This window comes from Vitis vinifera, chromosome 19 (genome assembly GCF_030704535.1).
Source record: "Vitis vinifera cultivar Pinot Noir 40024 chromosome 19, ASM3070453v1".
In the NCBI taxonomy this organism is placed as follows: Eukaryota; Viridiplantae; Streptophyta; class Magnoliopsida; order Vitales; family Vitaceae; genus Vitis; species Vitis vinifera.
In genome coordinates, this window is record NC_081823.1 from 21020955 (window position 1) to 21093043 (window position 72089).

The 72089-nt window shown below is 29.8% G+C and overlaps 2 protein-coding genes across 8 annotated transcripts; both read right to left on the bottom strand.

Annotated features, from left to right (window-relative positions):
- Nucleotides 1-202: 202 nt before the first annotated feature.
- LOC100264283 (putative disease resistance protein RGA3) lies at nt 203-9928 on the bottom strand. Of its 2 annotated transcripts, none has more exons than XM_010646506.3 (6): nt 6549-9928; nt 6314-6395; nt 6019-6227; nt 5033-5297; nt 2348-2443; nt 203-1077 (listed from the first exon to the last, which is right to left on the bottom strand). In XM_010646506.3, exons 1-2 carry the CDS (start codon nt 9765-9767, stop codon nt 6378-6380), a joined length of 3237 nt encoding a protein of 1078 aa, XP_010644808.1. In that variant the 5' UTR covers nt 9768-9928; the 3' UTR covers nt 203-1077; nt 2348-2443; nt 5033-5297; nt 6019-6227; nt 6314-6377. The 2 variants fall into 2 exon arrangements, with proteins under 2 accessions (XP_010644808.1, XP_059591356.1); XM_059735373.1 differs by having other exon boundaries at nt 6309-6395.
- Nucleotides 9929-30639: 20711 nt separating this feature from the next.
- Nucleotides 30640-35917, bottom strand: LOC104877715 (uncharacterized). 6 transcript variants are annotated; one of them, XM_010646503.3, is made up of 4 exons: nt 35724-35917; nt 32980-33137; nt 32781-32905; nt 30640-32685 (listed from the first exon to the last, which is right to left on the bottom strand). In XM_010646503.3, exons 2-4 carry the CDS (start codon nt 33064-33066, stop codon nt 30912-30914), a joined length of 1986 nt encoding a protein of 661 aa, XP_010644805.1. In that variant the 5' UTR covers nt 33067-33137; nt 35724-35917; the 3' UTR covers nt 30640-30911. The 6 variants fall into 6 exon arrangements, with proteins under 6 accessions (XP_010644805.1, XP_010644806.1, XP_010644803.1 ...); XM_010646504.3 differs by having other exon boundaries at nt 32980-33134; nt 35724-35915; XM_010646501.3 differs by having other exon boundaries at nt 32781-33134.
- Between the last annotated feature and the right edge of the window lie 36172 nt (nt 35918-72089).

The following is a 72089-nucleotide window of genomic DNA, read 5'->3' on the forward strand; positions in this document are numbered from 1 at the left end:
GACAAACGATTTAGTAAGATGTGCTCCTCACTCAATTTGTTGGTATCCTATTACATATGAAAAAAAAAAATCATCTCCAAATAGACTAACAATTTTTAACAAATTAAATAGAAAGTAATCAATTAAAAATCAAAAGTTTTTAACACATGTACATATAAGCATATAGTATATGGAAAGCAAACAATGTGATTTTTTTCTTGATATGTCTTAATTCATTTGAGAATCAAGAAATAGAATTGTACAAAAGGAAGAACATCGATAAAATATTGATTGTAAAATAATTCAAAAAAATAAAGCCAACAAAAACAAGAGAAATGTAGGATTACTAACATGAAACATATAATAAATGACACACTTGAATTAAGGAGACCATGAGTAGTTTATTAATCAACCATGCTTAGGCCAATATTCACTTTTTCCTTTTGGCATTCTTAATAAGTGGTACGAGTAGTAGATTATGAGTTTCTATAAAGTGCTTGTGGGTCCCTTCTAGTAGTGATTTAAATTCAGGGCATTCAATAATTTGAAGTTGCCTATCCAATCTAACAAAGTTGCAAAACCATAGTACTTACACTTCTTAGAATTTCCAAACTAGTTACATGTTGAAACACCAATTGTTTTGACATCTTCTAAAGCTTCAAGGGCAATGAGGCGCTAAAGCACTTGAGCCAAAGACATTATGCTACCACACTTCTAAATTTTCAACAACTTAGAGAGAAGTCAGGTGTGGCAGCAATTGAGAAAGACATTGATCTATGAAAAATCATCATTTTCCATTTTTGCTTTAACTTGGCAACAAATACATTTGCAATGAAATAATTAATACATATGATAAGTAAGAAAACAATACTATAGAAAATAGAACATAATGCTCTTAACACATTGATAGTAAAACAAAAATATAGCATTCGGAAATAGGAAAAAGACTGGAATTGCAAGCAACACACCTAATTTGAAAGAGAGCAGACATTTTGAATGCTACTAGATTCTTGAGCCATGTAGTAGATATGAATTTCTCAGACACCGAGAAATGTTTATGCCAAGGGATAATCATGAGATTCTTGAGCAAGGTGAAATCTGTTACAAAATAATAGTTCAATCGACCCTAACATTTTTCCCGAACTCTTAATTACTAATTAATCGAAGATGCAAACTTTTCAAATTAATCATCTAAGTCCTTTTTGATCTATATGCTAATACATACCAGAATTACCAAATAGAATGTAAACAGAGTATATTGATAAAAACAAAACCATAACAAATGAGAAGGTTAGGATTTCAAACTTGAACTAACTCTATATTAATCCAATCTTCACCAAAATATCAATATCTAGGATTAAAGATTAATGGCCCAATCTTCACCTATTTTCCTTATAAGTCTTTCTAATAAACATTGACAATAAAAGATCATGAATCTTTGTTGGGATATAAGTGAACCAATCTCTTCTGACAGTGATGCGAATTCGAGGTAGCTATTAATTCCAGGGTATGTAAGTGAAGTGATGATGCCTATCAAGTCTGGTAATGTTGCCAAAATAGAGAAGCCTTGATTTGTGAGTGTCAATTGAGGTTTGGGTGAACATCTAGTCTGAAAGTGATGTCAATTCAGGGTAGCCATGAATTTGAAGCTCTATAAGTGGTGTAAGGTTACCTATCAAGTCTGTTGAATGTTTCCAAACCATAACAGTCTCCAATTGTGAGTGCCCATAGGGTGCTGAGGACACACATGTCTTTCAGTAGTGATGCTAGTTTAGGACAACTATAAATTTGAAGGTGTTTGTAAGTGAAGATAGGTTGCCTATCAAGTCTGATAATGTTGCCAAACCAGAATTGTCCCAAACTATAGCTGTCTGTAGAGTACTGAGTGAACTCATCTTGTGGCAGTGATGTCAGTTAACAACAAAGATGAATTTTATGTTGTGTGAGTAAGTTGAGGTTGCGTATCCAGTGTTCTAATGTTTCCAAACCTAAACAAGACATGATTGAGAGAGTTTGAAGCATAGCAACACGTTAAAACGACTCAACTAGGAAAGATGCTATTTTATTTATGTCAATTCAAGGCAGCAATCTGAAAGCCGAATGTGACATCAAAGTACTACCATAGAGAGAGTTCCTTACTTTTCGGTTACTTCTAAGAAGTTGAAACCACATCACTATTCGGCTTTGCTTTGACTTGACAACAATTATATCTTCAATAAAATAATTAGCCTAATAAAGCTCTTCAACATATAGAATGCAAGCAAGAAGTACCAAGGGCACACATTGATTATAACCATTAAAGTAAAAACACTAGCAATTTATGTAGTCTTCAAGAAGAGTAAGTGGGTTAGAATTGCAAACAACATACCTAAATTTAATGGAAACCAGAAGTTCTGAGCACAATCAAATGTCTTAGTCATCTTGCAAATATGAATAATCAAAAGCTTTTTAAGCAAGGTGAAATCTACAAGAAAATATTAAAATCAAATTTAGTAATTTCCCAAGCCCGAGAATGAAAAAACTTTAAAGTAACAGTGGAAAAAGTTCACATTATATGCACAAACATACATAAACACAGATAAGAAGGAAGGAAAGCAGTGTAAAACTAAAATGAAGTTATCAAAAGCAAGAAGAGGGGTTGAAGTATGAATCTGAAGTACATTATAGATGGCATAATCAAAGAGCCCATCAGTTCTTCATGAATTAGAAGTCCATTTCTACTCCATATCAAGAACATGAGCATGCTTAGCGGCACATCCTTCTAGCAGTGATTCAAATTCAAGGTAGACAATGATTTGGAACTCATTAATAAATCTAAAGGCCCCCTGGAAGAGACAACAACTCAAGCTTTTAAGTCCTTAGGATTTATATGCCAACCTCATCCTTACTATGTAGCAAATGAAGCTTTCTGCAATATTTATTCTAAGGTCTCAAGAGTGATAAAATGTAGCATTTGTTGATATAGAGACCTAGTTTAAAAAACCCTCAATTCAACTTCTCAAGGAAGTCAATGCCTAATCCCCACAGTCATCCATTTCTGTATTGATTTGAGAACATTATATTTGCAATAAAATTGCTAGTCCAACAAGCTTTTGAAACATGAAGAATGCCAACACAAAATAACTTGAACAATATAGTTATTAGGCTACCTACCGATTAACACAATGACAAGCATGATTTCTAAATAAATAAAAAAATCAGCTAAATTATGATATATAACAATAATAAGTTTTTTGTTAGTGATATTTTTTAAAATAATGAAAAGCATAGTTGATACACACAAAGCAAATACAAGGGAAGTAGTATAGAAATTTTTTGCTCTACAAGTTGCAACTTTCTCAATCTAGTTACTGTCTTATTACATAAAAAAAATTAAGAAATATAATTACATCTTGTATGATGCTCTCAACAAATAGATAATAGGGAGATTACTTAAAACATAAGGCAAAAGTCTTTTTTTGCTTTAACCATCTAGTAGATATGAGTTTCTGGGTCATGAGAAAATTTTAGGTCAATCTAAAACTTTTTGTAGTGATAGAGGAATGGAAGAATGGAGGCACTCATTTTAAGATGGACTAGAGAATAATCACAAACTTCTAAAGTGAAGTAAAATTTGCAAAAATAATAATAATAATAATAAATTCAACTTTTGAATGTAAAATTTAAATCAATTTGATTAGTTTGGCCTTCAATTATCAAATGATTTGAAGAGGAAATTTTTCAAACTTACTTGTTTAAGCATTTTATCAAATGCATAAGGTGTAAATATAAAATAAATAAATAAATTAGTTTTGCTTTATATGCTAAATGCAATTACAATAAACTTTTGCTCAACGACATGGATGCTATTATTTTAGGAACAATGTGCTTGATGGCCGTCAAGAATTTTTTACCCTTACTGGTAAATAGAATACTAATGTCCTATTTTCATTTAATCTAGTTCTTTATTCTATTCTCTACAAGAATTTTTAGCCCTTGTTAATAGATGACTAGAATATTGCATGGATGTAGAAAAAAATAAAATTAGTTGGCACCTATCTTGTGGAAACCAAAAATTTATGAACCTTAAGATCACCTGAGACACTAGTTATCCTAGGGAATTTTATTTTAATCATATTAACAAATAAGGTGCACTAGTAATAGTATAGAAACAGTGATAGAAAAAACACAAAAATCTAAAATTTGACCTTTGCTTTGATATATTCTGATATATTGAGAATGTTGCATTAGTTTCTTTTCACCTTGTCATGGTGTGAGTGGTTCCAAGTGTTGCCTAGGAGGTGGAAGCAAATCAATGAGAAAGGATTTCAAGTGCTTAAATATTTCCTTGGGCTTCTCTATAATAAAAGTATGCTCTATGTTATTAATGATCACAAGTTGGGCCTCCTCACCCAAAATGCCTACATGCAATAACAATCTCAATAGTGAGAAAGACATAAGCTAGTGTTTGTATTGTTGTAGGCAGGTGATACAAGTTTACCTTTTCAATTTGTAAGTTGGTTCTACTAGGAATGTCATATCTTGGTCTCCCCAAATTATTAAGGCAGGTTGCATAACAAGTAAAGGTGAATTGTAACATAACAAAGATGACATAAGTAGAATTAGTGGATTGTAAATTGGGTGAATCCAAATTCAACCTATGGGATCTTGGGCGGCTTTGAAAGTTTTTGGTCTTTAGGAATATCTTGGATCAAATCTTTCTTCTCTTCTACAAACTCTATGCACATTACCTGTCAATCTTATGTCTATATTAGAAAACGAATATGTCCAATAGCTAATAACAATAATAATAATAATAATAATAATAATAATAATAAACTTGAATTTTAATCACTCAACTGTGATCAAATTTTGTGAACAATTAAAAATGATATTTTGAATTATTCTAAAAAGAAAAAAAAACATCAAAGAAAATGTGATATCCAAACAACTTCAATGAAATTATTGAGCAAGCAAGAAAATCTTATATCAAAATAAAATCAACAGAAATAATATCAAATGGATATTGAATAAAAATGAAGTCATCAGAAAATGAGAAGGGAGGATTTCATACCTAACATGGTTCTCCGTATTGACGAAACCTTCACCAAGTATGGCCCTCTGTATTCTTGGGCAAGTATTCACTTGTTTCCCTTTGGTATCTTGCAAGTAGGTGCATATAATGAAAGATTTTCCATTTGGAACACATCTTTTCCAAAGTGACATCAATTTAGTGCAATCACCAATAGAAAGATCTATAAGTGAGTTGAAGTTGCCTTTCCAATGTAGTAATGTTACAAAACAAGAGCAGTGTTCAATTTGAGTTTGGATCATATCACCTGTGCATCCAATAGACAGAGACTTGAATGAATAAGTAAAGACAAAACATTACCTTAGATAGCACCTTAGCTCAATAAGAGATGTGAGGTTGTCTATTTAATTTGATGAAGCTGCTAAAGTAAAACATTTAGGTTATATTTGGTTCCCAAAAAGTACTAAGAAAAAAATGATAGGGAAAATTATTTTCTCATATTTGGTTGTCTTATGAAAAATATCCAAGAAAATAAAATATAATTAAGATTAATTAGAAATTTATACATTTTCCAATTATTTAATCTTTATATCAAAGAGTTAAAATAAGTTAAATGAATTTGAAGTAAAATATAAAAATTTATACATTTTCCAAGTATTTAATCTTTATATCAAAGAGCTAAATTGAAACTACTTTTTGTATCAGGCATCTAGTAAATACAAATGTTTAGACCATGTGAAATCTTCAAGCCAATCCAAAGTTGTTTCCTTTGGGCATTAGGCCAATGGTAAGCTTCTTAGGAAAGGTGGACTTTGTGACCAATACTATTTATATTAGAGCTCAGTATTTCCTCAAACTCTTAGGATGTAAAACACTCAAGTAAAATTCTAACTTACTAAAGTAAGCATTTAATCAAACAAGGTGCAAATACAAAGAACCACCAAAACAAATTAAAACAGAGCATTTTAAACATAAGATAATACAAATGAAGCAACAGAAAATGAGAAGAAAAGTTAGGGATTTCAGACCTGAAAGGCATTTTGTATCAGTTCAATCTTCATGGATGTATGATATCAATTTATGCGATATGAGCAATCTTGGGTTAGTCTTCACCTTTCCTTTCAGCATCTTTCCTCTTAAGTGTGAACAGATGCAGATTGTCAAGTGTCAGCAGGTTTTTGAGGGAACATATCTTCTAGCAGTGATGTCAATTCAGGGCAGCCATGAATTCCAAGCTCTATAAGTGAGGTGAGGGTATCTATCAAGTGTAGTAATATTCCAAACACAAAACAACGTTTAAGATTGAGAGTTATCATACCAGACCTCAGTATTTCCTCAAACTCTTAGAATGTAGAACTCCAAGTAAAATGATTTTTAGTGCACAGCATCAGAAAATGTAGTCAAGCTGGAAAAAAATTTTGAAAAGTTATTGATGTGAGCATTTAAACAAACACATGAGGTGCCAACATAAAAGAATTACCAGAGGCAAAATGAAAATATAGCATTCTGATTCTAAATTAATAAAAATGGGAAGAAAGGTTAGGGATTTCGGACCTACCTCCAATTCCATATAGGAATCACTGTTGAAACGAACATGTGGGATATGAACAATCTTGGCCCGGTCTTCGCCTGTTTCCTTCTTGTATCTTTCCTCTAGGTGTGGATAATCACAGAAATAAAATGTCTGCAATTTTTTAAGGGAATAGATCTCTTCTGGCAGTGATGTCAATTCAGAGCAGTAATAAATAATAAGTTTCGTAAGCGAGGAAAGGCTGCCCATCCAGTGTAGTAATGTTGCCAAACCAAAGCACTCAACAATGTAGAGAGTTTCGAGAGTGGAAACACATTGAAGCGGCTCCTCTGGGAGAGATATCATACCATCAATCTTCCGTATATGCAAAGACTTCAATGAAGAAGAAGCAGAGACAAACATTAACTGCCTCAGTACCTCTGCTCTGACTCCACACAGGCTTAGTTCCTCAAGACGAGGTAATGAAGCCACATTGAAGGATGCCAAGTTAGGGCATTTTATGATCTTTAATTTAGAAAGACAACGGGACGGCGGCAGTTCCAAGGATGCCAAGTTATGGCAATTTCTGATCTCTAATTGAGAAAGAGAAGGAGAAGAATGCAGTGATGCCAAACCAGAGCATTTATGAATATGTAACTTTGAAAGATGAGCAAATGAAGGACCTTCCTCTGCTAGTAAGTCCATCCTCCACAATTCCTTCAACTTTGGCATGCCAGAGAGTTCGAGCGATTCAAGAGAAGGGAAGAGTGGCGTTGCTAATGAACCCTCCTTTAACTCCATCACTTCTTTCATATCATCAAGCTTCAAAGACTTGAGAGAAGGAAGTTGAGAAAAGGGTGGCAGAATTTTGCATCTTGAACATCCCGAAATTTCAATTTTAATTAAGTCGGGAAGCAGGGAACCCAACCTATCATTCATCATCCAACTTGGAAACTCCGTACCTCCATAACCTTCTATAAAGATATCCTTTAGGTGTGGGTGTGGTTGAAGGCCTTCCATCACTGACTTATCACCCTCATCCCCCCCATCTTGGCCCGACCGATTCCATTCCAATCTCAAGGACTGAAGATATTGTTTTCCTTTCAAAATTTCTCCCCTGGATACCAGTTCAACATCCCTCACGTTTTGAAGATTACTTATGCATAACCCTCCTCTTAGATGGTTGAGGCTTTCCAACTCAATCAAGCTACCAATTTTGTGATTCCTTAACCACCCTGTCTCATTCCCAACAACAAACAATGGTAGACTTTGAAGTAAAGTCAACTTTCCTATTCCACGTGGCATATGAGTCAAGTTGCTCCATCTCTCATTCTCCAAGTGTCTAAGATTGATAAGTTGCCTTATATTTTTTGGAAGTTTTTTCAAATTCGGACACACTTTGAGTTTCAGTGTTTGCAAATTCTTTAACCTTGTAATAGCATTCGGAAGTACCTCAAAAGTATTGTAGGAAAGATCAAGATACCTTAAATGACTCAATTTACCTAAACAGTTTGGCACCTTCTTTGACAGGAAGCCATTTAAGCTCAACACACGTAAACACATAAAACTTGAAATAAATGAATTCACAACTTTACTATCATATTCAAAATTATATCTATATTGGTATAAAAAGGTCCTTATAGGTTTTTCCTTTAGAGCCTCTATTATAGGATTCACCTTTTCAAATGATGATACATGACGAACTTCTTTTGAAATGTTTTCTACATCATTTCTTAAAACGAGGACCTCAGATCCTATAATTGATTGTGCAAGATCATGTATAAGGTCATGCATTTTATACCTTAATGTATTAGTAAAATGATCGTTTTCCGCCTTCTCCAACAATGACCTTGACAATAATTCCTCAAAATATCGATCCCCTATATCCTCTAATTGCTCATTATTATCATTTGAAGATTGAATATAACCTTGTGCTATCCATAGTTGTACCACCAACTTTTTCTCAATCTCATAGTCTTTTGGAAATAAAGCACAATATGTAAAACATTGTCTCAAATGAGTTGACAAATTATCATAACTTAATTTCAGCACCCCTAGAACATTCTCATTTTCATCTCCAAGTGACAGCAAATTTTTATTGTTTCTAATAGACAACCACTGCCCCGGTTCTCTTTTAGACTGCAATATCATTGCTAAAGACTTAATAACGAGAGGAACTCCCTTGCACATTTTTGCAATTTCTTCTCCAATTTTCACAATTTCTGGCTTCAAAATCTCCTGTTCTGTAAATGCAAATTTTGAAAATAAAGCCCAAGACTCCTTTTCTCCTAGACCTTTCAAACCAACGGGAGACTTATCTTCCATAATGGATGCAACATTAAGTTTTCGGGTGGTTACTATAATTTTACTACCTTTAGCACCAACCATCAACAATTTTTTCACTTCATACCATTTTCCAGGATTCTCGTTCCAAACATCATCAAGTACTAACAAGTACTTCTTTTGACTTATTTTTTCGTGAAGCTTGTCTTTCAAACCATCCAAGGTCATACTCTCCACACCCTGAACTCCCATAGATTTTAAAATCTTTTTGACCCACAGTTTGACGTCAAGACCATCACCAGAATCATCAGAAATGCAAACCCATGTCTTATGCTCGAAATGTTTTACTCTTTCGTCATTGTATACCAACTGAGTGAGGGTGGTCTTACCCAATCCCCCAAAGCCAACAATGGCAACAACGGAAAGAATTTCTTCATTGTTAGATGACAGCTTCCTTATTATCTCCTCTTTGTTTTCTTCTCTTCCCACAATTTCAGACGGCAACGAGAATGAGTGGGTTTCTCTCCAACTATTCTCTTCCCCTGTGTTTAGTACTATGTCCCGTGGAATGAGATTTAACATGGGGATGTCGTTTGCAACATCATCTAGCCTTTCTTTGATATCCTCGAGTCTATGACTCATCTTAAAACGAAAAGCAACTTGATTTTCAGATGAGAAGAAGTCACTGACCTGCCTTGCCAATCCTCCTCGCTGAAGATAATGGGTTGCATAGTCATCCAGCAAGTCATCTGCGTCATAAACAACACCCCTGAGCCTCCGGACCCAATCTTTGACTGCACGATTGCTCTGCTGCTGCTGCTTCTCCTCAGCATCCAAAAGCACAGCCTTGATGGTGCCCAGTTTCCCATTGAGCTTGGTTATCTCCTTTGGAACACCATACATGGATCCAATTTCTTGAAACGCCGAGGACCCCAAGTTGGTCAAAATGTGCTCCACAACACCGAATGGAATTTGGTAAGCCATTTTGGAACCACTCAAAGTTGCAGAAAGCCAAGAAAATACAGCACGTACAAGATGAGAAGCTGAGGGAATTGTGAGAGAATAGGGAACAAAGTAAGAGATATCTTAATAGGGGGTGGATGGGGTGGGATGGGCCAAGTCACATGGGTACTGGCTGATATTATGGATTCGGTGGACAAGTCAACACGCTGCAATTAAAGGTACTGAAGGTAGTCATATAAAATTGATGTACCATTTATGCTCCTGTACTTCATTCATTTTTTTTTTTTTTTTCGTAACATTCAGTTACTTTTGGATCCGAAATTTGGAAAAATGCTAAGGTTAGGTTTGGTTCTTAGGAAAAATAAATAAATAAATCAAAAAGTTTTCTCTTTGGTTTCACTATAAATTTATAAAAAAAAAAAAATTAAATATAATTAAAATTAATAAAAAACTTATGTATTTTAAAATTATTTTGAAGGAAATTAAGTGAAATAAATTTGAAAAAACATATAAAAATAATTTATTAATTTTAATTTTTTTTCTTCATTTATTTTATTTTATTTTTTCTTTTTATTTTTTTCCCCTCAAATTTTCCAAAATCCAAACATAATCTAAAAGAAAGAGGAACAAATTTATTATTTTTAAATACTATGGAAAAAAACAAGGGAAAACAACATTAACAAAAAAAGAAGGAAAATACTAAGGATGTGTTTGGTTATCCGTAAGCTTAATAGAAAATGTGAAGAAAAAAATGAATAAAAATTAAAGATAGTTTTTAATTTAATAAATTATTTTGTATGTTTTTTAAATTCATTTTATTTATTTTAACTTTTCAACATAAAAATAAATAATTTAAAAATACCAAAATTTTTAACTAATTTTAATGATTTCCGATATCTTCAATATGAAAACCAAACATTAAAGAATAACATTTTTTTTTATATTTTTTATTGTCATTTTCCAATAATCAAATATAACCAAAAATATTTGAGGAAAGTTTGGGAATCGAAACTACATTGCAAAATAATAAGACAATTTAATTTTCTTTTTCTTATTTATTCCATACACATAATTTTTATTTCATGACCCTTATAGTGGTAAAAAGATTTGTAGCACATTAAGGATGAAAAGTTGTGAAATATAAAAGTAATTTTTAAAAAATGAAAAACCAAAAATTAAATTGGTTATGTTATTTTTATTACTTAAATGTTAAGTAAAAAAATATCAATTTTTAGTTTTTTTTCTTCAAATTTAAAAGATGAATTTAATTGTAAGGGTGCATTCATCTTGTGTATTACATACATGGATAATATTTTCATAAAATATGTACGGGAAGCCAAGATAAATAAATATAATTATTAATTAATTTATAAAATAAAACACAATCATGTAAAAATAAAAAAAATAAAAAAAGAATTAGAAGATTTTATTATTTAAATGAGGTTAGTGATCTATCCAACATTTTATAGTATTATACAGTATGTAAAGTCTCCAAATTAATGAGGTAACATGTTCACTTTTAACTATTCAAAGTCTTATGTGGCCTGGTAGAAAAATATGGACATTTATTATTGATTAGGTGAAGAATTTAAATTAGTGGTTGAAGATTTCAAATCAATTATTAACTTGTCTACCTACAACTATTCCAAGTCCCATGTAACATGATAGAAAATATGGACATTTATTATTCATTAGATGAAGAACTTAAATTAATGGGTGAAGATTTCAAATCTATTAAAATATGGACATTTATTATTGCTCATGATCAGGTCACATGTGTACTGATATGAAAAAAAAAAAATGTGAATTATTATTATGGATACAACATGATTAAGGGTTGTTGAAGGGGTGTGGCTCTATTGATTTATATTCCAACTTTATATAAAATGTATACTATCTTTAGCGGTTTTTTCATTTTATTCTTCTCTAATCTCTTTCTCTCTCTTTCTTTTCTTTTTTGTTCCTCCTGGGTGTTTGGTTGATTAGAAAAGGTCCATATTTTATGAGATATTTCTAAAAAAGAACAAAAACATATGGAAGATATATAGAAAAAAAAAAACTAAGAAAAATTATTTTCTGGTATTTGATTTATAATAGAAAAATCAAATCAAAATAATTAAAATAATTATATGTATTTAAATTATTTTATTTTATATAAATAAAAAAATAAATGAAATGAATTTGAGAAACCAATTAAAATTAATTTGTTAATTTTATTTTTTATTTTTTTAACTTTCCTATACTTTTTTATATTTTTATTTTTTTCTCTTGTATTTTTTGAAAAGTTTCTAAAAATAAATCCTATAAAAGTAACACAAAATTACCATAAAAAGTAAAAAAAAAAAAAAAAACAGAGAAATTGAACAACTTCACATATATCAAAATTCAAGCTAATGTGGACATATCACATGGGCCACATGTAGTGGATGTGGTTTTTGATGACGCATCCGTGGCATGAATTTTATAATACAATAGGTGGAGAAGTGGCCGGAAAACATCATGCTTTATAGTACTCATATTAAGATAAAAAATTCAACCACTAATATCACTCAAATGTATAAGAAAATCAAGAAACTTATTATTTGTTATTTTATTTAATTTTAAATAGAATCTTAATATTTAATAATGTTAAATATTATATTAATTTTTTTTTTAGTATTTTATTTCTATTAAGTATTACAAAGTAAAAAAAAAAAAACTAATATATTATTTTTTTTATTTAGAAAAAACTACATATTTTAATTTTTTTTATTTAATAAAAAAATTATAATAAATTATGAAAAAATAGAAAATCAAACAATCTAAATTTTAAAAATAAATTATTTTCAACAAAAAGCCAAAAAAATAAAATCCAACTAAAATTTTTTAAATATTTACTTGTTTGACAATCCTGCATAATTTTTTTTTTTTTTGAAAATGTGATAATTTTATATACACAAAATTTTATAGTTATTATTAATGTTTTTATAATCAAAGAGCACAATGCATGAATCCAAAAAACTTATTTGATTGGTGGGATCCATGATCCAATTACCATTAGTTATAAAATTAAATATTATTAAAGCTAGTGAGTGACAAAACCATTTCCTTTTAAGTTAATTTTTTTTTAGATATTTTGTTCAAATAAATTTTTTTAAATGAAATTTCAACTCTAAATAACAGTTTTCCATCATTTTCTATTTAGATTTCAAACAAAATAAGACTTCAAATGAAAAAAAAAAAATCACCAAAGTAAAATTTTGTCAGATCACACACAACCCATTTTAAAATGTTTGGATTCTTAAAAAGAAATATGATATGAAAGAGTGATAGTCATTGGTGACTGGGCTGTCCACGAAAGAAAAAAATATGACAAAGAATCTGCAGAATAAATAGATGATATATATATATATATATATATATATATATATATATCCAGTGGACTTGACTTGTGAGGCAACAATCTGCAGAATATGATATGACTTGTGTGGCTCTAAATCCCACCCTTTTATGGCCACTGTTAGAGATTGACATTACAAATAATTTTCCTGCCAAAAAAATTACAATGCATTATGATGCTTTAGGTGAAATAGTAAGACATGGGTCCCCTAATATGAAACCTTCTTCATACCCTTCTAAAAGGGTTGGATTTTTCAAGATTCTCATTTAATGAGAATGACCCCACAATACCCTTTATGGCCACTGTTAGAGATTAACGTTACAAATACCCATCAAGTAGTGGGGGTTATAAATCCCTCATGTTTAAAAATAGATTTGGATGCAATTATGGATTTAATTTATATATATATATATATATATATATATATATATATATATATATATATATATATATCTGGATGACAAAGATGAATGTGATTCAGAGTGTCCAAACATAATTGAAATCAAATTGATTAAATTATAAATTTATATATTTTTTAAAATACTATCTGGATAGTCATAGTTTGGTTGGGTCATTTATTTTGTATTTTAAGTTATGTATATAAAACACAACCTTAAACCTTGGGCACTAGAAAGAAAGAAAAAGAAAAGAGCCGAAAATCTTGATTTTCATCCACAAAGTTGTGTGGATTCTACCTTTTCATGTTATTGATTTGTGTACAAGTCTATAAATAAGAATTATGTAGCCTTAGTCTTATCTTTTAAAGAAAACTCTATATCAATAGCTAGAAGTCTTGGTCTTTCCTATAAATTAAGTAGTTCTAGCTTTTAAAGCACAAATGTGTCTAGTGGATTAGATTGAGAGACAAAAACTTAAGGTTGAAAAACTTCATTGTATATAAATGTTGTTTCCAAGTAAAAATAATCTTCACTTTCAAAGGGAGAAAGTTTTATTGTTGAATTGTTTGTTTTGTACTTGCATCGATATATGAATCTTAACATTTATAATGTATATTTTATGATTTTTTTTTTCAAAACATATGCATATATATTGGACATGAAGTTACATTGATGAACAAAATTTTTCTAAAGTTCTAAGTCATGTATCTAAATACATATTGGTTTCCAAATAAAAGTAATTGTTGTAGGTAGCAAGGAATGTTGCTAAGATATAAATAGCATAATAGGATGGATGCTTTGAAAATATTAGATATAGGAAAATAGTACAACAATAAAAAAAAAAATGTATGATAAAAGTTTTGTTAAAGAGCATTTGAAAAAAAAAATTATGTTATTTGAGAGAAAATAGACATCAAATATATGCATAAAATCTAGACTTTCGTTATAAAACCATATGAAACTTCCTTATGTTATTACCCTACATAGAAGGCAATTAGTCTTGGCCTTCATATCACAAGGGCAAAAGTCTAGTCTTATTCATGGAAAGTGTGGCCCATTAGATGAGTTAGGTACACGAAAGACATAGAATAAAGAAAGCAAATAGTATTCGCCTTTGCCTTCATATCACTAGGCCAAAGGTCTAGTCTTATCCATAAAAAGTATGACTCGTTTGGATGGCTTAGGTATGCAGAAGACTTGGAATAGAGAAAGCAATTAGTCTTTGTTTTAGCCTTGGATAACAAAGGGGCCAAAAGTCTAGTCTTCTCTACAAAAACTATAAAAGTATGGCCCATTGAATGAATTAGATATGCAGATGGAGGCCTACATTGAGTGAAGTTTAGGTCCCCATGCCCTTAATGCTTTATTGTTATGTTTAGGGTTAATTAATTTGGTTGTTAGGAGGCTTTCTCAAATTTCCATCCATTGAATTAGTTTTAAAAGCAATTCCATGATTTTTAATTTTCTCTTTTTTATCACTATCTTTTTTAAAATAAAATTTCTTTCCATTCAAATCTTCATAATTACTTAATGATTGCCTATAATATTGTGTTAGAAGTTCCTTGAAGAACTTCCAATTTTCCAATCAAGCATCTTGATAAATTAATGATGAAAACTTACATTTGAGAAAGTTTAATCCAAATGTTAGCTTGTGTTTGTATGAATATGATTCAACCTATCAAAGAGGAGAGTATTCCAATAGTATTACCATCTTATTACGCTTTCATCAATGTTAGGCAATATTTAGTCTCATTCAATTTATAATTTTTCATATTTATTGTTTGGGTGAAGCTTTGTTGAATATGTATTCATTGTTATATGATTCTAACCATAAAAAAATGATAAGAAGTATAGTGAAAATGGAATTGAAAAATAATGCATATAATTTTAATGAATTAAGTGTCATTCATTTTGTAAACTTAACAAAGACTTACTTTAAAATGATAATAACTTTTTAAGATTATTTGAAAAATATAAAGAATTAATAATTAGTGAGTGTTAATAAGATTTAATAAGTAATAAAAATAAAAATATTGTTTTTAATATCTTAATTAAGGTTTGTTTTCAAAAAATAAAAATAATATTAAAGCTTACATTAACAAAATGAAAAAATATTTTTTTTTCTTTTTTTTTCTTTTCTATCAAATGCTTGTACAAAATTTTATTAAAGTAAAATTTCAATGATAGGAGTTTTGAATTTTATTAAAGCAAATTTTCTCTTTTTCAATGTTGCCTTATTACTCTTGTTTTTTCTCTTTAAATTTAAATTAATACATACATTTTTGTCTTTTTCACTCTTTTCTTGTACATATTATTCATGTCATCTTTTTTCCTTTTTTTGAAATTTAATGGATTTTTCAATGATAGGATCTTCTCAAGTAAATTATTTTAAATATGAATGGGGATTATTTTATTTCTATTTTCAATATTATAGATGCTCACATAGGGATGAAAATAAAAAGTAAAAAATTTGTTATAATAAGTAATGTATTTCTTTAATATTTTTATTAGAATAAATAATTCTCCAGCTTGAGTGAATTCTCAATTTTAACCTCATTTTTATCATTGTAGTTATATGTCTATTTTTATATCACTTAAGTCATGTCAATTTTTATATCACTTGTAGTGTCCACGGAATGTAAATTTTAAATATAGGAAAATGCTACAATAGTTGAAAAATAAATATAATAAAAGTTTTGTTAAAGATTATTTGAAAAAAAAAAATTACATTATTTGAAGGAAAAGTGAAATATATATATATACATATATCTTTTAGAGAAGTGTATGTACATGATTTGTAATATTGGAGAAAGCAATTAGTCTTAGTCTTCATATCAATTGGATTTAAGTCCTCATGCCCTTAATGCTTTATTTTTATGTTTAGGGTTGATTACTTTGGCTGTTAGGAGGTTTTCTCAAATTTCCATCAATTGGATTAGCCATGACTTTAATTTTCTCTTTCTGATCTTGATATTTTTTAAAAATAAAATTTCTTTCCCCTCAATTAATGATTACCTATAATAATTTTCTTTGTAACTTCTTTAGAGGACTTCCAATTTTGTAGCTTGATTCAAATTAATGATGAAAACTTATATTTTAGAAAGTCCAATCTAAATTTTAATTTATGTTTGTATGAATATGATCCTACCTATAAAAAAGGAGAGTATTACAATAGTATTACCTTCTTATTGTATTTTCACAAGTGTTTGACAATATCTAGACTCATTCAATATATAATTTTTTATATTCACCTAATTGAAGTTTTGTTGAATATGTATTCAATGTTAAATGATTCCTACTATAATTTTATTTTTTTTGAAAAAAAAAATTGATAAGAAGCATTATATTGAAAGTGGAATTAAAAATAGCACAATACAAAACTAGTTGGGAGGTATATAATTTTAGAAAAAACTACCAGAGACTTACTTTAAAAAGAGAATAATTTTTCAAAGCTATTTAAAAAAATTTAAGTATTAATATGTAGTGAGTGTCAACAAGATTTAATGAAAATTTAAAATAAGAATATTATTTTTAATCTCCTAATAAGGGTTGGATTTAAAAAAGAATTGAATAATATTAAAGTTTATATTAACAAAGTGGAAAAAGAATCTTTTTATCAAATACCTATAAAAAATTGGAATGTGTGTTCTCATAGGATCGCATTTATTTATTTATTTTGTTTAGTAGAACAAGTATCTATGAAAATAATTACCATTATTATGCAATTGAATTTTTAAAAATACTTTTATTAAAAATATTTTTAAAAAAATTGTTAAAAATTTTAAGGAATTAAAACTTCTTGATTTTTAAACCCCACTTTTAAGATTTAAAAAGCTCTTGCAATCCCTTGTTGTAAAGAAATATCTTCATGGTTAAATGAAATTCTTAGATACCCACAAATAATGATGATGGCACTAGCAACAAATTCTTAGATAACCAAGCCCAGTCCATTCAGTTGAGTACGTACTAGGGCTTTGCCCCAAGCCCATTATTTATTTGGGCCTTAGTTGGAAGAGAAAAGATATATTACATCAGAAGTGACCTGTGCTTTACTCCCCTAATCTCACCATCTCAGATTATAATACCACCGAATAAATAATTAACAGTTTAATAATTATTCACAAAACATATTGTTAATAATTTTTATAAAAACCCCAAGATGAATATGAAAATAAGACTAAAAAACTGATAATATTTCTAATGTATTTTTTTTCTATCTTTGAACTAACCTTGTTTCTTTTTTTTTTAATACAACTAAAAGAAATAAACATTTTCATTATGATATTTTTTTCTATTACCTATTTTTAGAATATTGTCTTTTTTTAATATGCCTGACTAAAGGAATAAATATTTTTTTATTGGATCTTTTTATAATTTATTAAAAAAAATTACTCTTCTAATATTTCTTAATTTTCAATATTAGAAGAGCAATTATTTCTAAATGTAATATATTTAGATAAAAGAAAAAATTACATCTTTCTTGAAGAAAAAAAAATTTAATATATTCCTAAATTATTAAAAGATTGTTATTTTTTATTTTTTATTTTATATGTTAATAACTTATTAGGAAGATTGTTATTATTTTATTTTACACTCTGGAATGAAGGGATTTAAATGAAAAAGGAAATAATGGATTTGGAATAGAGGGAATTTTTAGAAGGAAAGAATTTTAAAGGATTTGATTGGATACTTTTGAACTTTTTAATTTATGAGATTTTAATTTTATTAAAGTAAACTTTTTTTTTTCAATGTTGACTTATTACTATTACCTTTTCTCTTTAAATTTTAATTAATATATACATTTTTGTCTTTTGCACTCTTTTCTCTATACACATTATTTCTAGCATCCTTTTTTTTTTTGTGGAACTTTTGTGGAATTTTTAATGATAGAATCTTCTAGAATAAATTATTTTAAATATGTATGAGGTTTCTTTTCTTTCTTTTTTTCAATATAATAGATGCCCAAATAGAGTGGAAGAAAAAAAGAATTTGCTACAATAATTAATGTGTTGTAAATGAAGAGTAATGAATGACCACATTGATGGTTATTATGAACTCCATTTACTCATCTTTAAGATGAGTAATGGGAGTTCATATTATGAAGCCTATAAAAGGCTTCTTACCCTCCCATGTAAAAGCATCCCTAGAAAAGAAAGAAAATTCTTCCTCTCATTCTCTCTCTCTCTCTCTTTCTTTCACTTTCTCAATTCTCTTCCTTGATTCTTTCTTCTATATTATATATCAAAGTAAGATATATTTTATCTCTACTACTTTGATTTGCATTATATTTGTCCTTGTTTTACAACACGTTATCAACACGAATTGCTCTGAAGGTTCTCGTATATTATTGTTGATTTGTTTTGTTATATATTGTTAAAAGTTATAAACAAATTATTTGATTTTGTTATACCAATGCTATCAAGTTATTATAACTGATTTTAATAATATTGTTTTGTCATATATATGAAGTTATTTGACAATGTCGAATATCACAAAACTCGAATTTGTGGCACTTGACATTTCGAGAAAGAACTATCTATCTTGGATCCTTGATGCTGAATTACATCTTGATGCAATGAACCTTGGAGCTACAATCAAACAAGGAAATCAAGCATCCCTACAGGATTGCGCAAAAACATTGATTTTCCTTCGCCATCACCTCCATGAAGGTTTAAAAAATGAGTATCTTACGGTAAAGGACCCTTTTACTCTATGGAGTAATTTGAAGGAAAGATATGACCACCAGAAAACTATGATTCTCCCAAAAGCTCGATATGATTGGATGCACCTAAGGTTGCAAGATTTTAAAACTGTTAGTGAATACAACTCTGCACTTTTCAAAATCAGCTCTCAATTAAAGCTGTGTGGAAAAAAAATCACAGAGGAAGACATGTTAGAGAAAACTTTTACTACGTTTCATGCCTCGAATGTGCTCCTGCAACAGCAATATCAAGAGCGTAGATTTACAAAATATTCTGAATTAATATCATGTCTTCTTGTTGCTGAACAAAATAATGAGCTTTTGATGAGAAATCACCAGTCTCGTCCAACTGGATCTGAACCATTCCCTGAAGTGAATGCAATATCATCTCAAACTCGTGGACGTGGACGAGGATGAGGACGTGGTCGTGGTCGTGAAAGAAATCCCCGATACCATGGTTCTTATAGTAATAATTCTCAGAAAATGAAAGCTTCATTGCACCACCAGAAGTGGAACAATACTGAGACAATACAAGAAAATGGGAAGTGTTTACAAGATAAACCTCCTAAGAACCATGAGAATAATTGTTATAGATGTGGTATGAAGGGGCATTGGTCGCGTACCTATCGTACGCCCAAACATTTGGTCGACCTTTACCAAGCATCAATAAAAGCTAAAGGAAAAGAGATAGAGATGAACTTTACCGATGGTGATGGATTGGACCTAACCTACTATGACATTGATTTCTTTGGAGGTCCCAATGAAAAAACAGACCATTTGATAAATGATGAAAAAATTAACATTGATTGATGTTACTTTATATATAAAATAATATATTATTATGTCTTATATTTACATCTGATTTACTTTGTTATTTACATTATGCCCTATTTTTTTGTTATATCTGAAATCCATGTGTTATTTGGTCTCAAGATGAATGAGGATGATGTATGTCTCGTAGACTATGCGACCACGCACACAATTCTTCGAGATAAAAGATATTTCCTTGAATTGACATTAATAAAAGCTAATGTAAGTACCATATCTGGTACTACAAACTTAGTTGAAGGCTTTGGAAGAGCAAACATTACATTGCCAAATGGAACTAGATTCCATATAAATGACGCGTTATATTCTAGCAAATCCAAAAGAAATTTGCTCAGTTTTAAAGATATCCGTAGAAATGGATATCATATTGAAACTATGAATGAAGATAATGTAGAATATCTTTATATTACTTCCATTATATCTGGCCAAAAGCTTATAATGGAAAAACTCCTGGCTTTTTCCTCTGGGTTGTATCATACAACTATAAAGCCTATTGAATCATATGTTGTCGTGAACCAGAAGTTCAACGACCCAAAAGTTTTTGTCCTTTAGCATGACAGACTAGGTCACCCAGGGTATTCAATGATGTGTCGAATAATCGAACACTCACATGAGCATCCACTAAAGAACCAGAAGATTCTTTCGCCCAATGAATACTCATGTGCTGCCTGCTCACAAGGTAAATTGATAATCAGACCATCTTTTACTAAAGTCATGTCGGAGTCACCAATCTTTTTAGAAAGAATACATGGGGACATATGTGGGCCTATCCATCCACCATGTGGACCATTCCGTTATTTTATGATCTTAATAGATGCTTCTACTAGGTAGTCACATGTTTGTCTCCTTTCTACACGTAACGTAGCATTTGCTAGACTCCTTGCACAAATAATCAGATTACGAGCACAATTTATAGATTATCCAATTAAGACAATACGTCTTGATAATGCTGGCGAATTTACTTCTCAAACATTCATTGACTATTGCATATCAGTAGGGATAAATATTGAGCATCCTATTGCTCATACTCATACCCAGAATGGTTTAGCAGAATCCTTCATCAAACGTCTCCAATTAATAGCTCGACCATTACTAATGAAAACTAAATTACCTACTTCCACCTAGGGACATTCTATTATGCATGCTGCAGCTTTAGTCCGTATTCGACCTACAACTTACCATGAATACTCCCCTTCACAACTTGTGCTTGGAAAACAACCAAATATCTCTCACTTACGAATCTTTGGTTGTGCAGTATATGTACCAATTGCACCTACACAACGCACTAAAATGGGTCCCCAACGAAGACTTGGGGTTTATGTAGGTTTTGATTCTCCATCTATCATAAGATATCTTGAACCTTTGACAGGCGATGTTTTTACAGCCCGCTTTGCGGATTGTCATTTTAATGAGAGTGTTTTCCCATCATTAGGGAGAGAAAAGTCGATTCCTGAAGAACGACGAGAAATTAGTTGGAAGGCATCTACTATGACCCATCTTGATCCTCGTACAAATCAATGTGAACTAGAAGTTCAAAGGATCATTCATTTGCAAAATCTTGCAAATCAATTACCAGATGCATTTATTGATACCAAGAAAGTGACAAAGTCACATATCCCGGCTGCAAATACTCCAGCACGGATTGATGTCCCTGTAGGACAGTTAACAAATGAATCTAAGATACGCTTGAAGCGTGGTAGACCTGTCGGCTCAAAGGATGTAACTCCCCGGAAGAGGAGAACCCAAGAAAAACTTGGCACTCTAGAAGAGACCATCAAAATGACTGATCAGTTTAAAATTGATAAATCTGTAGCCCTAGAAGAGGCACAAATAATGCAGAAAGCCCTAAAGAGGCACATATTGAACAAGAAGCCCCTGAAGAGGCATAGGTACCTGAAAATTGTGAGATCTCAGTAAGTTATGTACAAACGGGAGAAAAATGGGATCGATATAATATTTTTATTAACAATATTTTTGTTTTCCAAGTGGCCTCTGATATCATAAGAAATGATGAAGATCCCGAACCACGAAATGTGGAAGAATGTCGACATAGAAATGATTGGCCAAAATGGAAAGAAGCTATACAGACAGAATTAAACTCATTAACAAAACGAGAAGTTTTTGGACCTGTAGTCCAAACACCTGAAGATGTAAAGCCTGTTGGGTACAAATGGGTATTTGTACGAAAGCGCAATGAGAATAATGAGATCATAAGATATAAAGCGCGATTAGTAGCACAAGGTTTCTCGTAGAGACCTGGTATTGACTACAAGGAAACATATTCTCCTGTCATGGACACAATCACATTTCGTTTCCTAATTAGTTTAGCAGTCTCAGAAGGACTGGATGTGCGTCTCATGGATGTTATTACAACATATTTATACGGATCCATGGATAATGATATATACATGAAAATCCCCGAAGGATTTAAATTGCCTTATGCAAATAATACAAAGCCTCGTAGCATGTACTCAATCAAGTTACAACGATCCTTGTATGGATTAAAGCAATCTGGACGCATGTGGTACAATCGCCTTAGCGAATACTTGCTAAAAGAAGGGTATGTGAATAACCCTATATGCCCATGCATCTTCATTAAGAAATCAGAAACCGGATTTGCAATTATTGCAGTGTATGTTGATGACTTAAATCTTGTTGGAACTCCTGAAGAGCTCACAAGAACAACAAATTACTTGAAAAATGAATTTGAGATGAAAGATCTTGGAAAAACAAAATTTTGTCTTGGCCTGCAGATCGAGCATTTTCCAAATGGAGTTTTAGTACATCAATCAACATACATTAAGAAAGTTTTGAAGCATTTTTATATGGATAAAGTGCATCCTTTAATTTCTCCAATGGTTGTCCGATCACTTGATGTGAAAAAGGACCCATTTCGTCCTTGCAAAAATGATGAAGAGTTACTTGGTCCTGAAGTACCATATCTTAGTGCTATTGGTGCACTTATGTATCTTGCCAATTATACACGTTCAGACATTGCTTTTTCTGCCAATTTATTAGCAAGATACAGTTTCGCTCCAACTCGAAGACATTGGAATGATATCAAACATATATTGCGTTATCTTCGCGGAACTACTAATATGGGTTTATTTTACTCAAGGGAATCAAAGGAACAATTGCTTAGATATGCAAATGCAGGATATCTTTCAGATCCACATAAAGGCAGGTCACAAATAGGGTATGTGTTTAATTGCAATGGTACTGCTATTTCATGGAGATCTGTCAAACAAACAATGGTAGCCACATCATCAAATCATTCAGAAATACTGGCAATTCATGAAGCAAGTCGTGAATGTATATGACTAAGATCTATGATCCAGCATATTCGGGAATCATGTGGACTCTCCTCTATCAAAGGTGACCCGACAACATTATTTGAAGATTATACTACATGCATTGCACAAATAACAGGGGGTTATATTAAAGGAGATAGAACTAAACACATTTTACCAAAATTCTTTTATACACATGAACTCCAGAAGAGTGGTGAAATTGATATGCAACAAATACGCTCAAGTGATAATCTAGCAGATTTATTCACAAAATCATTGTCAACCTCAACATTCAAGAAGTCAATACACAGGATTGGAATGCGTCAACTCAAGGATATCGACATGAGGGGGAGTATGCTTGTAAAAGGGTGTTAGTGTACTGTACTCTTTTTTCCTTCGTCCAGGTTTTGTCCTACTGGGTTTTACTGGCAAGGTTTTTAACGAGGCAGTCCTAATATACCAAGAAAAGAATATTGTACTCTTTTTCCTTCGCTAGGTTTTTCCTATAGGGTTTTTTACTAGCAAGGTTTTAATGAGGCATATTCTTTTAATATGGTGGTCATCCAAGGGGAAGTGTTGTAAATGAAGAGTAATGAATGACCACATTGATGGTCATTATGAACTCCATTTACTCATCTTTAAGATGAGTAATGGGAGTTCATATTATGAAGCCTATAAAAGGCTTCTTACCCCTCCATGTAAAAGCATCCCGAGAAAAGAAAGAAAATTCTTCCTCTCATTCTCTCTCTCTCTCTCTCTTTCTTTCACTTTCTCAATTCTCTTCCTTGATTCTTTCTTCCATATTATATATCAAAGTAAGATATATTTTATCTCTACTACTTTGATTTGCATTATATTTGTCCTTGTTTTACAACATAATGTATTTTTTTAGTATTTTTATTAGAATAAATAATTCTCCAACTTGAGTGAATTCCCAATTTTAATCTCACTTATATCAATGTAGTTGTTATCTATTTTTATATCACTTATGTCATGTCATTTTAGTTATCTCTCTATTTTTATAATTATTAATAGAGGAGTACAGGGATTTAAACAAAGACAAATATATATATATATATATATTATCATAATTAATAATTTTTTTTAACTTATTCAATACTTTAAGTGAATTAAAAAGTTGAAATCTAAGATAATTTAGATCATACAAGAGGGATTTTTAATTTTAATTTTGAGAAGTGAATTTAAATAATTAAAATTGATTGTTTATGTGATATTTTAACTTTCCATATCAAAATTTCAATGTTTTCAAAGGGGAAAACATGATATTTCCCCTTTTAATTGGCATAAATTATGCATTAAAAGGTTCTCAAATATGAGATACAAGTTTCTAAATCTTAAATAGAAGTTGTTGAGTGAAGTTAGCAAATCTCTTATACCTAATTTATTCATTGAAATTGAAAAATGGGTATCTAAAGAAAGCATTTAAAGTCTCTAAAAATGGATGGTAAAATGAAAGATGATGAATACTAACATGTTAAACGAAGTTATCCTCCATAAAATAAAACAAAATTATTATGTACTGATTCAAATTCCAACAAAATAGAAATATGATAGGAAACTTTATCTTGACCATCTTCAAATTTGAGAAATATGATCATCTTCAAGTTCAGAGATAACCCACTTTATCAAGGATGTTGTTTTTTCAATATTATTCCATAGAACCTTATTTTAGTTTATTACTATTGTATTTTCTTTAAATGGTTTGTCAATGTTTTGAATTTTTTTTTAATCTAATTTGAGTGATATGTTTTATATAAGGACATTAATTTTACATTATAAGTATATTAATTTTATATTTTAACACATAATTATAGATTATATAATTATTGTAAAGTATATAAATTTTTTATAGTAATTTAAACAATTCTTATATATATATATATATATATAAAATGCGAAATCCCTTGTTTAGGAAAAAAAATATTTATATATTCTTTTCCTTTCCTATTTTTCCTATGATAATTGTTATTATCATCTATTTGATGCTTGGGGCTTTGAACCAGAGAGGTTTCTAACACTTTAACAATCTTATTTCCTTTTCTTGTGTAATCGTATTTCCTAAACAAAAATTTCATTTAATATACTTATATTTTAAGCATGATTGCAAGGTTCCCTACATCTATGGTTAAGTTACTAATTGGTTTGATTTGTAAAGAATTTCAAGTATTAATTTGAAAATTCATCAAATGACCTAATGGATATAAAATCAAGACGTTTGGAAGACCTTTATTCATAGGAAAAAAATGTAAGATGAATGCATGGGTGCACTTAGGGTTTACATATCATTTCATGTATATTTGGAAAACTTGGTTTATTATTTAAAGTTACAGTTTCATTAAAACCCGAGTTTTATCAAATGCACCTTAGGCAAAATGTTTCAAAATTGGCATATTAATTTACCTAAATACCTTGCCTAAGTGTTAGAAGAGAAAAGAATAGAAAAAGATAGGTTTTTGGGGCCAAAACGTTGAATCGGTCGAGGCAGTACAAGTTTTGATATAATGAGATTTTACATCACTTGATTTTTCTGAAAGTTGATAATTGAAGCTTGAAAGTTTTTCTAGCTTATCTCTATTCTTGCTTTATCAGCTCTTATGCGAGAAAGAAAAAATAAAAATTGCTTGAATGGTTTTGTTGAAGAAAAATTCCTACAGATGGTAACTAGATGTTGGATACCTCATGAAGCATGAAAATTCACATCAAACAATGGTAGGAAAAAATATTTTGTAAGCCCTAACCAAGTAACTAGATCTTGAGAGCCATATCAAGCATGAAGATTTACATAAAAAGAGGGGTATAACTTGTGTGTACAAAATTCTGGAGGTTGTAGTCTATTTACTCGAGTTTAAGTTCCAAAACGATCTCTTAAAACCTAATGCCATAAGTCCAATTGGCTTGCTAGTCATAACTACATAGGTCAATAAGAAAGCTTTTTGCTTCAGAATTCTAAGCAAGTTTGAAAAACATTATACCTTGTGTTTAAAATAAAAAATGAAAGGGTATCTAATTGACATCAAGGTGTGGTCAAGATGAAAACATCTTGAAAGTTGTGTGGTTTGATGACAGTCAAATACTTGTAAGTCTTTGTATAATATTAATAAGCAGTTGATATGGCTTAATTTTCCTACATCATTATATTATAGCTTCCTATTAGCGCTAGTATCAACTAAATATTATAGATTTGGTAGGTTGATTCCTTCTATATGCTCAAATGCATGAAGTGCATGCATGTTTAGTCTTATGCAAAGATTTGATGAAAGTTAAATGATTTTTCATGTGCATACTGATATGCTCAATTCATATCAATTTTTTTGATAAGTAAAAAAGTATATTAAACGAAAAGAGGAAACACCAAAAACCGGTGCCCTCTAAGTATACAGGGAGTATACACAACACCTTTCCTAACTAGGAGCCTATCCAGTCTACAAACTTACAATAGAAGAATGACTCTCTGCTAGGGAACCCCTGACCCAATACCAAAGATTACATACAAAAGAATATTTCAACCTTTGAAGTGAAAGGTCCTCATCCCCAAACGCTAACCTATTTCTCTCCTTCCAAACTGTCCAAAAAATACATAACGGCGCCATTTGCCAAGCCTTCTTGCGTCTTTTGCCCACAAACCCTCCAGTCCACCCAAGAAGGGTTGACTTCACTGAACACGAGAGAGTCCAAGATATACCAAAAAGAGAGAAGAGGAGGTTCCAAAGGACCCGCGTCTTGATACAATGCAGTAGGAGATGATCCACTGTTTCTTCTTCAGATAAACAGAGAAAGCACCTATTTGCCAAAGAGAACCCCCTCCTTTGAAGTTGCTCCTGAGTTAAAACTTTGCCCCAAGAAGCCTCCCAAGCAAAGAAAGCTACCTTGGGAGGCACTCTTGCCCTCCAAATTCTTTCACTAGGAAACAAAGGAAGACCCCCCGGCTCCAACATAGAATAAAGGGATCTAACTGAGAAAACCCCATCCTTTGAAGCTGTCCATATCACTCTATCTTCCTCCTCCCTTTGAACCCTGAAAACTTGGATCTTTTGCAACAACTGCTCCAACAAAATAATCTCCCAATCGTTAAAACGCCCTTGCAAAGAGAGGAGTCCAGCCAATCCCATCACCAACCGGATTCCACACATCCGAAACCCAAGCATTCTTTGACATGGATATGGATGCATGCTTGCTTTTATATATGTTTTTCAATCTTTTTATACTCTATGTCATTCCAAATGAATCCACCCCTGGTCAAGAATGAAATTGTAGTACAAAGGGAGTGAGAATTGATGAAAAGGGAAGCAAAAGAATAGATTGTTCAGGGGAGATACACAGTAAGGGGGAGCATCTTTTGGACCTGGTTGTTGCAGAAACCATCAGATTGAGGTATCTATAACATGCAACAGTATCAGTTTTCAATTAGTTCACATTATTCAAGTTCCATATGCTTCATTAAACACTAAATGATCACCATTTAACCAGTAGTTGAATTTCCAAAGGCCAATTCCATTTCCTAAAAATCATGCCAAAATGCATTCTGTTCACAATTGAAGAAGAAAATGTTCAAACAGATTTGATGGCTGATGGCCTATAGTAACAATTCTAAAGCATACAAATTAGTACCCACTTCTAAGTTTCAATTAAGAACCTGGAATCTTGTTTGACCTAAACTTCACCACCACATCCAGGCAGCTTGCTTGGGCTGAGATTTGGTGCAGGGATGGGAGCCGAAGTGCTCCTGGAGATGCATCTGCATAGACTGTCTTATTTAGCTGTGAATTTGTAATATGTAACTCTACTGGCAGCAAAGATAAACAATAAGAATAACAATAATGATGATGATAACAATGATATAAGGAAAAGGGTTCAAGCTTCAACTCCCCCTCCAAACACTAATCCCATAAATATTACTATACTCAGATGGTTACAACTTATTTCTGACACAATAACAAAATTAACTGAAATAAAATTATTCCGGGATATAGTCCTAAATAATAGAAAACGTTTACTTCTAGACTTCTTAGTTGAAAGCAATACAAAAACCTAAAAACAACAAATCAATCTTTCATGTTCTTAACAGTTACTGTTCAAACACTTTTTGTGATCAATAAAATAACAAAAAAGAAAAAAAAACAAATATGGAAAATAAAATAACTGATTCTACATCTCCACTGGTTTTAGCTACTAGTCAAACACCTTCTGGACTTGGTTCTGGTTGACACTGGCATGTTCCATTGAGAAAACAGAGTCAGGAACCAGGAATTTTAATGCTTACATCTTCTCAATTATAAAACATGGTGAGTGAATGAAAGTGATGTGTCCTGGGCTTGTTCTGAGGGGTAGATGGTTTGTGATTTTCACACAGGGACCTTGTTTTAAATTTGTGACTTAGAGTTTGGTTATTTGCTAATATTTACTTGTGGGGTTGGAGCAAGGAGAAGGTTTGTGCAAAAATAGGATTATCTTCAGTGATTTTTATGGGGCTCCATACTAATGGATGGACCTTTTAATGGACACCTGCACATGTTCTTTGTTTCAAGATTGTCAATGAGAGCTAGCACATACATCATGAATATTTAGCATGGACAAGGTATCCCTATAGTAGTAAAGAGCATACAATCAATGCTTGAAATGTCCAGATTACGTGCCCTAAAAGGATGGGGCTTACTTGTTGAATAGACAGAACTACAAAAAATCATGGTCTGATAAAGAGTTAAGACTGAATTCATGATAGTTGACACTGTTAATGAAAGCAATATTTCTAGCAGTCATTGATCAGTCATGACAGTAAAGATTGCACTAATAAACTCACACATTGTTTACAAGGGAACACTTACCTGGGGACATACAACTTGGAGAGATAAAACAGCTAGAGTATGAAATTTAAACCACACAAATCCCAAGGTAACATTTTTTTGACAAACCATATGTATTTTTAAACAAGGAAAAAGGCAAAATATTCTACAAAATTTCCTGCACAAACAATGGGAAGGGGGCTCCAAAATGAGTCAAAAAGATGGTTTTAATTTCAGTATACACATAAAGCAGTTTGTACTTGGCTTGATACTCAACCTATAAAATAAGATACATTTTTTTTAGTCTTCTCTTTTGGAGAATATTAAAAATAGACAGAAAGATTCAGATGAATTAGATGTCTTCTGCTCCAAGCCTCCAACTATCTTGGACTTGTTCAACTCTGGATTCTGTTTCTTTTATGGAACTCGGTTTCCTCAGAAAGAGGACACTGGGAAAAGACAAGCAATTAAGAAATGCAGCATATATCAGAAAATATCCAAAGGCAACTGATATTATATTGTTGTTTTTCAGTAAATATCATTTGTCAACCTAGAAATGCACCATCAGTGTAGTGCTACCAGTGCAACTAAGAGGACTGAACTGACACTTAGATAAGATTATCGGATTAAATCAAAGAATAAGCCTATATTAAGGTTAAACAAAACCATATCCAAAATGAGATTTCAAAATTTTATTCCAAGGGCAGATCATACAACCGTTCTACTTCCAGAAACACAAACTAAAGAACATCATAGAATTCAGCATATATGTGGAATTCAAAATCAAATCCAACTTCTTATAATAAAAAAAAAAATCAGCTATTGAACATAAAAATTTGCAAGCAGAACATTATACCATAATAATAACATCAGAAACCAAATATTATCTTTGTTGGCCTTCAACAATTTGAAACTTTTCCCCATTCTTATTTGCATGATTTCTAAAACCCACAATGATTGGTTTTATTTTGAATGTATTTTACTTAGTTTTAAAGCTGAAGGTATGTTTTATTCATCATTGGTGTGTTTAAGTGCAAGTGAACTTCCAAGTTGGTCACTTGTCTTCTTCATCTTCAATATTTGCTTTACAGCATCTTATTAGTTTCATCCTCACCTCTTGCTACCAGAGATGAAAAATAAGATACAAAGGCATGCCTTACCTCTTGCCTTCAAAATTACTCATGTCTCTGTTCCCTCAGGAAGAGCCACCATCATCTCAATCTCTCGTCCAGGCCATCCTATGACAAAATGTGAAACTGTAAAAAGAATTCCATAAGATGAATTTTCAAGGCACAAAATTTGGAGCTGTTAGTGTAAAGAATCTAACCATTGTCACAAACATGGAATAATTCATTCAATCAAACACCAGCTTCAACAACTATGCATACCTTAGAGTGTAACTACTGAAAACGGAATGGTAAAATTAAAATTTCTTCCCAAACAAAACTAGGGGAAAGAGTAATAAAAAACAGTTCAAACTTCCATGACAAACATACTGAAGAACAACTAATAGATCAATTTCATAATTCTTTGATCAATTTGAGCATTAAGAATCAGGAGCAACTTAACAAAATGAAAAGGTCATAACACACTCGGTTACAAATAACACCCAGATAGAATTTTGGAAAACCAAATACAATATGTAAAAAAGGTTAGATCAAATGTCTGCAATAGCTGCACATCAAATCATACAAAGATTTAGATTAGATATTTGGATCATTGCAGGTAGCACAATTCCTACTGCCGTTGCAATGAGAGCAATGAACAATTATCTGTTCTCTAAATTTGGCCTGATTCGTTGCCGTCGAGGTCTTCCAAGACAACGTTTTGTAACAGGAGGATCAAGAGAAACATGCACATAACCATTTGGATCATGCACATTTCCATCTGAATGAACTGTTGGCAGATTCTGAAACTCAAGTGGATGCAAAGTGCCAGAATAAACCATTTCCTGCTTGAACAAATGATACCAATCATCAACAAATTCATAAACATCTTGGTTCATCTTCTGTATCATTGCACATGCATGCTCACATGGGATGCCCGACATCTGCCAAGCCAAACAAGTGCAAGTATGCTGCCTCAAGTCAACGCTTATCTTTGCCTTCCCATCTGAAACTGTTTTGCTTTTGGCAATGTTATGCAAGAGTTTATCCTCAGTTTTTGGGCCAATGGATCTTTCCCAACTCTGCATTGTGGTTTTACATTCAACTAACAAAGAGGCTAGCATATCCATGTGCTTCTCAATGAAACTAAATATTGTGTGATGTTGTTCTTCTTTGACCCAAGCACTAATTGACCCAAAGATATTAGTATTCATTTTGTCCCAACGCTTTTTAGGGAACTTTGACATCGCCCAGTGTTCAGGATTGTTATCTTCAACCCATTTGGCTAAGTTAGCATCAAATCTCCTTAAGTTCTCCATTGCACTGTTGTAACCAATTTCTAACCTTGCATATGCAACAGCATCAAGTAGTTTTAGAGCGTTATCTTTACCTTCCCTTCCCATCATCAACTGGTGGCTAAAGTCCTCCTTTAGATGACGAAGACAATATGCATGGTTTTCAACTCCAAAAACCTCTGCAACACTACGAATAATCGCATGATGCCTTCCAGAAATGATGACCACCTCCATTTCACCAACCAACTGCTTTAGCCTCTGTAAGAACCAAAACCAGTTATAATAATTTTCCGAACTCACAATGGCATATGCTAATGGAAACATGTCATCATCAGCATCATATGCCAAGGCTGAAAACAAAGCACCTTTGTGTGGCCCACTCAAGTTGGATGAGTTAATGGATATGATAGGTCGGCATCCCATTAAAAACCCATGCACAGAAAATCCATGTGCAATGAACAATTGCATGAAATTACCTTTGTCTGAGGAAGTCCATTCAGCAATTGTCCCAGAATTAGTTTCCATTAACTGCTTACATAACCAGGGCAGCAACTTATATGAATTGTGTGGAAGACCAAATATTCTCTCCTTCGCCTTCTCTTTACATTTCCAAGCTTGATTGTAGGTCAATTTCACTCCATGTTGCCTTTCAAAATCTTCACAGATTTGACGGGGCAGGTAATCAGGGTTAGCCCTTATCATATCATCAATTACAAGTGCCGCTTTATTTGGTCGTAATGCAGGCACTGATGAAGACTCCTCCTGTGCAGAGTGATTATGTTTGTTTTCAAATGTGTGCACTCTCACAATTTTGGTAGCCCCAACACCACGAGCAGTTATCTTCCAAGGACATCCACCAGCTGTGCAACATGCAGTCATCTGCTTTAAAGAATTCCTCTTGAACTTGTAGTTGAATCGTCCAGCTAAGGAGGTAAGGTATAGTGCATTCCGGAATTCATCAGCATTTGTAAAAATTTGCCCACTACCTGATATAGCCTTTCCAAGAGTACTTGAAACTGGAGGAATTGCTTCAAACTCTATGCATCTTGATACAACTTCATGTCTCTGAATGGTGTTATCATCATTTACACCTTGAGATGATGATGATGGCGATGAAAAATGATTGTTTTCCACATTAACACTGCACGATTAACATATTCATGTAAAGTTAGAATAAAAAAGGACGATAAAATTTAATCATGCTGATAAGCAAGATAATATGCAGGTGTGACTTACGAAGTGCTTTGTTCATCTATTACTCCTTGCTTTACTCTTCCGTTATGAGCTTCAAATACATAGACTCTTGAGAAACCGTCATTGAAGAGGACCATGTTATATATGTCATCATCGTCATCCAATGGCTGGAGTAAAGATTTATCAAACTTCAAGGTGCACTTAAATGACAGACTAGATGGGTCAATTTGGACTTTCTTACTTGCTTTAGAAACAAACTCAGCATGTGAGATTCCTTGATTAATACATATGCCATTAGTACATCCACCTTTATAATTGATGGACCCATCGTCAGCCTTTATGATCTCCCCTCCAAAATAAAGATAGCAATATATTGACTTATTACTTTCCATTTACCTACTATAAAATAATGCAACCAATCCATTAGTAAGTGCTATACTTGTTCAAGCCTTCAAGGTAAAAACCACACTTAATTTTGGTTCCAACGGTGAAAACTAAGTTCAAATCATGTATATAAGAAGGTTTAAAACAACACAACATCCCAAAAAGTCTGATATATGATAACACTACACCCCATAATTTATACCTTGTGCCTTTTTAGGAACTAAAGTTCCCTAGAATTGAGGTAAGACAGTACGAAAATCAATTGGAAATGAAAGCAAAGATATAGCATAGAATTTAAGAGTAGCATGAATCGTAAGTAAATATTATTCATAATTTTGTTTTTTTTCGATAACTGAGGAACCTTCTATGGCCAAGCCCTTACCAGCACCAAGTAAATCAAGGTATCATCAATGGCAAGATTCAGGGCCCACACCTCCCAACATTCGCCCTGACCAACTGGGCTACTTTGGCAGACTAAATATTATTCATAATTTAAAAAGGAAAAAAGAATCCGAAAGAGAAAACAGTACAGAGTGCCTATTCTGATTTGAAGCAGAGAAAAAAAATGGAAGTTTGACCTTTTTGTTTTCTTGAGATGTATAATAGCGGTTTGACTTCTAATTCAAAAGTGTTACAATAGTTAAGAAATCCTTAAAATTGCTAATTGAAGTAGGTTCATTATTGTTATTCATTTCAATACAAACAAAAGGTGGTTAAAAGGATATTGTAACCAAGTTTTGAACAAGATAAGAACAAAAGTAAGATTGTCATTCTGAAACCAGCCTAGTTTCAACACAGCCATATTCCTGCTCTGGTTCACTCTAATAAATAAAATTTCTTGTACAATGGAACCACATCTCATGAGCTAAGGAACATCTGGTTTGAAGGAAAGAGCTGCAAATGCTACTTGGTCATAGCTCTATTTTAACTACCCTATTTTTGACTAATATAAGGGATAAAGCAAAAGAGCATGCACATGTGGACAAGCGCACACACACAGAGATAGAAATTTATAGGAAACTGCATCAATTCTACTAGATTATTCATATTTGAAGAAGGGGAATGAAGTGTGGTACCAAAGCAATTCAATATGTAAAAGTTTCACATATTTCAATCACAAAAATATTTCTACTTCAATGCAATTTTTAAAATGCTAATAAACTTTCGGAAACCTTAGCAAGTAATTTGCCAGGCCAAAAGAAGTAATGAATTGCATTTACATCCATATAATAACAAAACATCTAAAAATCAAAGCAACATCCTATCTCCATACAAACTCATCCAGCTTGTAATAGCAATGAGGAAGGAAGTTAAAGGAATTAAATCAAATTTATTAATTCCATTGAGAAAATATAACAAATGCATGAGAGAGAGAGTAAAAAACTTATTTAATAAATGAAACTTTTTAAGGCCATTATTTATTTTTCCCTGAGTAAACAAAAATTTAGTAGCATAAATCATGGACGGATACATATGTATCTATGTGTATACAACCATCAACTAATATTTATCACTTATCAGCACAAACAAAAAAAATCTAGAACCATGATTCATACACTCAAAACCCCAAATATGCAGGGGAAAATGATAGCAAAGCCTGCCAACTTTGTCTCAGGATGAAACTCCTCATAGATTGCAACTTTTAGCATACATCTGTATGAAGGCCCAAAAGAAATAATATAAAATCGAGTCCATCGATAAGGTAACATGTCACATATGAATCAATCCCTTGAAAGCTATACATGGGACAAATTTCAAAATTCATTCATTTCTTGTAGCTGCAATTTTAACAAAAACTCGGGTTTCATCTAGTTGATTCAGTAAATACAACAATATTTATATCTCACATGGGTCGATGCAGTTTAAAACATATTTCTTAACCATTAGATTGCTTTGGGGTTCTGTTATGCATACTTCAACAAAACTTTGTCTTAAAAAATTTCTAACTCGTATTTTGTACACAGAATATATGGTTACTTCATTCTTTATATGGCCAAGAAGTATTGTAGACAAACTATAGCAGATACAGCATTATTTTTATGCAATTAACTAGATACAATAATTTATATTAAGCAGAAAGCCATGGTCACCAAAAAGAGGGGACCAAAGAAAGAATTAGGTCTCTAAAATTACAGGCGAAATTGCATAAAACTTAATGAAGTTCCTGAAAGGAAGAAATCGTGGCGAAATTGTTACTGTGATAAATCACATAAATTAGGAAATCAAACACCTCACAGGAACAACAAATCTACCAAAAAGAGCAGAGCCAAATAGTGAAATTGATAATCTTTATCATTCAGTTTTTCAGTAGAATTGAAGGTCTCACTACAAAATTTTCCCTGAAGTTTGATGGAATTAAAGTCCCTGAAAATGGCAACATTTTAGCAAATGAAGCCTCCTCACGAAGACAAAATGCACAACGAGGGTGTCTTTGAACTCGAAACAAATCGAAGGCTAAAAAGAACATAAAAAATTACAGGGCCCTTCAAAATCATTAAAAAAAATTATATTAAAATAGAATCCAGTCCACAGCTGATATTGTACGATATTGGGCTGTTTGGATGGTGAGAAAGTTAAATAAATAGGTGTTGGAACATTTACCTATAAGAGAAAGAAAATGGGTAAACTTGGGTGACGGGCCTAGAGCCTCCTTTCATTCATGGTGTTTGAATTAAGAAATTTCTGAGGACTGTCGGAGATTTTCCGAAATTTTCCCACCTTTAGGGTTCTGCTTTACATGCAGGAGAGGTGAGAGGGTGCACGGATGTCTAGTGTGATGCAAAATCCAGCAGCACTATGTGTGTAGTGTGTTTTTGCTAATTAATATAATTATTTTTTATTCAATATTCATAAAAAGTAATAAAGGAAAAAAATATCAATCCAAAACTATCCTACTCGCTCTTATTTTAACCCAAAGTTTGAAATCCAAAAAAATTGATGTCAAAGTATAATTTGAATACAAATGTCATTTTTACTAAAATTATTATTATTATTTTAAAATAATGTTATATTATGTTTGACAATAATTTTATAGAATATTTATAATCTTTTTAATACTTTGAAAGATAAAAATTTTTAGAGTGTTAGAAAGGTCAGAAACACCTCCTAAGGTTACTACTACCAAACGCATTCCTAATATCTATTCTTGTTCCATATGGTATAAGTGTCACATCTTTTTTTTTTTTTTTTATAAATTATTATTAAAATTAAAAAAATATATTTGTTACTTCTAATAGAAATTAGATATTGAAATATAAAGCATGTTTGTTAATCTCTCAATTTGTTTAGAACACAAAAAAGAAACATGTTTAATAATATAAAATAGAAAACACGATGATATTTTTTGAGAATATCTTTTGGTTATATTCAATTGTTTTCATTATTTGATGAAAATTGTTTTAAAAAATAATTATACAAATATAAAAAAATGACTAAAGATAAAATATTATAAATAAAAATTATTTTAAATATAAAAATAGTTTTAAAACATTTGAAGTTTTCAAATAAATTTTTATTTTACAAAATATCAAAAAAAAAATTTCAAAATTATTTTCGAAAACACCTTGTAGATAGTTTTTATAACAAAGCTTCTTTTCAATGCCCAATGAATACAAGCATTTGAAAAGGAAAAAAAAACTATTTAGTACTCGGTTTTTGTGAGAGTAGAGTTTGAGGTTAAAATATTATTTAATTTATTTATTAAAATTAGTAAAATCAACTATTATTTTTAAAAACAAATTATAAAAAATATTTATTTGATAATATTATAATAATTAATTTAAAAAAATTGTAAGATATTTATTTTAAACAAAATATTTATTTAATATACATGGTCACTAATGTTGGACACCTTCCCACTTAGCAGAGTAACCTAGAATATTAATACATTATAATGAGAGTAGATGATAAAAAAGTGACTTTGTGCTACAAAGGGTGCTCAACAACAAGAGAAACCCAAAAGATGGAAAACTAGGGCTATCAAATCTACCATGAAGCTGGAATTTGCATTTGCAAAATTCAATCTCTTCAAGGGCAACAACTCAATTGCTCATGAAATGTTATTGACTTCAAAGACAATATTCATTGAAGTAGTGAAAAGTACATTGTTGATCTATATTACCCCCAAAAAATAAGTTGACCATCACCTAGGAACCTTGGAGTCCTTAATAAGAGCATTAGCTCAAAATAAAAGAGGAAATCCAAGTATTGGAAAAAAGTTTAGTTTTCTAAATGTGGTTGACATCACTTGATAAGGCAGTGCTTTAAAAATATGCTCTAAAAATGCAAATGATCTAAATATAGGAAGAGAAATCCAATGAAAAAAAAGAAAAAGAAAGGAGACCGATATCAAAAGGAATTATGGAATTCATGATAAAAACAAAGAAAAAGTAAAGTGGCCTACTCATGCAATCCGCTATATTTGATACTATTATAGTTAAGTTCACCCTTGACACTACTACAATTGAGTTTTCTGTTGACATTGTTGCAACTAAGTTCACTATATTACAACCATACTCACTATTATAGTCTTCTTGCAAACATCTATCAACTCTTTTACCTATTAAGTGTATCTTAAATGAGTCTTCTAACTATTGAATTTTGAAGGTAAGACATTAATTCTTTACAACAGTACTGAGATTCATCTCCAAAAAAGGTGAATCTACCTTAAGAATAATATTTTCATCAACATCAATAAATCTAATATGATAAGTGCCTAAATTCCCTTTCGTTATTTCCTTATTTATTGATGTTTTGTACTCAGCTTAGTTTAGACTTAGTTTCAACCTTCTAGAATATTTAAAAACAACGCAACACCCCTTGTACCAAAGGTAGAACACCCACTAAATTTAGTTAAGTCATTGTGGGACCTCCAATTACTTTGAAAGATTTGAATGACACGTGGAACCACTTCTGTTCCATGGATTTCTTATGTCAATGGGATTTTTTTAAATTTTTTTAAATTTGGTAATTGTTGTGAGTATTAAGTGGTAATGTATAACAAATTTGATGAGGACATTCTTTACATTTAGTGATCCTAGAATATGGGTTCAATTTGTCCTACTCTTCATTAAGAATTAAATTTCGAGGAAATGTAGTTAAGGATATCAAATGGAGGTATTCTATATCAATTTTGATCAAAAAATTTAAGGTACTAGCCAGGCTGATCTTTTACCTAAAATTATTTTAAAAAAATTTAGGATCATAAAATTATCAACAGGTTTAAGCTTTACTTTGATTATGACCACCATTACAAGTAATTATATAGTACATGTCTTTCGAAATTTGTGATAAATCAATATTTCTTGAATATGTTTATTATATTTGCTTCTTATTAAAATGCATTATATATATATATATATATTATTTGAATGTTTTGCTCAAAATTAGATTTTTCTTTGGATAATGGTATTTAGGTAGTTAATTAACTTGTTATTAAATCTTGTAAATGGCATGATTATGAATGATGAATGTATTTACTTTTAACGTTAATGTGCCATGTGAAAAGAGGGTTGCAACACTAGCAAGTAGCTAATATATAATGTGAATGTGCTTAGTATCATGTGAGAAATGACACTCTTATTGAATTGCCATGTGATCAATTATGTTGATGGCTATGATGATGGGCACATATCATTAAGTGTATGATAATTTTTTTTATTGTAACTATGATTTTTGAAGATTTGATTAGGTTAATTAATTTGAGAAGTTAAGGACACAAGTTCATGAACACCAAAAACTCACTTTTCACCTTAGCACTATTTATCAAGCTTAGATTTACAATTACAAGAGAATTATACATTATTAATATGATAATGATATTTAATGTCATGAATCTTCACTTAATTAGAATGATTAAAGCTTGTTTACATAGACTTCTTGTTTTTTATTTTAAAATTTGAGATGGTACAATTTTTTTATATCTTAATTTTTAAAAATTCATTATCCTTTTAAGCTAAATTTTTAAAAATTCTTTGATTTTATATTTTATTTTTGTTTTATAAAAGTAAAAAACAAGAAATGCATCCAAATAACATATTTATTATTCACTCATAATTGTTCTTTCCCAAAGTATTAAAAAAATTTAGATTCACTAGAATCAATAAATATGGTATTTTAATAGTAAATTCCATAAGTCTTGAATCAAATTTTAAAGTAATCAATGAATTAAAATAACAATGAATTCATCGTTGATTCGTCCTCAATTGGTGTTCCTTTGATTCAGTCCTCGGACGAGAGTTATCAACAAAATTTATAAACCTAATTCACCATATACTAAGGTAGCATAGCTAGCATAGCATAGTGGTTCTAGAATCGTCTACAGGGATGGGTTTTCATTTCACACGTGATATTAGTTACAACTCTGAAATGGTGGTTTTTCTTTTATGAGTTAGCTTTAAAAGAAAATATAAAGATTGTTGAAAAGGTTTGGTTTTAAGCTAACTAAAAATAGTAACTGATTTTAATTACAAAGAAAAGGTTTCTTGGATTTTCAGGTCACTAGGTTTAGGCTCCTTATACAAAAGAGGAGATTCCGGATCTTTTCGTCGTATTGGGGATTTAACCTATAGTTATCCTCCCAACCGGTGTGTTACAGTTGCTTCCCATTAATGGTTTCAACGCTAAATCCCTCTCACTGATGCATCTTGCAACGACTCATACCTCTCACTTAGCATTTGTCATTCAAGGTGATCCTTAACCTTGGAATATCCTTTAAAAGCTCGTAGGAGATAACTAATGGATGTCTCCAGGGTTACCAAGTGTTGGCTATTCTAGATAATCCTACCTTTAAACCACCTCCTAGAGGCTCGCAAGAGATAACTAATGGATCTCTATGGATTGAGTTCGAAAAGCTTACCAAGTGTTGGCCTAGGTGATTATAAGGGATTTTAAGTTAACTAAAAATATAAAAACCATTACCGGGTCACAACTTCCTTTTCATTAAAAACTGAAACAAGGAAAACTCCCACTTTTGTATTCGGGTCTCTTACCTAGCTTCCTTCCGTCCAAGAAACAAAAAATCTAGCCACTCATCCTCTGAGAAAACATCCTCAGAGGTTGTTTTGCTAGAAAGAAAAATACAATTAAAAGTGAGTAGGTAAGGCAGAGCAAAGCTCTGTATATTTCTTACTACAAAATGTACAAGTGATCCCCAAGAATGTCTTCCGAGATTTTGAGATAGATATTACAAAAAGAGATATGTTAAGATATATAAAGAGAGATATTTTTAACCCCTCAATTAGATATCCTAAATATCTAAAAAGATCTTCAGCTGATTACAAGGAGAGAATAGATAATTACACAAAATATCTTGAGGTAAAAATCTAACGGAGTCGGTGCAAAAATATTTGAAGATTACATGAAGATTTCACAATTGAGATATGGAGTTGTGAAAATTTCGCAAGAGGAAAAGGAGTTGCGAAATTTTCGCAATGCTGAAAATGAGTTGCGAAATTTTCGTAATGCTGAAAAGGAGTTGCGAAATTTTCGCAAGTGGTGAAAAGTGGTTGCGAAATTTCCTTCTGTCTTGCGAAAATTTCGCAAGTGTCTTGCGAAATTTCGCAAGTGTCTTGCGAAATTCTTCAGTGTTAGATTCCTTCTCTGATTCTCTTCCTTGCACACTTGATTGATTTGGCAAAGGCTTTGAAGCTCTCCAAAACTTGGATTCTTCATGTCATTTAGCTTCAATCTTACTTTGGCATGGATTATACTAAGTTCTCCCTTATTCTTGGCTTGTTTTAATGATAAAAAAACTATAAAAAATATCAAAACTTGCCAAAAACTAATTAGTACACTTGCAAGGGTCCTTAATGTGCCAATTGAGTTAAAAGGTAATAAATACTACTCAAAAGTGTTTAAAAGAGTTTATAAGAAGCTATAAAAAAACACTTTTTGAGTAGTAATCAATCGCAAACGCAAGTCAATGCTTAATTAACATCAGTTTGATTAATTATTTTGAATATATTTAAATGAGTCACAAAATTCTAATATCAAGTACAAAAAGACCATCATCAAGTTGAATGTATTCAAGCCAAACAACCTCCAAACTTCCTTTCTCTTCTTAATCTATTTTAGAATCTAAGGAAGATAACTTTTCATTAATCTATTTTAGAAACCCCAAAATGTTGAAGAGTGAAAATATGCCTGCTTTCTTAGTAAATACTGAATCCTAAATCTATGCATATCTTAACTACAAAAGATTTTGTTAGTGCTTTAAATAATCTTAATTGCCATATATTTAGATTGTGATGTTATATCATTCATCTTTTGTTTATTATCTTCCTCTCTGATTTAAATTATTTATTATTTATAGCAAATTTTTTACAATTAATTTTCATTTTTATTATCGAAAAAATAAAGTATTTTTATTTTAATACAATGAGAGTAAAGTTCCCATACTCAAAAAACCTACATAAACTTTAGGTATACCGGACTATTAGAAAGGCCTCTATATAAATGTTTAGCCCATCACTTCTCTTTTCTTGCCTCTAAATTGCCATGGATGTAGGGCATAGGAAGCCACAAGAAGCTATTGGAGACGGAGAAAATAAGACTTCTTCCTAGAAGAGTCTTTTCAGGATATGACTTCATACATAAATATAGTATCCCAAGCATTTTTAGACTTAAGGACTGCCTTTTGGATTGATCAATCGAGACAAGTGAGATTCACCTTCTCCAAGAGGAGAGCGAGACCACCATGAAAAGGCATCTCACTTAGTGGGACTTGGTGTGGATGAGGTTTAGATCAATCGTAGGGTTTGGCATATTCGTCATCACTTGCTAGGAAGCTTGTAATAGTGTAAGACTCGCCATATATAGTATTATCTTATGTCGCTTTGGGTCTCTCATATTGTTTTCCCTACTTTATTACACAATTCACAGTTGAAATACTAGTCGTAAGAGATCCTTTCTTTTATCTTGAGTAGAATTAAGTGATTTTGTTGCTGTAGAGAACCTTAAATTACTTCATTCCCTGTCCTAGTATTAGGTTAGGTGCATATTCCTAATACTCTAGATCTAAGCACAATGGAAACATGGTATTAAAAAACAATAATAAATATAGATCTAAAGATAGTGAATCTTTACCTAAGATTTAGATATTCCCATATTGATTCTTGTTGATGTGAAAAACTCTAAATCCATAGAAGATCTTGTAAACCCCCAATCTCCCACCCTACTACTCTTCCTTGAAGCTTGATACTTAGATGGTAGAAGTCTTTAGAAAGGAGAATGGTGGTAGAAGATACATGCGGTAACCTTTATATTATCATGTATTGCTTTATTTTTTACTATTGATAACGATGTTAGTTGATTGAGGTTTGTAAACCTCAAGTCAGTTGTGCGAGGCTTTGCCTTTTGTTTGGATCATGATCTTATATTGAGCATGCTTATTTTTTAATACAAGGTTATAATAGTTTTAGGTTAAGTTTGGAAACTATCTTTGGTTAGTGCATTGATACTGATGGGAGTGTTGAAAGTGGAAGTAGGTTAGAAGGTCGAACCACAATAAATCTTAGTGTTATGTAATTAATTTTGTTGAAATTGTTTTAATTTTCTTTGGGAGCTTTCTTCATATTATACTTTAGATTAGCCCTAGGATTTGGCTTCAAGAGAAAAAACCTCTTCTTTTGTACTCTATCTACCAATGTGGCTTATTGCACATCTACTTCAAAAAACTCTAACCATAGTTCAAATTCATAATCATATATAGAACATAATAGATGAATATTATTTATTGGTATTGCTATTATTATTCCTTCCACGTTATTATTATTATTATTATTATTATTATTCAGCATTTACAATATCAATTCATAAGCATGCCCATGGTTTTGCATTTTCATTCCATGCATTGGAAATGATAAATCAACTTTCCTTAATCTTTCATTTTGTTTCACATTTTATTGGATTGATAAATCAATTCATAAGCTGCCCAACATCCCATTCCTTTCATTTCTATCTTTTGAAATATTTTATGTTCATAAAGATTTTTGGCCATGAAGAAGAAGCGAGCCAAAAGCCATGAAAAGGTTGAGATGAGAAGGATGAATAATGAAGAGGATCACCTTGTTTCCTTCTCGAAGTGTAGATCTGGGATCTACATAAAGGCAAGTGAGCTTTTTACCCTTTACGGTACAGAAGTTGGTATTTTAGCTTTCTCCCCAAATGAGGAGCCATTCTCATTTGGTCATCCATGTATCAAGTCAGTTACTAATAAGCTTTTAAGTGAAATACCATACACCATGTGATGGTACCCAAAATCTTCTTGAGCCTTACTGTCGTGTTAGGCTTAATGAGCTTCACCATAACTATAAAGAAGCTTGCAAGCAAAAGAAAGTAGCCAAAGAGCAAGAAAAAAAAATCAAGAAAAAAAGCCTGATCAAGGGGTGGTGGGAAGAACCTGTTATTGAGCTTGATATGGATGGTCTCAGGAGAAGGGCAGATTTGATTCAAAAGCTTCATAAGCATGTGCAACTCCAAATCAAGGAGCTACAGACCATGGAATCATGTTCAACTTTACCATCTGATACCCAAACAGTTGGCCATGGCCATGGAAGAGGGCCATGCTAAATAAATGTGCTTTGTATTATTGAGAGTCTTGAACATTTCGGTATCAAACGATAATGGTTCAATGCTTTTATTTTGGTGTAATGGGTTTTGTGTTGGAGTAGCCAAAAATGTGATATTGATTGATTAAGCTTCTTTTTTCCCCACTGAAAAGAAGTCTTTTAATAGTTGATGTGGGTGACATATCATGTGATTCTTGTATAGATTCCTTATCTTCATAATAGTAAGGTCGTTTTATTTTTGTCTGGTTTCTAACCCTTGACTCTTGTGTGATTTCCATCTTAATGATCCTAGTAGAAACAAATGAGCATGATGCTCATGAGGGTTCATATTCTGAAATTTTAGGAATTTGAGAATGATTGAATGAATTTGTTAAGCCCCAAATTCTAAAATTAAAGTTTAATTAAATTAACATAGGCCAACTAAGACTTTTTGCACTTAAGATGTGAATTAAGGAAGAATTTGGTGAAGTTTAAAGTTTGAGAACAAACCTAATTCACCTGTTTTATTTAGGTTTTTGAACAAAGAAGTTCCCTATACTTGGAAGAATTCATGTTTTTCCTATTCATGGACTTTGTGTATCGGAAAACTTACACATTTTAACTCCATGGCCAACCTTTGTAAAAAGAGTATGCTTGTATGGGTATTTTTTTAATTCTCTCATAAAAAATAAGCATCTATATGACTATACTAAGCTCTCAGAGCTTGTTTTAGTCTATATAGTGCCTTTTTATTTTTATTTTTATAATTTATGAACTTTATGCTCACTTTTAGGCTTTGCATACTCAGGAGGTTGATTGATAAAAACCTGTTCTTATAGATCACCATGCAAAAATACTGATTTCACATCTAGTTGGAAGATGGACCATGAGTTTTAAGAAGTCAATGTAATAAATAGCTTGACTGCATCATGTCTTGCAATAGGGGTAAAGACTTCTTTATAATCCACACTAAACTCTTGTTTATAGCCTTTAGCTACTAAGTGTACCTTATGCTTGCCATCTTCGTCATTCTCCTTCAATGTTGTCTTGTATACCCATTTGACACCAATTGTTTTGTGGTCTCTTGGAAGATCAATTTACTCCCAAGTGCTATTTTGGTTAATAATTTCAGTTTGTCTTTCATAGCCTTCCTCCACTTTGAAAGTTGTAGGATTGAAATATGAAAATAGAGCAAAATGTGTAAGCAGGTTCTCAATGGGTCAATTTTATTTCCTCCATCCACATAGGTCTTCTTTAACCATGTTTTGTCCTTTGTTTATCACCTCTTTAGCTGCAATTGGGCTTTGAGCATCAACAAGGACATTTTTAGGTAACTTCGAGCTATTGAACATTTCCCATAGGTTGTTGCCTTATGCCATCATCATCAAAATCTATTGGAATAAGTTTTTCAACACCATTCTTGCTCCAAGACCAAGTTTGTTCTTAATAAAAAACAATATCATGACTAATAATGATTTTCTTTGTGCTAAGATTATATAGCTTATAAGCCTTTGACTGATCATTAATACCAAGACAAATGCATATTTCTCCCTTGTCATCTATATTTTTCCTCTTCTCATCTAGAACATGGACATGAGTGTAGGCTATGCAACTAAAAATTCTATAGTGTTAAGGTCTTCATCTATTCCATGTTTCCTATAGTGTTATATTTTGAACAATAAATGTTGTACTTCTCTTCAAAATATGAATGCTCTAGTTGATAATGTTAGGTTAGAAACTCTTCAAAACTCTAATCCTTGCCAAAAGACGTCACACCTCATTAAGAATCGTGCAATTCTTCCTCTCGCATACATCATTTTATTGAGGCTAATAGGCCTCTATAAGTTGCCTTTTGATGCCATAAGTCTCATAAAAATTTGCAAATTCATATGAGTTATAATCTCCCCCATAATTAGTGTACAATATTTTTATTAGGCTACTGACTTCTTTCTCAACAAGTGCTTTATAAAGTTTAAATGCTACAGACACCTCAAATTTTTCCTACAAAAAATACACCTAAAATTTTCGATTAAAATTATCAATGAAGGTAATTATGTATCTTTTACCTCCATTATTTGGAAGATGGATTTATTTGTCCATAAAAGTCAAAATGAGCCAACTCTAACGTCTTCTTTGCTCTCCATGACTTTCCTTGTGGAAATTGATTGTGGTGTTGTTTGCTAACAACACATATTCAACAAAAACTTGTTGAGAGCATTCAATTTGAGAAAGCTTCACCATATTTTTTTGTTGCAATGTCTTGAGACCAACAAAGTTTAGACGCCCATAACAAAAAAGCCAAAGCCATGCTGCATCCTTTAATTGAGTAGACACTACAAGAAATTTCACCTTCTACCACAAAATTTTTGGCCATCAATATAATTTCATCTCTAAAGATGATATTGGGAGACAAAATTCAAGTTTGTTATGAAATTTGTGTCTAAAGTTTTAATTGAATGTGAAATGAGGTCAAATTATTTGTGACGACATCATAAATTTTAACAACAAAATATTTCATGGTGCAAAATATATTGGGAGACAAAAACCTAGTGTCGTCCCAAAAGGTAAATAATGGGTAACAAAATTATGTTGTTGTAAAATAGTTTTGGAGAGAAAAATCTTAACAATGGGAGACAAAAATATTGTCCTAATATCACTAGATGAAAGAACAAAGAAAATTATTGGGGAGTAAATTGTTTTATTGTAAAAACTCAATATTGGAGACAAAACTATTTTATCCCCATTAAAATGCATTTTCCTTTTTTCGAAATGAATTTATCATTTTTTAATTTATTTATACTATTGAATACTTAACATGATTTATTTGTTTTTTGAGAAAGTTTCATAATACTTTAATATTCATGAAACAATACAATTATTATTAAAGAAAGTAAATATTAGTTAGAAATAATGTGATATTGTCATTATTATAATATTAATATTAATATAAATATAAATATATATGTGTAGACCCCTTTGTGGTGAGGGGCCTGGGGGGAGTTGTTTTCCTTCATTTCCTTGCATAGTTGAAAAAGGGGGGACCTCCTTATGCCGGGAACTGCATGGGTAGGTGGCAAAAAGCATGGCTCGCCCATGGTGGTGGTTGGAGAGGATGACATGCCTACTGAGTGATGCACAGTGGAGCAGGTGGTGGTTTGTAGGAGAAGACAGAAACAGAGGAACACTTTGAAGAGGGTGGGAAGGAAAGAGAGAGTGGATTTTTTTTTAAGGGGTTTTTCAGATAGCATGAAGAAAGGAGGGGAAGGCTTGCTGGTTTTATCCATGTATGATTACAACATGCTTTATATTCCTCTGGTCCACATTGTTCTATTCTACCTCCATTTTGATGCCCGGTGATGTTTTTATACGTTGTGCACGTTTGGAGACTCTAGGATTGCTTTTTTATTTGTATCTTATGTCTGTTATTGACTTCATTTCGTTGGCTCTGTTTTGATCCCCCTCTAAGATGCCCAATCATGTTTTTATTCCTGTTAAAAATGCATTTAGTTTCACTCACCTGTTTAAGCTTGTTGTTTAGAGCATGGAATAGGGCTTCGTTCGATGGTTTGCCATTTTCTATTTCTTTTCTCCACCCATGCTCTATTTTTGGTTGCTCACCCCTATCTCACCCATGCATCTGCCACCCTAAGTTTCTTGATTGCCACCCAACAGTCGCCCAACAGCCAAGGTTGAGCCGCTTGGCCCAAAAGATCCTAAGGTGGCAGTCTTCCTCGCCCCCGTAGCTACACCGACGTCAAATTCAACTCTTCCCAGGTGGATCCGCCTGTATCGGTCTTCGATCCGTTTCTCATAGGTAGAGGAGGCTCATTGGTCTATGGGCAGCCTAAACTCCAAGCGCCGCGAACTCCAAGGCCGCATCGAAGGCAGCATCATGAAGCTTCGAGCAGAGCGCGAAAGATTCATGAAGATAGCTAAGAGAGGTATTGTTGGGTTTGCCTCCAAGCATCGCCGTTAAAATTGATGATAGTGTCGGCGGAGAGCAGTTGTCCCCCCTCTCCGCTTTCTATTTCGCCTCCTCCAATACCTGTGGTGATGAAGCGGCGATGTTTAGTGATGAATGACGACGAAGCTCTCTGCCACACCCATGCCCTTGTCCGCTTGCTTGCGCGGTGGCTTACAAGCAGCAACTCCCACCCCATTCCTCCATTTCATCACAACCATCATTCAATGTGCAAGCCCTATTCCTCACTGCCAGCCTGCCACCCATGGACCTTCAACTTAAAATTTTAAAAAATGGGGTAAAACCTTTTCTTTGATCTTCAAGATGGATGTTTTGAGTAATGGGTTTTGTTGGTGGGCTCCCAAGGCATTGAGCTGTGGGCCTAAGTTGGTTCATGTGGGCCTTAAGCCCCATTCTTTGAATTTAGGCTTGATTAGTTTATATTGCGCTTTGTATGATTGGGCTTCACTACAGGTTACTTGGCATGTTGTTTTTCTTTCATTATATTGCTCTAAGCCTTTGTCCGTTTGGTGTAGACCCCAATGGGCCAAACATTTGGCCCTCTCAAGTCCAAGGAAGAAAATGTCGCGATATTTCGACGATATATCGTGTATCGAATGGTATCAGCACAATATTTCATGGAGAAATATCGATCCAGCGATATTTCGGGATAAATTTCGAGAAATCGACGATATCTCACGATATGTCGGTGGTTTTGCCATAAATTGGCGATTTTTCCCGATATATCGCTTGGTCAACACGGGTCAACGAAAGTCAAACGCGCTACATTTATAAGGTGCACCCACTTGCCATTTGGGCTAACTTACCCATTGATATATAAGGTGCACTAAATTTATATATACTTAAACTCATTATATAAAGAAAATATTAAAAGAATATTTTAAAGAGCAAATTAATTATAATTATTTTATAATTAAATGCAAAATCTTTTAATTAATTACCAAAAATATAAAAATTATATAATTTTCTTTATAATGTTTTTAATATCATTAATAATTAATTAAATATTAAAAAATTATATATATATCATAATTTATTTTATATTGTTTAATACAAATGAATTAAATGGATCATATTTTAATATTAATATATATTTTAAAATTAGACATATTATAATCAAATATCATAATATTATGTGTAATTTAATAATAAATATACACTTATAAAATTCATATTTTTATCGATGCATACGATATTATTATCAAATATGATAAATCATGTTATACATATGTCAAAAGTTTCAATAAAATAACTTTAAAATCTCTATTATACTTCTAATTATATTAGTATGAGGTTTTCCTTACATTTTCATGAGTTTTTAACAATTTTAAGCTTACCAATATTTTTTTCCAAAATATCCGCTGATATATCCATAAAATCGAAGTACCAATATATCCATGATTACCGATATTTTCATCCTTGCTCAAGTCTTCATTTTTTTTAATGATACAAATGTAATTTTTTATAAAAATTCCATCCTCAAATAACCTTTCAAAATTCACTTTCTATTCATATATTCCAAATTTCAAATCCTCTTCCGAAATTCCAATTTTCAAAGTTTAGTTTACAAAAATTTAATTCTCGAAAATTCAATTTTCCAAAACTCCTTTTTTTAAATTTAATTATACAAGATACCATTTTTGAAATAATTTCCTAAAATTTGATTTTAAATTTAGTTTATAAAACTTTGATTCTCGAAAATTCATTTACCTAAACTTCGTTTTTTTTTTTATAAAAAAAAATTCAATTTTCCAAATTTCCATTCTTGAAATAATCTTCTAAGGTTCCAATTTTAGGTATTATTCCCCAAGATTCAAAATTTTAAATTTAATTCTCCAACAAAATTCCACAATTCTGAATTTAATCTTTTCAAAATGCCACCTTCAAATAAATTTTCGAAACTCCATTTCCTTTCAAATCAAATCTAAAAAATTCCATTATTCACGTTCATTCGTTTAAGTATTATTTTCATTATTGTTATCATTATTCCATTTATTTATTTATTTTCTTTAAAAATGTCAATCATTAAAGTTCAATTTTTTAAAATTCTGTTTTCCAAATGTAATTTTCAATATAAAAAATTTCACTATCCACGTTCATTCGTTTAAGTTTATTTTCATTACTATTATTATTATTATTCAATTTATTTATTTATTTCTTTATTTCAAAAATTCCAATCTTTAAACAATTTTTTTAAAATTCCTTCTTCCAAATTTAATTTTCAATCTAAAAAATTCCACTATTCACGTTCATTCGTTTAAATATTATTTTCGTTATTATTGTCATTATTCCATTTATTTATTTATTTATTTCCTTTAAAAATGCCAATCATTAAAGTTCAAGTTTTTAAAATTCCATTTTTCAAATTTAATTTTCAATCTAAAAAATTCCACTATTCACATTCATTTGTTTAAGTTTTGTTTTCGTTATTATTATCATTATTCGATTTATTTATTTAATTTAAAAATGTCAGTCATTAAAGTTCAATTTTTTAAAATTCCGTTTTCCAAATTTAATTTTCAATCTAAAAAATTTCACTATTCACGTTCATTCGTTTAAGTATTATTTTCATTATTATTATTATTATTCCATTTATTTATTTATTTCAAAATTTCCAATCTTTAAACAATTTTCTTTTTTTTTTTTTAATTCCGTCTTCCAAATTTAATTTTCAAATCCCAAAAATTTCAATATTCACGTTCATTCGTTCAAGTATTATTTTCATTATTACTATTATTATTCCACTTATTTATAGATTATTTGTTTTAAATTTCGGTCTTTAAACAAATTTTTAAAAATCTGACTTCCAAATCTAATTTCAAATCTAAAAAATTCCACTATTCACGTTCATTTATTTAATTATTATTTTCGTCATTATTATCATTATTCCATTTATTTATTTATTTTAAAAGTTCCATCTTTAAACAATTTTTCAAATAAATTCCACCTTCGATTGATTTCCGAAATTCCAATCCTTAAATTTAATTCTAGAGACTCCAATTTTCAAAAAAATTTCCGAAACTCCAATTTTCAAATAGATTTTAAAAATCCAGTTTTCTCTCGAATAGTTTTAATTCCACTCTGGTTTTCAAATAACTTTCTGTTTCTCTTGATTTTACATAAGTAAGGATGAATTTTTCATAATTCCGAAATAACAAAATTTGTGAGACCAATTCATGTAAGATAAATTGGGCCTTGGTGGGGGGCCTGACATCAAAATAAGCTTTATTTAAAATAAAAAGAAATGAACTTGAGTTTAGTGCCATGTGCGCCATTGATGGTTTCGTATTCTGTTTGGTGTCATGCGAGCTATACTTTTATATTCCTTAATTATGCACTAACCCCATTTCTTGATAGCGCATTATGGCTCATTGTCAAGGTACGCACCCGCTCTCACTTTAGCCATTCTTTATGTGTGTTTCGATTCCCATATGTGCATGATCATTTTGGTATCTCTCGATTTACTTATCAATTTCCATGATTGTTTCATTTCATTAGTAGAGACCCATTTTTAGGGACTTAGAGGGGTGTTACGGTCTTTATCGTACCTTCCCGATAAGTAACCTGACCCCCAAACTCGACTCGTTTTTTCGCAGACCACCTTTTCTAATTAAGGAGTCACACTTAGGGTTTCTTTCTTATTTTGTTCACCTTTTAAAAATAAAACAAAAATAAGTGGCGACTCCAAATCATTGTTTAATAAATAAAATCATTTTTCAAATAAAAATTGAGCTCACCATTGAGTGAAAACGCATGAGCCGAAATACGGGGTCCAGAATATAGTATTAAAATTTAAATATAATGACAATTGTTATTATATTTAAATTTTAATATATATATATATATATATATATATATATATATATATATATATATATATATATATCAATATGTAATAATATTTAAATTTTAATACTATGTGTAATAAAGTAAGAATTTTAAATTTTTTTAGCCAATGTTGAAATCTTCAATTCTGGATATCATACTCATGATATGTGAAATGTAATATTTTTTGAATAAAAATATTATTTTATTTAGTATATAACTTGAAATTATATATAAAAGAATTTAATATGGATTAAATTAATTACCTAAAAAACAAAAGGTTTACAATGTTTGGACCATAATATTATTAGTCTTCTTCTTGTTCTTGAGTACAAAAACACAAAGATTAATCTAGAATGTATAATATGGTAAAATTCTAATCATAACATATTTTATTTTTATAATATTTTATTTTATTAATGAATTTATAAGATAATAAATTTTTTTTTGTAAATTCTATTATAATATAACCATCTATTATTCTTCTAATCTTATACTTCCTATAAAATAACTTTTTTTCTTTTTCTCTAAATAATAATTTCATTTTCATGTAAATACTTTGAACAATCCTTAATAATATATAATAAAATAAAACAAAAATACATTGAGATTCATTTCCATGTATATAACTTGATATTTTATATATCTAAAAATGTTCAATTAGGAATTAGGATTAAATTGATTATATTATGCAAAAATAAAAAATTTAGTTACCATGTGAGAACCCTAATTTTATTAGTCTACCTTATGTTATTTACAGATAAAAATCAATCCAAATTGCAAATGTACAAATAAAATAATTTTAGTTAATAGTATAAACATTTATTACTTACCTAATTTTGTTGTTCCCATAAAATCATCTCATGTCTTTATTTGTAAGTAATTGATTTCAATGTTAATATTCTAAATTAAAGTATAAAACAAATTAAAAAATATTACATTAAAATAACTTATTTTGTATATAAATTTTTATTTTATATATATATAAAAGTCAAATTTGGATTAAATTGATTATACAAAAATATAAAAAGGGGTTTGACAACCATAACACTATTAGTCTTCTTCATATTAAAGTGGAAAAATGAATCCAAACTCTAAATGTAAAAGATAATGAAATTTTAATAGTAAGTGACATTGGCTTTTTCATAATATTATATTTTATTATAATTCATATATGAATTTATAAGATAATGACATTTTAATAATAATTTAATTCACTTCTTTTTTTTTTCTTCTTAATTTTCTAATTGATTTTTTTTAAAAGAAATATAAAAATTTATATATGACTTAAAGTTGATAAAAAAACTCATTTCTCTTTTAATAATTTAACAATATAATGTTTTACCAATCTCATCTTTTCTATAAATTAAAATCATCTCATTTACTTAATTTTTTATAGATATTTCTTATGGTTATTCTTTAGAAAAAAAAAATTCTAATGTTAACTATATAAGACAATAAACTTATATTTGTAAAACTTAATCCTTTATAAAAGTTTTAGTTAATTCTATAATAGTATAAGTATCTATTATTTACGTAATCTTGTACATTCCATAAAATGACATTATGCTTTTATCTAGAAGTATTTGATTTTAATGTCAATATTTTAAATCATCCTTAATAATTAATAATAAAATAATATATAATTATAAAATAAATAAAATTTTAAATTAAAATATTTTTTTTTTACTTTTACTTTATATATATATATATATATTAAAAAAATCGAATTTGGTTTATATTGATTATACAAAATATAAAAATAGATTTATCATGTATAACCATAACATTGTTAGTCTTCTTATGAAAGCATTAAAATAAATCCAAATTCTGAATGCATAAGATTAAAAGAAAGAAAAAAAAACAAAAAAAGGAATAATTACATATGAGAACCATAGTATAAGTCTTCATCATACAAAAACATAAAATTTAATCCTAATTGTAAATGTATAAGATAAAAAAAATAAAAATTGTACTTTTTTAATAATATTATATTATACTTTAATATGTATATGAATTTATCATATAATAATTAACATTTTAATAATAATTTTCTTCGATTCTTCTTTATTTTTTTTTGTTAATTTTCTTCTTAATATTTTTTAGAGATATAAAAAGGCTATGGATCACTTCAAAGAAAAAATATATTTTCATAAATTATATTAGTAATTATTATAATTCTAAATATAATCTATTATAACATTTTTTTTCTTTTTAAATCACCATATATTTATAAGACCAAAAGAGATTGGTTTCTTTATATTTATCTTATTTAAAATATAAAATATTTAATCAAGTATTTTTTAAGTAATCTTGAAATTTTTTTTAAAAGAATAAAAACTCAAAATAAAAACTTGTCCCAAAACTTGTTGTTTTATCCTTGGAAACTTTAAACCAATTATCAAAGTTTTAAATAATTAATCTTTTATAACATTTTTACTTCTTATATAAAACACTAGATATCTATAAAACTAGAAAAACGAGGAAAAGCTAGGATGGTTATTAATTATAAAAGATTAAATGATAATACATATGATGATGCCTATAAAATTCCGAACAAAGATTCTTTAATTAATTCTATTCAAGGATGTAAATATTTTTCTCAGTTAGACTGTAAAAGTGGATTTTGGCAAATCAGATTAGAAGAGGATAGTAAACCATGGACAGCGTTTTCATGTCCTTGTGGATTATATGAATGGAATGTAATGCCATTTGGACTAAAAAATGCTCCTCAGATATTCCAACGAATGATGGATAATATTTTTGGAAAATATTCTTTTGTTCTTGTATATATTGATGATATTCTTGTCTTTTCATATACTCTTCAAGAACACATAAAGCATTTAGAATTGATTTTTGAAAAATTAATTAGTCATGGATTAATAGTAAGTAAAAAGAAATTGAAATTATTTAAGACTCAAATAGAATTCTTAGGATTAGAACTAGAGGATGGACAAATAAAATTACAAGAACATATAGTACAAAAAATAAATAATTTTCCAGACAAACTCGAAGACTTAAAAACCCTTCAAAGTTTTTTAGGATTATTAAACTATGCTAGGCCATATATTAAAAACCTTAGTAGATTAGCTGGACCCCTTTATAGTAAAACAAAAAATATAGGGCAGAGATATTTTAACCAAGAAGATATTAAACTTATACAGAAAATAAAAGAACTTGTGAAACATCTCCCAACCTTACATTTACCCTTAGAAAATGAATATAAAATAGTCCAAACTGATGCTAGTCAAACAGGATGGGGAGGTATACTTTTAGTTGTAACTAATATAGGAGAAGAAAAACTTTGCAGATATTGTAGTGGAACTTTTAATGATTATCAAAAGAACCTTAGCTCTACAGACTTAGAAATTGAAGCAATAATATTAGTCTTAGAAAAATTTCAATTATTTTTGAACCAAGAACACTTTACTTTAAGAACCGATTGTGAGAATATTAAAAAATTCTTTGAAAACAAAAATTCTTCAAAATTGTCCACCAAAAGATGGATAAAGTTTCAAAACTCTTTAATTGGTTTCAAACCTAAATTTGAACATATTAAAGGAAAAGATAATATATTAGCAGACTGGTTAAGTAGACAAATAATTAATAATGTCGATAATACTAATGATTGATTTCATGATTACAGGAACATGGCTCAAAGAAAACCTACGAAAGCTAGAACCTTTCAATATGGAACCATATGTCTAAACGAAGTGTTGAATCCAAACCTAAGGTTTAACTCTTTATTTTCTCAAAACCTTTTTGAAGAACATAAGGTTATTGTAGATAATTTTTGGTCTTTAAAACCACAAAGTTTTCCGAACCAAAATTTAGAATACGCTTATGGAAAAACAGTGTCAGCTTTAGCCCAACATTTACAAAACCTTCAAAACCAACTGATTGCTTTAGAAACCCAAAAATTCCAAAACCTCAAAATCCAAGAAAATCAAGAAAAACTGATAGAAGATTTGAAAACCAGTACAGTGTCAACCAATCAAACCAGCTGTTCAAACAGTCAACCTGAAGTAATTAGTTTAATTAAGAAATCAGCTCTTCTGACTGAGCAATATGAAAGGCTCGTTGTTAAAAATATAATTGGAGTTGATAACTACTCTTTTGTCAAAACCTTTTTTCTACAAAACCAATACAACAAAGTGTTTAAAAATCAAGAACTTTTGTATAAACATTTTAGAACTAAAAATGACGGGATAAAAACAGGGTATATGGCATATCACGACCCTGAATTTTTCTTTGTTATATATTTAGCTTATGTAAATATGTCTGTTGTAAATAAAGAAAATTTTGATTTAGTACCGCAACTTATGGATCAGGGAATTTTAAAAAATGTTTTTATGAACCATATATCTCAAATTCCTGAAAATTTCCCTGAAAAATTGAAAGATATTTTAACCTATCTTTTTAAAACCGAAAAATATATAGATATTTCTTTTGAAACCATTCCACCTTTATTTCAACCCGATGGATCAGTAGTACCAGCCTATCATCATGTATATATAAAACATAATAAAGAACCACTCATCCCTCAACAAGAACCAGAATGGGAAATGACCCGTTCAGATGAATTTCCAGAATTTTTTACTCGCTTTAGAGCTTTTCAAATCTATGATCTTAGACCAACCCGGAATAAATTATTTCATCTCATTCGTGAAACAAAAACCATGTCTATATGGAGAGTAAAACCTTTAGAACACATCATTGTTCCAAACCCTTTTATTACTTCTGAAGAACAGGATTTTATAACCGAACTCAGTGTAGATATACCAGAACCATCTTCCTACCTCAGCGATGACGCATTATTTTGGGACAACCTGAACGATGAAAGTTATCATAATCTACAAAATGCAATGGAAGGATGATGTCAGCAATGACGACATTGAAGCAGTAAATGCGTCTTCAACTACAAAAATTAAACATGGCAGTACAAGTTCAGAAGCAGTAAAGACATCCAAAAGCCACGTGTTATGCATAAAGAGAAGAAAAGGACAAGAGAAAGAGACAAGAAGGAAGAGAAGAACGGATGAATAAACAAAAGTCACAAGTCTCAAAAGTAAAAGTCTCCAAAAGTCTTTGTATTTATTTTATACCAAACCTCTGAACACCGTAAATATTTTTCCTACCATCCAACCACTTGAAATTAATTCTCACCTGTATTCTCACCTGTCATTTGTAAATGCTTTGCATATATATATGTGGTAGTAAAAGAAAAGAGAGGTGTGCCCGAGAGAGTGTGTCAAAAGGTGTGTGCAAAGTTGTCTGTAAAAAGAAGCTCCATCTTCAGCCTTGTACATTCATCAGCAATCAATAAGAAAGTAAGAATTTTCTGTTAAATTTTTTGCCTTCATTTAAATTTATTATGTATTTTTCTTACCCTTAGGGGGTAAAAAGGGGTAAAAAGGTAAAGTAGGGAAATGAAAATTATTTGAATTATTTTTAAGTTTTCTTTACTAGTTAATATCTGTAATATACATGGATCCTTTTTATATAATGTTCTCATCAATAAAAAAAAAAAAAAAAAAAAAAAAAAATCAAAATCGGTTAAATCAAAATCGGTTTATTTAGAAAATTCTGGGTGTAAAATCATGTTTTAAAAACTAGAGTCTTTAGTCTTAACCCTTGACCTCAAACCCGTTTTTGCCAGAAAATTGGCGTTTTAGGGAGACTATGTCTGGTCAGAAGGGGGGTATTACCTTGACACGAAGTGATGTTTTAAAATTTTTGAATTTTACTACCTGATTTTTGAGATATCCGATTTCAAAAACTTAATTTTTATACGTTCAAGATTTCAAAAACTTAATTTTATATGTTAAAAAACTTTAACTATAATTTTTTTTTTTTTATATTAAAGAACAATTAGCTAGAGAAGAAAAATTTGTTAGAAAAGAAATAGAACAAATAAAATTAGAACAACAAAATTTAAAAGAAACTTTAGAAAAAATTAACCAAAAAGTAGATAAACTTTTAGAACAAAGAAATATAGTAATATCAGAGGAACAAAAATTAAATAATCTTTTAAAACAATTTGAAAACTTTAATTTAGGAGAAAAACCAATAATTAAAATAGAAAGAAAAATAAATCCTTTTGAACCAAAAAATCTAGCAATAAAACCATGGAAATAGTAGAAGCAATAAACCCTCGAGACAATGTAAAAGAATTTATTGAAGAAAAATTAAAAAAGGCAGTAAAGGAAGTAACACCTTACAAAAAACAATTAGTTCAAAATTATAAAATAACTAGATTTTTAAATCAACATACTATAAGTTCAATAGGAAATATTGTATATTTAGATTTAGTATCTCCAGAAACAAAACACAAATTATTAAAAAATAAAACCGATAAATATATGCACTTAGGAATAATTTTGATAGGAATAATAGGACTTCATCATAAAGAAATTGGAGCACTTATAAATATTAACCTTTTAGATACTAGAAACAATACAGTAGGACGAGCTCTTTTAGCTAGTGCAGAAGTTAATATGAACCAAAATTACGCAGTTATTGGTTGTATATCTCAATTTTGTATAGATCTTAAGGAATTCACAGAAAAAATAAAAATAACTGTAAATACTAAAGGTTATGATATGGAATTAGGAAGTAAAAACCTTAGCATAGCTATAGGATTTATAGGAAAAACTACTAATGCTTTAAGCTTAAAATGTATGATGGAATTCGATGATATAGTAAAAACCTTTGGAAGTAAGACAGTAAATATGATAGAAGCAAAACCTGTAAATATAGACTATTTACTAGGACGAGAATGGGAATTACCTCAAATAAATAAACCAATAATAACATATCCAACATCCAGTAGCTTATATGAAAACCAAGATGGAAGTGCAAGTATAACCTTTGGAAATTATAAAACTGTAAATGTAGAGGTAGAGTCAGATAGTGAGATAGAAAATGTAAATGTTATACAAGAAGATATTTTACTAAACATTGAGACAGTAGAAAACCTATATAAAAACTCAGAGTTAGTAAATATAATGTTAGAAGAATTTAGTAATCCAATATTACTAGACGAACAAATGGATCAAGAAAACTTTGTTAATATAATGTGTAACAACTATACAGATGACCAAATAATAGAACAACTCTATAAAACCAATTTAATCAAAAAACTTATAGATATAGAAATGATAAATCAATTTACTATTCAACCAAAAGTTAACGAAAACATAGAAATAATCTCAAACGAATCAATAAATACAATAAATGAAGAAAAAGAAACTGTAAATGTAAAAAGTGAAATAGTAAAATATAATAAGCCATATAGCAAGCCAAAAGGACCTCAATGGAAAACTAAAACAGAACCTTCTAGTTCTTTGCAACCAATATACGAATATGGAACAATATTAGATATAGATAGTGCACAAGATCTTAGAAAAACCATAGAAAATTGGGAGCAATCTTTAAATTCAGCAGGTGTGGTAGTATCCTTTGAAAATCAACAAGAAATTTATGAATTTTGTAAAAGCACCCTTAGAGGAACTGTACTACAATTTTTTAGAAACATGGAACAAGAAAACAACAGTTATTTTCAAGAAGTCAGAAATAATTTTAGCATATCTGTATTTATAAATCTAATAAAACTTTATTTTTTAGGAACAACACAAGAAGATGTAAAGGAACCTGCAATATACCTTCATAAGTTAGAACAATTGAAATTATGTAACCTTTCATATATAAGAGAATATGAACAAAAATTTAGGAAATATGCAATCCTTGCTAGAGTAGACAGAACCCCTGAATATTTAAATAAATATATATTAAAAATACAAGGACCCGTAGGACTTAGACTATGGAATGAATTTACAACCTCCGAGTATAAAAACTCTCCTTATATAGGTGCTAGAATAGAATTTGTAAAAAATTGGTTAGAAAGAGAATGTGTAAGCATAGGAGAAAGAAGTCAGATAAAGAAACAAGACATAAATCAACAACTTTGTAGAAAATTACATATAGGAGAAAATCTAGATATAGGATGCAGAGAATATAAGTTTAGAAAACCTAAGAGATATAATAAATTTTTAAGAAGAAAGTCAAGAACTTTTATACTGATATTACTATATTTCTTTGTTCTAAAAGTTTATCTACTTTTTGGTTAATTTTTTCTAAAGTTTCTTTTAAATTTTGTTGTTCTAATTTTATTTGTTCTATTTCTTTTCTAACAAATTTTTCTTCTCTAGCTAATTGTTCTTTAATATAATCTAGGTTATTTCTTAGCAAATTATGGTTCTTAAAGTCTTCCAGCTTCTTTTCTAATTCCTAAGACCGTGTTTAGTTTTTCTACAGATTTTATTTGTCTTTTCTGGATTTCTTTTAAAATATCTATATTGTTTTGGTTTTCTTTCTGAATTTGTTCTTGTAATACTTCGTTTGTTATTTTTAATTGTGTCTCTACTAAAAATTTTAACTGTTTTACCTCTTGGGTTTGTAGATGAGGGTTCATTATCTCTAATATGTTTTAATTAGATGAGCTAGCATATAAATTATCAATATAATATTTTATAATTTCTCTTCTAATTATGGTTTCTGTAGCAAAAAGTTCATCAAAAGCTTCTTGTATAGCTACTTCGTATTCATTCAAATATTTAAGAGAAGTTAAGTTTTTAATATCTGTGGTTAAATCTTTTACAGTAGTTCTTAAATTATGTAATTTATCACAAGTTTCTCTAAATTCTTTACGTTGAGAATACAACCTATTATTAAGTTCTTTTACACGATCATAATCTATATTATATATACCAGGAGGATAAGGAATAAAAGACATTAATTCCTAATTCATGTTAAATAAGCAGAGCAAATAAAGATTCAGAATAAATTAAGCAAAATTAATCAGACTTTATATGGGGTAAGGTAAAGTTCAGTACTCTGAAAATCAATTTGAATCTACAGTCTCCTTTCCTAATTAATATACTGCAATACACAGAGAGAAGCTCTGATACCAACTTTTCTCATCACATCACCAGTTTCAACAACAGTTTGTTTTCAACAACAGTTTGTTTGAAATCTCCGTTAGCAATGGAAGTTTAATAGAATTTAAAGTGAGAACAAAGTGTGAACACATTTATTGCTAGCATTAAAATAATACAAACACTTCTCCCATACTTAATATTTTAATATAAACTTTACAAAGACTTATTAAAATTGTTTGATTGGTTGACACTGTACTGGTTTTCAAATCTTCTATCAGTTTTTCTTGATTTTCTTGGATTTTGAGGTTTTGGAATTTTTGGGTTTCTAAAGCAATCAGTTGGTTTTGAAGGTTTTGTAAATGTTGGGCTAAAGCTGACACTGTTTTCCCATAAGCATATTCTAAATTTTGGTTCGAAAAACTCTGTGGTTTTAAAGACCAAAAATTATCTACAATAACCTTATGTTCTTCAAAAAGGTTTTGAGAAAATAAAGAGTTAAACCTTAGGTTTGGATTCAACACTTCGTTTAGACATATGGTTCCATATTGAAAGGTTCTAGCTTTCGTAGGTTTTCTTTGAGCCATGTTCCTGTAATCATGAAATCAATCATTAGTATTATCGACATTATTAATTATTTGTCTACTTAACCAGTCTGCTAATATATTATCTTTTCCTTTAATATGTTCAAATTTAGGTTTGAAACCAATTAAAGAGTTTTGAAACTTTATCCATCTTTTGGTGGACAATTTTGAAGAATTTTTGTTTTCAAAGAATTTTTTAATATTCTCACAATCGGTTCTTAAAGTAAAGTGTTCTTGGTTCAAAAATAATTGAAATTTTTCTAAGACTAATATTATTGCTTCAATTTCTAAGTCTGTAGAGCTAAGGTTCTTTTGATAATCATTAAAAGTTCCACTACAATATCTGCAAAGTTTTTCTTCTCCTATATTAGTTACAACTAAAAGTATACCTCCCCATCCTGTTTGACTAGCATCAGTTTGGACTATTTTATATTCATTTTCTAAGGGTAAATGTAAGGTTGGGAGATGTTTCACAAGTTCTTTTATTTTCTGTATAAGTTTAATATCTTCTTGGTTAAAATATCTCTGCCCTGTATTTTTTGTTTTACTATAAAGGGGTCCAGCTAATCTACTAAGGTTTTTAATATATGGCCTAGCATAGTTTAATAATCCTAAAAAACTTTGAAGGGTTTTTAAGTCTTTGAGTTTGTCTGGAAAATTATTTATTTTTTGTACTATATGTTCTTGTAATTTTATTTGTCCATCCTCTAGTTCTAATCCTAAGAATTCTATTTGAGTCTTAAATAATTTCAATTTCTTTTTACTTACTATTAATCCATGACTAATTAATTTTTCAAAAATTAATTCTAAATGCTTTATGTGTTCTTGAAGAGTATATGAAAAGACAAGAATATCATCAATATATACAAGAACAAAAGAATATTTTCCAAAAATATTATCCATCATTCGTTGGAATATCTGAGGAGCATTTTTTAGTCCAAATGGCATTACATTCCATTCATATAATCCACAAGGACATGAAAACGTTGTCCATGGTTTACTATCCTCTTCTAATCTGATTTGCCAAAATCCACTTTTACAGTCTAACTGAGAAAAATATTTACATCCTTGAATAGAATTAATTAAAGAATCTTTGTTCGGAATTTTATAGGCATCATCATATGTATTATCATTTAATCTTTTATAATTAATAACCATCCTAGCTTTTCCTCGTTTTTCTTCATTATGGTTCCTAACTAAAAAGGCTGAGGATCTATGGGGACTGAAACTTGGTTTTATGAGGTTATTCTGTAACAGTTCTTCTATTTGAATTTTGAATTCCTTTGTATCTATAAGATTGCATGCTATATCTGCTGTTTTTATTGTTAAGTCTGGGTTTTTAATTGGTATTTTGCAGGTTGTCTTATTTTTATTCCAATGTTTTTGTGGGTCTTCTCCTATAATTCCTATTTTTTCTGCTTCTAATATAAGGTTTTTTAATCTATTTGCATTTCTTAATTGTTCTGAGTAGTCATTAATTATGCTATCCTTTTGTGCCTCCACTTTGCTAATTTGATGAGATGTTACATTATGATTTTTATTTAATACATTTTCCATGTTTGTATAAACAATTGTTGTGGTTTTGGGATGAAAACTAACTTGGTTATTTTGTATTGTTATCCCTCCTTGTAAAGAATGTACAAAATTTAAACCTAAAATAAAAGGATATAAACTTATAGTAGGTACAGGATAAGTTTGGGGTAATACTAAGGTTATGTTATTAATTATGATTGGTACGTTTGAAATATACTTGGTTAGTATTAGTTTTTGTTGATTGTATTGGATTAATTCTACTGGTTGAACTAATGTTTGCTGATCTTCTTGAGGTACTAAGATTTCAAATAAAAGGTTTTTACTGGCTCCAGTATCTAACATTGCGTCTACCTTTAATTCTATGGTTTTTAATTTAATTGTTGTTGGAAAAATAATAGATTTAACTTTATTTGCCATATTTACTTGTTCTATTGTTTGTATGGTTATTTTTTCAGGATTCATTGGTTCTTTTACAGGACTTTTTGGTTCTTCTGTGTGTTCTTCTGTGTCCTTAGTTTTTGAACTACTATCTTCTTCTTCTTTTGAAAATTTTCCTTTGATTATTATTTGTAAATCTTTCCATATATTATAAGGTTTTATTTTACTTTCTAAAGGTTGTACAAGGTTTTCTAAATTTAAAGGGGTTTTCTTAGCTTGATTTTCCTCTTTTTCAATAATCATACAAATTTCTTCTTTTTCATTTTCACTATCTTCTACACTATATACACTTGAATTTTCACTTTCAAAGTCTAATTCACTGATAAGTTCTTCTTCTTCACTATCTAGCTGATACTCATTTATTAGGTTTATTTTTACTTGGGTTTTTCTATTTCGTTCATTTAATGGTTTTTTAAGTTCAGGACATTCAGGTCTTATATGGCCTTCCTGACCACACAAATAACATTTACACTGTCTTTTTCTTTCTGAGGTTCTTTTTCTTTTTATCCAAAACTTTCCAGGTTTTTTATACCTTGTATGATATGGTCGTTTTTTATAAAAGGTTCTTGACTTTCTTCTTAAAAATTTATTATATCTCTTAGGTTTTCTAAACTTATATTCTCTGCATCCTATATCTAGATTTTCCCCTATATGTAATTTTCTACAAAGTTGTTGATTTATGTCTTGTTTCTTTATCTGACTTCTTTCTCCTATGCTTACACATTCTCTTTCTAACCAATTTTTTACAAATTCTATTCTAGCACCTATATAAGGAGAGTTTTTATACTCGGAGGTTGTAAATTCATTCCATAGTCTAAGTCCTACGGGTCCTTGTATTTTTAATATATATTTATTTAAATATTCAGGGGTTCTGTCTACTCTAGCATGGATTGCATATTTCCTAAATTTTTGTTCATATTCTCTTATATATGAAAGGTTACATAATTTCAATTGTTCTAACTTATGAAGGTATATTGCAGGTTCCTTTACATCTTCTTGTGTTGTTCCTAAAAAATAAAGTTTTATTAGATTTATAAATACAGATATGCTAAAATTATTTCTGACTTCTTGAAAATAACTGCTGTTTTCTTGTTCCATGTTTCTAAAAAATTGTAGTACAGTTCCTCTAAGGGTGCTTTTACAAAATTCATAAATTTCTTGTTGATTTTCAAAGGATACTACCACACCTGCTGAATTTAAAGATTGCTCCCAATTTTCTATGGTTTTTCTAAGATCTTGTGCACTATCTATATCTAATATTGTTCCATATTCGTATATTGGTTGCAAAGAACTAGAAGGTTCTGTTTTAGTTTTCCATTGAGGTCCTTTTGGCTTGCTATACGGCTTATTATATTTTACTATTTCACTTTTTACATTTACAGTTTCTTTTTCTTCATTTATTGTATTTATTGATTCGTTTGAGATTATTTCTATGTTTTCGTTAACTTTTGGTTGAATAGCAAATTGATTTATCATTTCTATATCTATAAGTTTTTTGATTAAATTGGTTTTATAGAGTTGTTCTATTATTTGGTCATCTGTATAGTTGTTACACATTATATTAACAAAGTTTTCTTGATCCATTTGTTCGTCTAGTAATATTGGATTACTAAATTCTTCTAACATTATATTTACTAACTCTGAGTTTTTATATAGGTTTTCTACTGTCTCAATGTTTAGTAAAATATCTTCTTGTATAACATTTACATTTTCTATCTCACTATCTGACTCTACCTCTACATTTACAGTTTTATAATTTCCAAAGGTTATACTTGCACTTCCATCTTGGTTTTCATATAAGCTATTGGATGTTGGATATCTTATTATTGGTTTATTTATTTGAGGTAATTCCCACTCCCGTCCTAGTAAATAGTCTATATTTACAGGTTTTGCTTCTATCATATTTACTGTCTTACTTCCAAAGGTTTTTACTATATCATCGAATTCCATCATACATTTTAAACTTAAAGCATTAGTAGTTTTTCCTATAAATCCTATAGCTATGCTAAGGTTTTTACTTCCTAATTCCATATCATAACCTTTAGTATTTACAGTTATTTTTATTTTTTCTGTGAATTCCTTAAGATCTATACAAAATTGAGGTATACAACCAATAACTGCGTAATTTTGGTTCATATTAACTTCTGCACTAGCTAAAAGAGCTCGTCCTACTGTATTGTTTCTAGTATCTAAAAGGTTAATATTTATAAGTGCTCCAATTTCTTTACGATGAAGTCCTATTATTCCTATCAAAATTATTCCTAAGTGCATATATTTATCGGTTTTATTTTTTAGTAATTTATGTTTTGTTTCTGGAGATACTAAATCTAAATATACAATATTTCCTATTGAACTTATAGTATGTTGATTTAAAAATCTAGTTATTTTATAATTTTGAACTAATTGTTTTTTGTAAGGTGTTACTTCCTTTACTGCCTTTTTTAATTTTTCTTCAATAAATTCTTTTACATTGTCTCGAGGGTTTATTGCTTCTACTATTTCCATGGTTTTATTGCTAGATTTTTTGGTTCAAAAGGATTTATTTTTCTTTCTATTTTAATTATTGGTTTTTCTCCTAAATTAAAGTTTTCAAATTGTTTTAAAAGATTATTTAATTTTTGTTCCTCTGATATTACTATATTTCTTTGTTCTAAAAGTTTATCTACTTTTTGGTTAATTTTTTCTAAAGTTTCTTTTAAATTTTGTTGTTCTAATTTTATTTGTTCTATTTCTTTTCTAACAAATTTTTCTTCTCTAGCTAATTGTTCTTTAATATAATCTAGGTTATTTCTTAGCAAATTATGGTTCTTAAAGTCTTCCAGCTTCTTTTCTAATTCCTAAGACCGTGTTTAGTTTTTCTACAGATTTTATTTGTCTTTTCTGGATTTCTTTTAAAATATCTATATTATTTTGGTTTTCTTTCTGAATTTGTTCTTGTAATACTTCGTTTGTTATTTTTAATTGTGTCTCTACTAAAAATTTTAACTGCTTTACCTCTTGGGTTTGTAGATGAGGGTTCATTATTTCTAATATGTTTTAATTAGATGAGCTAGCATATAAATTATCAATATAATATTTTATAATTTCTCTTCTAATTACGGTTTCTGTAGCAAAAAGTTCGTCAAAAGCTTCTTGTATAGCTACTTAGTATTCATTCAAATATTTAAGAGAAGTTAAGTTTTTAATATCTGTAGTTAAATCTTTTACAGTAGTTCTTAAATTATGTAATTTGTCACAAGTTTCTCTAAATTCTTTACGTTGAGCATACAACCTATTATTAAGTTCTTTTACACGATCATAATCTATATTATATATACCAGGAGGATAAGGAATAAAAGACATTAATTCTTATGACACTAATTCATGTTAAGTAAGCAGAGCAAATAAAGATTCAGAATAAATTAAGCAAAATTTAATCAGACTTTATATGGGGTAAGATAAAGTTCGGTACTCTGAAAATTAATTTGAATCTACAGTTTCCTTTCCTAATTAATATACTGCAATACACAGAGAGGGGCTCTGATACCAACTTTTCTCATCACCAGTCACTTTCCCAATAGTCAGTTTCAACAACAGTTTGTTTTCAACAACAGTTTGTTTGAAATCTCCGTTAGCAATGGAAGTTTAATAGAATTTAAAGTGAGAACAAAGTGTGAACACATTTATTGCTAGCATTAAAATAATACAAACACTTCTCCCATACTTAATATTTTAATATAAACTTTACAAAGACTTATTAAAATAGTATAAAAATTTCAAACACTTAATAAAATAATACAAAAAGGGTTCTGTGCTTATAGTTAAAGTTTTTTAACATATAAAATTAAGTTTTTGAAATCTTGAACGTATAAAAATTAAGTTTTTGAAATCGGATATCTCAAAAATTCAGGTAGTAAAATTCAAAAATTTTAAAACATCACTTCGTGTCAAGGTAATACCCCCCTTCTGACCAGACATAGTCTCCCTAAAACGCCAATTTTCCGGCAAAAATGGGTTTGAGGTCAAGGGTTAAGACTAAAGACTCTAGTTTTAAAACATGATTTTACACCCAAAATTTTCTAAATAAACCGATTTTTTTTTATTTTTTTTTTATGTTGATGAGAACATTATATAAAAAGGATCCATGTATATTACATATATTAACTAGTAAAGAAAACTTAAAAATAATTCAAATAATTTTCATTTCCCTACTTTACCTTTTTACCCCTTTTTACCCCCTAAGGGTAAGAAAAATACATAATAAATTTAAATGAAGGCAAAAAATTTAACAGAAAATTCTTACTTTCTTATTGATTGCTGATGAATGTACAAGGCTGAAGATGGAGCTTCTTTTTACAGACAACTTTGCACACACCTTTTGACACACTCTCTCGGGCACACCTCTCTTTTCTTTTACTACCACATATATATATGCAAAGCATTTACAAATGACAGGTGAGAATACAGGTGAGAATTAATTTCAAGTGGTTGGATGGTAGGAAAAATATTTACGGTGTTCAGAGGTTTGGTATAAAATAAATACAAAGACTTTTGGAGACTTTTACTTTTGAGACTTGTGACTTTTGTTTATTCATCCGTTCTTCTCTTCCTTCTTGTCTCTTTCTCTTGTCCTTTTCTTCTCTTTATGCATAACACGTGGCTTTTGGATGTCTTTACTGCTTCTGAACTTGTACTGCCATGTTTAATTTTTGTAGTTGAAGACGCATTTACTGCTTCAATGTCGTCATTGCTGACATCATCCTTCCATTGCATTTTGTAGATTATGATAACTTTCATCGTTCAGGTTGTCCCAAAATAATGCGTCATCGCTGAGGTAGGAAGATGGTTCTGGTATATCTACACTGAGTTCGGTTATAAAATCCTGTTCTTCAGAAGTAATAAAAGGGTTTGGAACAATGATGTGTTCTAAAGGTTTTACTCTCCATATAGACATGGTTTTTGTTTCACGAATGAGATGAAATAATTTATTCCGGGTTGGTCTAAGATCATAGATTTGAAAAGCTCTAAAGCGAGTAAAAAATTCTGGAAATTCATCTGAACGGGTCATTTCCCATTCTGGTTCTTGTTGAGGGATGAGTGGTTCTTTATTATGTTTTATATATACATGATGATAGGCTGGTACTACTGATCCATCGGGTTGAAATAAAGGTGGAATGGTTTCAAAAGAAATATCTATATATTTTTCGGTTTTAAAAAGATAGGTTAAAATATCTTTCAATTTTTCTGGGAAATTTTCAGGAATTTGAGATATATGGTTCATAAAAACATTTTTTAAAATTCCCTGATCCATAAGTTGCGGTACTAAATCAAAATTTTCTTTATTTACAACAGACATATTTACATAAGCTAAATATATAACAAAGAAAAATTCAGGGTCGTGATATGCCATATACCCTGTTTTTATCCCGTCATTTTTAGTTCTAAAATGTTTATACAAAAGTTCTTGATTTTTAAACACTTTGTTGTATTGGTTTTGTAGAAAAAAGGTTTTGACAAAAGAGTAGTTATCAACTCCAATTATATTTTTAACAACGAGCCTTTCATATTGCTCAGTCAGAAGAGCTGATTTCTTAATTAAACTAATTACTTCAGGTTGACTGTTTGAACAGCTGGTTTGATTGGTTGACACTGTACTGGTTTTCAAATCTTCTATCAGTTTTTCTTGATTTTCTTGGATTTTGAGGTTTTGGAATTTTTGGGTTTCTAAAGCAATCAGTTGGTTTTGAAGGTTTTGTAAATGTTGGGCTAAAGCTGACACTGTTTTTCCATAAGCGTATTCTAAATTTTGGTTCGGAAAACTTTGTGGTTTTAAAGACCAAAAATTATCTACAATAACCTTATGTTCTTCAAAAAGGTTTTGAGAAAATAAAGAGTTAAACCTTAGGTTTGGATTCAACACTTCGTTTAGACATATGGTTCCATATTGAAAGGTTCTAGCTTTCGTAGGTTTTCTTTGAGCCATGTTCCTGTAATCATGAAATCAATCATTAGTATTATCGACATTATTAATTATTTGTCTACTTAACCAGTCTGCTAATATATTATCTTTTCCTTTAATATGTTCAAATTTAGGTTTGAAACCAATTAAAGAGTTTTGAAACTTTATCCATCTTTTGGTGGACAATTTTGAAGAATTTTTGTTTTCAAAGAATTTTTTAATATTCTCACAATCGGTTCTTAAAGTAAAGTGTTCTTGGTTCAAAAATAATTGAAATTTTTCTAAGACTAATATTATTGCTTCAATTTCTAAGTCTGTAGAGCTAAGGTTCTTTTGATAATCATTAAAAGTTCCACTACAATATCTGCAAAGTTTTTCTTCTCCTATATTAGTTACAACTAAAAGTATACCTCCCCATCCTGTTTGACTAGCATCAGTTTGGACTATTTTATATTCATTTTCTAAGGGTAAATGTAAGGTTGGGAGATGTTTCACAAGTTCTTTTATTGACATTAATTTTGAAAATTGTGGATTTGAGAAAAAAACTTCACTTTTTCAAAGAGGTTATTTGTATCAAATCACAATAAAAAACTATTTAATTATTATTTATTGGCATAAATAAAAAATTATTTATTGAATAAAAAATAATTTATCACCAGCTTGTTTGGCATTTTAATGCTTATATAATTTGGGCTTGACAAAAATTTACCTTTTATTCCTTATATATTATATATATATATATATATATATATATATATATTTATTTATTTATTTATTTATTTATGTATTGATTTTTATGAGAAAATAATTCATAGACATATTTCCTACTTATAAATTCAAGATATATAACATAGATTCATAGTATAGTTTAGACATTTCAAAAGTTAAGATTGGAGTAAAATAAAATTTTGTATCATTTGTATCTCAACTATATTATTTTGACATTTATATTAAATATTGACACTAATTTTGAAAATTGTAGATTTGAGGAAAAAACTTCACTTTTTCAAAGAGGTTATTTGTATCAAATTACAACAAAAAACTATTTAATTATTATTTATTGGCATAAATAAAAAAATTATTTATTGAATAAAAATTAATTTATCACTAGTTTGTTTGACATTTTAATACTCCTATAATTTGGGTTTGACAAAAATTTACGTTTTACTCCTTATTTTATATATTTTTTAATTTATGTATTGATTTCTATGAGAAAATAATTCATAGATATATTTATTTATTTATGATTTTAATTTAAAAATTTTATTTCTTTTATAATTATATATTATTTTATTATTAATTATTAAGGATAGTTTAAAATATTGACATTAAAATCAAATACTTCTAGATAAAAGCATAATGTTATTTTATGGGGTGTACAAGATTACGTAAATAATAGATACTTATACTATTATAGAATTAACTAAAACTTTTATAAAAATCTTTATAAAGGATTAATTTTTAAAAATATAAATTTATTGTCTTATATAGTTAACATTAGAATTTTTTCTCTCTAAAGAATAACCATAAGAAATATCTATAAAAAATTAAGGAATTGAGATGATTTTATAGAAAAGATGAGATTGGTAAAACATTATATTGTTAAATTATTAAAAGAGAAATGAGTTTTTTTTTTATCAACTTTAAGTCATATTGTGGACCCCGCATTTCGGCTCAATGCGTTTCCCACTCGATGGCGAAACTCGATTTTGGTTTGAAAATGATTTTATTTATTAAAAAGGGTTGACTTGGAGTCGCCACTTATTTTTGTTTTATTTTTAAAAAGGGAAACAAAATAAGAAAGAAAACCCTAAGCGTGACTCCTTATTTTTGAAAAGGTGGTCTGTGAAAAACCGGATCGGGTTCGGGGGTCAGGTTACTTATCAGGAAGGTACGGTAAAGATCGTAGCACCCCTCTAAGTCCCTAAGTCGGGTCTCTACTAATAAAATTAAAGCAATCATGGCAATGGATGAGTAAATCAATGAACACTCAGGATAAATCACGCACATGTGAGAATCGGGACATGCATAGACAACGATTAAAGGGAAAATGGGTACATACCTGGGCAACGAACCATCATGCGCTATCATAAAAATGGGGTCAGTGTATAATAAAGAACACAAAACATACCACATGCATCACCAAATAGAAATTAAAACTGGATTTTTGAAATTTATTTGAAAATTGGAGTTTTAGAGATTATTTGAAAATTAGATTTTTAGAAGTTAAATATAAGAATGAGAATTTTAGTAATTAAATTTGAAAGGAATTGGAATTTCAGTAAATTTAGGAATCGGAATTTTGAAGAATTATTTAAATACGGAATTTTGATAAACAAATAAGTGGATAAATAAATGAGTGAAATAATAATAATGATGAAATAAAAAAATTAGGTAAATAATTGCAAAAAATAGAATTTTAGAGATGGGAGACCGAATTTAGAGATTGAGATTTTGAGAAATTATTTGGAGATGAGATTTTTAAATATATGAATAAGTGAATAAATAAATGAACGGGATAATAATAATAACGAAAATAATCATTAAACAGCTGAATGTGAATAGTGGAATTTTTGAGATTGAAAATTAAATTCGGAAAACGGAATTTTGAAAAATTTGAACTTTAATTATTGGAATTTGTAAAATAAATGAATGAAATAATAATAATAATAATAATGATAATAATAATAATAATAATAATAATAATAATAATAATAATGAGAATAATATTTAAATGAATGAACGTGAATAGTGGAATATTTTGAGATTGAAAATTAAATTCGGCAGTCAGATTTTTCAAGAATTGAATTTTAATGATTTGAATTTTTACAAGAAATAAATAAATAAATATGGAATGATAATAATAATAATAAAAATAATGTTTAAACGAATGAACGTGAATAGTGAAAATTTTTTTAGAACTTAAAATATTGGAGTTTTGAAAAATTGAATGTTAGATTTGAAGTTTCGTAAAATAAATTTAAAAATCACATTTTGCGAGATTATTTTGGAAATGATACGTGTATATATATATATTCTTAAATAAAATAATAAATAAATAAATAAATAGATAAATAAAAATAAATGAATAAAATAGATAAAATAAATGAATAAATGAATGAATTTGCAAAAAAAATGAAAATTTTAACATGTAAAGTGGAATTAAGAAGATGGCACGTGGGAG

Excerpts from the sequence above, each read along its gene's own strand:
- LOC104877715 (XM_010646501.3), bottom strand. The coding sequence starts at position 33,130 with ATGGAAAGTAATAAGTCAATATATTGCTATCTTTATTTTGGAGGGGAG. Across the intron at positions 32,686-32,780 it reads ATAGATGAACAAAGCACTTC|TGTTAATGTGGAAAACAATC; the intron begins GTAAGTCACACC and ends TTAATCGTGCAG.
- LOC100264283 (XM_010646506.3), bottom strand. The coding sequence starts at position 9,767 with ATGGCTTACCAAATTCCATTCGGTGTTGTGGAGCACATTTTGACCAAC.